A 72089-nucleotide genomic window follows, 5' to 3' on the forward strand; every position below is an offset into this window, starting at 1 on the left:
CTTTGAATGTGCCCATCCGAGCAAGTCTTTGCCGCAGCGCCGTTGTTGCTACTGTGGGTCCCGCTACTTCCGCTCGGCTGCTACTAGTGTCGGCGGCCGCGCAGTAAAAGCGGGCAACGTTGGGTACGGCAGCAGTGACGTATGAGAGTCGTATTTTCAGGCGGGAGATTTGAAGCGCGCTAACGTGATGCGGACCACTAAAAACGTAATTTTATTTCAAAATAAGCACTTCCTTGGCACTAAAGCAGCGGTACGAGGTTTCTGGACCGCTATTTCAACAATCAACGTCGACTTAATATTTGCCTTTAGTGTCCCTTTAAGTGCATGGCTGTACGGAGCTCAAACAACCAGGACACTGGACGAGAGAGAACGGCAAGCAGTGCATGGCCCGGTTGCTCGACTGTGCGGGTGCGCGAGCGAGATTGAGCTAGACGAATGAATTTGTGAGCGTGTGTATTAGCCTGTAAATAAGATTCCTTGTAGATATAATCCCTTCGTGTTTTTAACGTGAGCATTTGAATAATTATCCTTCCAGTCAGTGTGCATATATTTTCTAGTGGTATCAACCACCAGGAATTCTCTGACAGCTTTGCCTCGTCCGGTTCCCAATTATGGATATCCGACGTTTCTTCAAGCGTCCACGGATGTCTGACAGAGTGTCACTGAGCTGTCCGGCGGACGATTCTAGTGTGGCGTGTGACGAATGTGCAGAAGTTGACCAGCCTAGTTATGCTGACTTTCACCAACGGACAGTGCCTGAGGTCGTCGCCACCATGGAAGAGGTTCCACCATCAGTGAGCTACCACGGCAAAGTAAGCCACGATGATACTTCTCCTTGCTTGGGATTAAGTAACAGTGACATCAAGCAAGCAACTAACATTTCTCAAGAATATGATTTGGGAGAGTTTCTAGACAAAGCTAAACTCGCGGGCATCCCAGACAATTTGAAGTTACGCCTTCTGACTAATCCATGGTCGCCAAATGCTACATATGACTTTAAGAAAGATGTAACACCTGGCAAGAGGACTTTTCGCTACCAATGGCTCGCAGATTACGCCCCTTGGCTTGCGTACTCAGCGACACTGAAAGGCGCCCTTTGTCGTTTCTGCGTCACCTTTCCTCCAAATGTTCATCGGGGTACTCAAGGTAGCTTTATCGTGCGCACTTTCAGTAACTACAAAAAAAAATGCACGAGGCATGCAGGGATCATGGGAAATCCCAATGGCACCAGGAAGCAATGGCCGCCTCACAGAACTTTATGGGTGTGATGTCAGGCAAGAAATTGCCCGTTGTACAGCAGCTAAACAAAGCCCTGCACGAGCAAGTTGAAAGGAACCGCCAGAAACTATTCCGATCATTTCCACCATTATATTTGTGCAACGCACGACTTGCCAGTACGCGGGAAGCAGTCTGACAGTGGAGTTTCAATGATCTCCTTGACTTTCGGGTAGAAGCAGGAGATACTCGGCTTCAAGAACACTTTGCATCTTCTCCTGGTAATGCAAAGTACACTTCAGTCCGAGTCCAGAACGAGATTATCACAATCTGTGGCGACATCCTGAGGGAGGAAATAGTGGCTGAAGTTAACACAGCGTTTGCTTTTTCCGTTCTTGCGGACGAAACTGCAGATATTGCAGGAACAGAGCAGATGTCTATAGGCATTCGCTTCGTTGACAAGAGCGGAACGGATACCTGCGTTCGAGAGTATTTTATAGGATTTGTAGAGTTGAATCAACTGAACTCAGCTTGCATCGCCGCCGCAATCTTGAAGTTTTTAAAGGATGCTGGGCTGATTCTTTCGAACCTCGTTGGACAGGGGTATGATGGATGCTCCACAATGGCTGGAAGAGAAGCTGGAGTTAACAGAATAATACAGAAAGAGCTTCCAAAGGCACTATTTTTCCACTGCGCAAGCCACAAACTGAATCTCGTGATCAACGATTTGAACGAAGTCTCTGAAATTCGCAACACAATAGGGATCATCAAGCAAACCATAAACTTCTTCCGTGAGAGCGTACTTCGAAGGAAATTGGTGCCCAACATTCCGATGCTGTGTGAAACAAGGTGGTCTGCAAAATACAAGTCGATTAGGGTCTTCTCTCAACATTACGTGGCCATAGTTGAAGCCCTCGAGGAGCTCGCATCAATGGAATCAACCTCGAATGCTGCAACTAGGCAACGAGCTCACATCCTCTACTGTGCAACGACAAGCTCATCTTTCATTGTCTGCTTGCACATCGTAGCGAAGTACAGCGCACGACTGGAACCTGTTACGAACGTTCTGCAGAGTGTAACAATGGACTTTCATTCTGTACTCGACCACATCACTGAGCTGCAGAATATATTTCGCGACCACCGGACTAACGCTGAAGAGCAGTTCTCTGACATCATGAGAACAGCAACTGAGGCAGCCAATCGCTTAAACATAGTGATATCTGTGCCAAGGCAAGCCTCTCGTCAGACCCACCGAGACAACTACGGGATACAGTCGCCGGAGGAATATTACCGCGTGGCAATATATGTGCCCTACTTAGACTCTCTCACTGCTTCTTTGGCTCGCCGCTTTTCTGACACTAATGAGAAGAGCTTCAAGCTGCTCCAGCTTCATCCAACAAAATGAAGTCTTTGAGCCTTGTTGAGTTTGCTGTCCTCTCTGATGAACTCCAAGAATTTTATAGCATCGAGAACTTCAAGGAAGAGAGCATATCTTGGTACGAGATGTGGCACAACAAAACTAGGGACACCTCAAAATTAACTTATTCTGAACTCTTGCTTCAGGCCAAGACATTCTTCCCCGCTGTCGCAAAAGCCATTGAGGTAGCTCTGGCATTGCCAGTTACCACCTGCACCGTCGAACGCTCCTTCAGTACAATGAGGAGAGTCAAAACATGGCTACGCTCAACAATGACAAATGACAGGTTGGACGGCCTTTGTATGATGAGTGTGCACCGAGAGCGTGTTATGAAACACAATGATGATTTTATCACGCGTGTCATCACGCAATTTGCCCAGAAAAATCCCAGATGGTTGCCGCTACTATTCAAAGAAAACTGACGGATTACAGTTATATGTTGGTGACCATGTTGTACTGTGCGCTGGTGGTGATCAGTTCGCGCGAGTTGAAATCCCGCATGCAGCGAGACTGAACATGTACTCTTCTTACCCGAGTGGTGCTAAAGAAGAACTTGTTCTTGGGCGAGTTGGTGCCTGAGTTTGCTAAACGTGTTAACTTTGGCGCAAAGCTAAAACATGAAAAAAAAAGCGTCTTCGGAGCAGCGTGAGCGGTGCTTACTGGACGGTGTTGACAGTGTCCAGAGGTGTGCGCCCAAAACAGGAACTGGACGCCAACGGTGCACGCGTTGAATCGTGTAATGTCTTTTTTCAGAGACAATGACTTATGCATAATGCAATCGGACAGAGAAGATGGTTTTGTGATATTGTCTCACGTGCCTTTAATGAAAAGCCTTGCAGGCTGTTAATAAGAATTTCAAGTGTGTGAAAGTGAGCTTGACAAAAGTCGAGAAGAACGTAGGCAAACTGCGTGAAGAAGTTGGGGGTAAGCGTTTGTCTAAGCAGATTTCTATGTCCAAAGCAGATAGCTTGCTAGCATTTTTAGCGCTAAAACTCACATGGTTGATATACCGTTCCGAACGATTATCAGTGAGCGGGGAACATACGTGTATGGTGTTGAATGTTTTCGTTGCAAAGGCAATACAGGATATCTCTTTTCAGCAGATGTGAATGATCTTTTTTATGCTGTTCCACCCTGAGCTCTTTTCTGCAGTTAAGCAGTGCATTGAAGAAAGTGGCGAGGCTGATTTTGTAGCTAGGGCAGAAATGTCGGTCTCTATTTTGATGTCTGTGTTTGAAATTTATCTCAACAGCACCTTATTTTCTTTTAACGGTGGCATTTATCTACAAAAGAAAGGCATTTGTATCGAGTCCAGTGTAGCACCAATTTCAGTACATCTTTTTATCTCGTATTGACCAGGCACTACAATGTGTTTATACTTTATTTCATCCATTTTCTATTTTTAGATGTGTTGACGATTTTTTTATTCTTTAATATAAGATATGCCATGTGCCTTACCATGAAATGGTATATTTCATTTTAGGTGCCTTTAAGACGAATCCTAAGGATCTAACTTTCACTCATGAGCTTCAGACCGACCATTGTTTGCACTTTTTAGATATTTGCCCGGCTGTGAAAAACGAGCATGTTTCTTGCGCTTACTTGCCTCGCAGCACAAAAGCGCTATTGTCTTATGATTGTTAAATGTGCATCGCTTTGTATTGCCTTCAATCTGCGTTGCGCAGGTCGTGTTCACCCATGATGTACTAGCCTTTGCATTCAGATTGGCAAACTCGAAAAGGCTGGCTTCCTTCGGATGGTTTTGGTTGACGTCACCGAGTCTTTGCTACAGAAAGTGAAAATCAGTACTCTGGAGGAGCACTTGAGAGAACGGGAGCGTGCAAAACCACAAGTGCTGCCGTGCGTGCACAAAGCGAGCCATAACCTGATGAAGGTGGCCACTAGGCGTGGAATTCCTGTTGTGTTTTCCGCTCCAAATGAACTGGCACAGCTGTGCCAGCGAACCTCTAGTGCTAAGCAGCAAGGGTGCCAAAAGAGGCACATGAAACCCTTCAGGCGGCGTGCCGAAGGCGTTGTCTACCAAATTCCTGTGAGCTGTGGCAATGGCAAGTCCTATACATAGGACAAACGGGACGTAATGACCACCTGAGGGAGCACGCCAATAGTATTGGCAAAAGTGATGGTGCGCATCTTCCGGTGCATGTTAAGGCATGCTCATGTACGTCACGTTTCGAGCAAGCTAAGATTGTTGACAAGAGCAGGGACCAAACGGCGAGATAACTTTTAGAAGCGTTTCATATTTCAGGGAATGGGTCCGCCTGTGTCAGTGGCACATCATTCGTATCGTATCAATCTGAGAGATCCTTTTTTAATGGACAGCTTACGTATTGACATGCTGACGTCACAGTTTCACGCCCCTGCGCATGCGTATAAGTTTTCTTGATTTCCAATCTTTGCCGTCAATAAACAGTTCGTAGTTTGGTGCCCCCCTGACTCTTTCCTCTGTGTTTTTTCATGTTTCTAGCTTTGCGCCAAAATTAACACGTTGAGAGCGGTGCTATGTTTTCGCATTTTGCTTATTACGTTTAGTTATTTCTTTATTAACAAAATCCAAGTATTTTTCAATCTAATGATTCCTTGTTTTGATATTGTTTTCGCATGTGCGTAACTCAGACCATAAATAGTGCCTTTTTAGTGCTAACTTACCATACCCCCCCCCCCAACCCAGCAGTTGCCCCCCCCCCTTAAAATGTTCTGCGGACGCCCATGCTTGGCGCTATCAACAAAAGAGTTAGTTATTTCTCATTCTCTTCTTCTTCCTGAGAGGACGTTCGCTACAATCTCTTCTGCAGACAGAGTGGCGCATGTGTCAACGCGAGAGTCACAGGTGACATAGCCCTCAAAACGCGAAGCCTGTCTGCACTCAGTGTTTCAGACAATTTCTGATCAATATGACGTAAGAGGCATTGGGTGGTGTCACAAAATATGTTCGTAGAACTGAAAGGCAGTCTGCACTAATTCCATTAAACTGAAACGTGTTAGCATTGGGTCCAATGACACTTCGGCGCGGGATTTAAAAAAGGTTCGTACAACTGAATAGTTCGTTTAACTGACGTTCGTTGAAGTAGTGTTTTACTGTATGTAATGAATGTTACATTGCTACGACTGCGGATAGCCAAAACTTCAAGCACAGTTGGCGTTGCCCCAACACGAAGCTGCGCTCCGAATTCGCGTTAGGCAGTATCGTAATCGTCGGTGAATTTTTTTTGTGAATCGGTGAATCGAGGACTATATCCCCCCCCCTTTTTTTTTAGGTGCGAAGTATCTCTTGCTCGGGGGTATGTAAGGCGGCGTGGTAATCCGCACGCAGCGTTGTCCGCACTCACACTACGCATGCGCGACTCTCCTCCCTTCCTCTCTCCAACAGCTGCGCGTTAAGGGGTATTCAGACGGAGGAGAAATGCTCGGGGGGTAAAGGCGGAGCCTAGTGACGTCAACTCGCGAGGAGAAGTCTCCACAAATGTCCCCCACTCACACGGACGAGGCAAACGGAGGGGGAGAACAGTGTTACTAGACTACTCTGGTGGCTTGCACCACCCGTTTGACGAGCTGCTGACGACGAGCTGCAGACGACCATCCAGCTGCAGACTGGACACCCACTGCCGCTCTCTGCAGGAGCAAGTGCAACAATGTGGCCAAACAATTAAGAGCCCGAAATTCCGCCATATCCCCCACCGCCGGGGGATTGTTTGTCCTTTCGGGGAAAACGTCCCCGTCTCCTCCGAGGAGGCGCGGGGGGGTCACGCCCACTCGCTAATCCGTGACGTCGCGGTCACGTGATCCGCAATCCCCCCGTCTCCCCCGAGCATTTCTCCCCCGTCTGAATACCCCTTTACGCGCCCTTCTCTACCAGCACCTGATTGCGCTTCTCCTGCGTTCTCGCTTCTGCTCTCACGGCGCATACGCTACTCTCCTCCTCTAGTCCCCTCTCCTTCAAATAATAGAGCGCTGCGCGCGTTCAGTCCAGCGCTTGCCTCGGTTGGCTCCTCTGAAATGCGGGCTCGACAGGCCGAAATCCTCTCCTGCGCAGCGCCGCGATGAGGGCCAGCGCATGCGCGTCACCTCCCCCTGTCTCTCCTCTCCTACGCTGCCTCTCTCTCGCGCGCCTGTCGACGTTCCCCGCACGCCCTGTGAGAATTAACGGCCAGGCTAGAGGGAAGACACGACGCGCATAGTGTTCCTCTTCGCGTTCCACGACGCGAGGTCGGTAGCATGCCCAGCGAACGCCAACGGAACGCGATCGTGCAAGTAAAAAAAGTTCACTTGCTACGTGACGCCAAAAGGCAGAAAAAGAGTGTTCCACACTCGCCGCCATGGCTGTGATCGGCGCTGACTAACACTCCTAGGTTTAAATGCACATGTGTACCCTACCCGGCGGGGTACACATGTGCACATGTGTACCCCGCCGTAGCTCAGTGGTAGAGCATCGGACGCGTTATTGGAAGGTCGCAAGTTCGGTCCCTGCCGGCGGCAAGTTATCTTTATGTCAACTTTACTTTCTTCACATTGACATCCCAATTATTACAAATAACATCCTCTATACTTACCTTGGCATTATTGTCTGTTAGTTCTAATTATTATTGCGGGAAATAGAGTGACATGAGTTTCTGCCTCCCGGCTAGAAAAAACAGCAGCTGCGCCAGTATACTCCGCAGGTTTCACCTGATCTTTGCCGTAACACGGCGCCACTCACACCTCTTCAATTGTGCGTACATCCTGAACTGTGAGCGCTATCTAGTGTACCAGACATTACAACATAAATTGCGCGACTGTCCTTTCTTGTCACAGCAGAAGACCGGGGCCTCTAGCTGAAAGCTGTATTTCTCCCTAAATATGCGACCATAAAGTATTACTAAGTGCTGCAAGGTCACTTCTTCAATATTAATGCACTGGATGCTAGACGTTCGGTAAACCGACGCGTAAAGTTACATAAATTACATAAATGGTCTATAAGGGCCTTTTCACAATTCGCGAGTGCGCATTCCTGCACTACACTTTCTCTCAACTAATGGCAGCAACTTTCGTGCTTCAAGAGAAGACGAGGTCGTAGTTGCACGTGCTGGCGTTTGTCTATTACACGTGTTCGTGTCAAGAGAGCCGAGTGAGTGAGTGAGTGAATAAACGTTTATTTGGTCCAGCAAAACGCGATTAATCGCGCACCCGGCTAATCCCACGACGGGACCGACAGGTCTAGCCTGCCAGCTCGATCGTCTACATTTTCCGCGTCCCAGCGCAAGCAAACCGCGCTTGAACACTCTGTTTGAAGAAGTGACTAGCTGCCATTAATTGGGCTAACTACATCGTAGGAAAGCTAGCTGAACAATTATGAAAATGGTATATATACCCTATAAGACGGACAGTTGGGCTAGTTGGTATACAGCAACATAAAAGATGGTTACTAGCGTCGTTGTCCTCTTTACGCTAGCAAACGTATCCTAATGTATATACGGATTACCTAATCGTACTTCATCACTCTTTTTGCCCCGTTCCGTTTTCCCCGGTGCAGAGTAGCAGGCAGGGGCGTACTAGCTCAGGCCACCCTCTCTGCTTTATAATACATTTTCTCTCTCTGTTTCATTGGTAAACAATATTTTATTTGCTAAAAAGTAAAACAGGACGGCACTAAGAACCAGTGAGTAAATAAGCAGCGCATATTACAATGCCGCACTTACACAAGAAACGAGTAAAATCTGAGGGTTGAATAAAATACAAAGAAAGTTGCGATTGACACTACAGGTGACGAAAACTACTCGTTTACCAAATGTAAGCAGACATGCGTTTATGCGGCAACACGATGAAACAGCGCGGCAAAAAACAAACACGAACAAAATAAGCTACAAGACGATGCGCTGGCACGTATGAAATTCACAGAAAAGGATAAACTTCTCTTTTGAAAGTTGGCGAATCCACATGCTGCTTACTTTCTCAACAGTCCCCTTTTGTTTTGTTTCATGGGGTTGCTGCTCCGAACCACATGCTTTTTTCTACTGAGCGAAGAAATGTCAGTTGCCCGAGATGCTCGGGCGACAACCGACACCTCCTTTGGGTCGTCACACATACAGCATGCGAAAAAAGGCGCTCGGATCCTACTGACGTTGCAGGAATTGGCTAATACTCCATTGAAACGTCAAACACATGATCTAGGCCAGTTCGCATGCAGTGCCAAGTCTCCAGTGAGTTCGGATTGGTGCGGCGATCGACTACAAGGTTACTATAGTATGTCTTGAACTGAGAAGGCATTTAGTTCATCGGATCGTACTCCAGTGCAACGCAATTGCGTAGAAGTGCGCGATCGACGGCATCCCAAATAGAACCAGAAAAAGTAGTTGTATTCGGCTTTGCAACTTCCTGCGTCTAAGGATGGCGTTCAGGGTCTGCGTCTCAGGATAGCGCGCCTCGCAGTCATGCGCTCCGGCCATGGGGCGAGTTTGGGGGCGGGAGTGGGGGATGCCGTAATCGATTAATCGAATAGTTTTAATCGATTATTTCGATTAATCGAAAGGCACATATAGATTATGATTAATCGATTAATTGTGGAGCTTTAATCGATTAATCGTTCATCGATTTTACCATCCCTATAAGCCACTTCAAACGTAAGGGTTCATTCCGCGGCACCCAGTGAAAAGACACACCGGTTTCCTTGCTGCAGCACTGGCGTTGTGCACCATTCGGGCATCCGGCAATATCACACGCATGCGGCATTTTGTCGAACTTTCTGTCAGAGCGACTTTCACGAGCGCGCAAAACACGCACGGCAGTACGCGATCCCGAAACTACCACTGAGACGGGCGAGGCGCAGTTTGGCGAAAACGGAACCTTTGAACCACGCGCGCCGTTCCCCATGGCAACGCCACGGAGGTTTTGTTTTCCATGATTCAAGCGGAAACGAACAAACAGCATTTTATTACGTCTTTTGATGCTCGGAATGTTCTTTTTTTACTGCTGCTAGTTTGATTACTAGTGATTTATTGTAGGCCGACTTTCATACGTCGTCGGGATCACTTCGAAAATGTCCCACTCGTGGCGCTCATCATGTGATACATGATATCCAAGACACGTAGAGTCCGGGGGAGAAGAAATCGACGTAGGCAGGGCCGAGCAAATTCAGATGTAGGTTATATTAACATGCAGGGTGGCAGGAATAGGTTGAAGTGGGGAGAGATAGAAGAGCAACTAAGGGAGGAGAAGCTGATGGTATATGGGTTTGTAGAAACACATCTTAGGGACATGGAACAACCACCTAGCAATCCGGACTACGCATGGGAATATTGCAATAGAACAGAAGGCAGCAGAAAGGGGGGTGGTATCGGGGCATTTATTCATAAAAGTACAGACTGGCAAAGGGTCAAGCAGGAGTGCAGGGAACATTTATGGCTAAAAGGGAAAGTGGCAGGGCAGATGACAATCCTGGGTTTTGTATACTTGTGGACAGGAGCAAAAGCCAGAGAGGAAAACCAAGAAATGGTGCAGTGCATAGAAAAGGACATTGATGAACTAGGAGAAGAGTGCGAGATAATTATATTAGGAGATATGAATGCGCACATAGAAGATATGGATGGATATACTGACCCAACTGGCAGAATGCTGCTGGATATGTGTGAAAGGCATGATTTAATCATTTGCAACAGTACCAAGAAGTGCGAAGGGCAGATAACATGGGAGGTGGGAAGGCTGCAGTCGACGATAGATTACGCACTGATGTCACATAGGATGTATGATAGGCTAAGGGTGATGAACATAGATGAATATGGTTCCAGAAGCTTGGGTAGTGATCACAAACGTATCAAGCTGAGTTTTGGAAGAGAAATGAAAATAGGAAGGAGGCAATATGAGCAACCACAGGGTAATATTTATTCAGAAAGGCAAATAGAAATAGCAACTAAAGAGATTGAGAAAGTAATCACCGAGGATACTAAAACAGTGTGGACGTACACAAATCTAACTAGACTGTTTGAGTTGGAGCTTGCTAAGGTACGAGCCAAATCAACTGGGAAAAGGAGACACAAACCCAAGAGCTGGTGGGATGAGGAAGTTAAGAGAGCCATAGTAAGACGTCAGGAAGCCTCCAGAGAACACAGGCATGCTAAACAGAGGGGTGAACCGGAAGATGATGTCGAAAGAAAATGGGGCAACTTTTTGAGCTGCAGAAGGGAAGCTTCCAATCTGATCAATGAAAAGATTAGAAGAAAGGGGGCCCAATGGATGGCGGAAGTAAACAAAAAGGATAGAAAGGCAGCTGCAAAGTTTTGGAACCATCTCAATTCTCTGAGTAATAAGACAAGCATGGAACAGAGGTTTATAACTACAGTTCAAGGGGTTAGGCTAGAAGGGGATGAGGCAATGGAATTTATAAGAACAATGATGACAGAAAAATTTAAACAAGGAAGCGATGCATGCACCCTAACGGATGAGGATAGACCAATTAGCGCAGTGGCTCCACTGGGACAACGAGAGTGGGAAAGGGCAGAGAAGAGGGTTCCTAATAGCACATCAACAGGCCCTGACGGCATCCCAATTATGCTAATAAAGAAATTAGGTCCAAACTCTAAGCAAACATTAAGAGAAGCAACGAGCAAAGCAATAATGGATGGTGAAGCCCCCCATGGGTGGAAACTAAGCCGGATGAGCATGATCTATAAAGGAAAGGGGGACAAGGCTGATATAAACAACTACCGTCCTATAACAGTGACATCAGTAGTTTACAGGCTGGTGATGCAGATCGTAAAGGAAAGACTACAGACATGGGTGGAGAATGAGGGGGTGCTGGGGGAACTACAAAATGGGTTCCGTAAACGAAGGAGGTTGGAGGATAATCTGTTCTCATTGACGCAGTGTATTGAAATAGCGGAAAAAGAACACAGGCCCCTGTGGCTGGCATTTCTAGATATCAAGGGAGCTTACGATAGTGTGATTCAGGAAGACTTGTGGAGAATACTGGACACACTAGATGTGGAAGATGGAATAACTAATCTTTTAAAGGACATCTATAAAAGTAACAGGGTAGTTATAAAATGGGAACAACAGGTATCCGAACCTATAGAGATACAACGCGGGCTTCGACAGGGATGTCCCTTGTCACCTCTGTTATTTATGCTGTATCTACAAGGATTAGAAGCTAAATTAGAGGGGAGTGGACTAGGCTTCAGCCTCTCTTTTGCCAAGCAAGGAAAACACGTTGAACAGTCATTACCGGCATTGATGTATGCAGATGATATAGTATTAATGGCCGACAACAAGGAAGATCTGCAGGGATTGATAGACATCTGCGGTAATGAAGGAGATAGGTTAAATTTGAAGTTCAGTAGGGAAAAATCGGCAATCATGATTCTTAATGATAATGAAGGCAGTGAGCATAAGATACAGGAAGTCACGCTGGAGATAGTGGATAAATACAAATATCTGGGCGTATGGATAAACAACGGGGATGAGTACCTAAGGGAGCACGAAAGATACGTAATGACTAAGGGCAACAGGAATGCAGCTGTAATGAAAAATAGGGCACTGTGGAACTACAATAGGTATGACGTTGTGAGAGGGATTTGGAAAGGGGTAATGGTCCCAGGTTTGACGTTCGGCAATGCGGTCTTGTGCATGAGATCAGAGGTTCAAGCAAGATTGGAAATTAAACAACGTGGCATAGGTAGGCTTGCTTTGGGAGCACACGGGAATACCCCAAATCAGGGGGTACAGGGTGACATGGGATGGACATCGTTCGAGGGCAGGGAGGCTAGCAGCAAGATAGAATTTGAGGAGCGATTGAGAAAAATGGGAGAGGAGCGTTGGGCTAGGAAAGTTTTCAGCTACTTGTACATGAAGAATGTTGATACTAAATGGAGGAAGCGAACTCGAAAATTGTCAAGCAAGTATTTAGACAACAGCAGAATACCAAGCCAAGAGGAAACATCGGTTAAGAAGAAGGTGAAAGAAACAGAGAGGGACATGTGGAAAATGGGGATGCTTACGAAATCATCACTGGAGACCTACCGAACTTTCAAGCAGGAAATTGCAAAAGAAAAGATCTACGATAATTCTCGGGGTAGTTCTCTGCTGTTTGAGGCCAGGACGGGAGTATTGCGGACCAAGACGTACCGAGCCAAATACGAAGGCACAGACACGTTATGTAGTGCGTGTGGAGAGGAGGAGGAAACGGCTGAACATTTGATAATGTTCTGTAAAGGGCTTCACCCTACAGTCCAAGATAATGGCGCGGAATATTTCAAAGCATTGGGGTTTAGGGACAGTGAAGGCAAAATAGACTTTAAACGAGTAGAAATAACCAGGAGGAGGCTAACCGAATGGTGGCTACAATCAAGGCACGGGTGAATTGCAATCCTTCAATACATAGTGATAGTACTTAACTTTATGGCTAGGTGGCGTGAGCCGCCGCCCGATCTAAAGGGCACAGCCGTATACATCCATCCATCCATCCATTTAGCTTAATTTCTCGGTAAGTAGGGCACTGCTGTTGATAATATTGCCGTTTTAGAAGTTGTCATACATTGGGCTTTCACTCTGACATAAATTGTTATTTGCCTTTAGTGTCCAAGATTCGCCTTTAAGAGTTGAACGCGATAGCGATATCCTGCCCCTAGTGCGCACTTCGAACACTACGAGTGTTTAACAGAATGCGTGCACTAAGGTATGTGCCTTGTGTAATGGGCAGCATGCTTTAAACCAGGAGCAATTATGCGCGAGAAATTTTTCGAAGTTGCGATGCACCCACTACGTGGTCTTAAGGGAATACGGGCAGTAATGTGTGTGCCTTTTGTAATGGGTGGCTGTCTTTAAACCACCAAGTCGTTATGATATTGACATGGTGTGACGCCCGATGGCAATGTACGCTTGTATCACGCAATATTACTGCGATATTACATTTCGTACTGTGACACCTGTATAGAGGACGCGTATTTTTGGGAAGCATGAAAGTTACTTTCAGTGCAGCTCTAAGCAGTGGCGTGGCTGTGTGGTAGAACACCTGCTTGCCACGCAGACGGTCTGGGTTCGATTCTCACTCGGACCCAACATCTTTATTATTTATTTTATTTGCAGCTTTTTCGATTTTTCGGTCACGAACAAGATGATGATTTTTCGCTCACAACCAACGGCTCCGACGCCGACGGCGGAATTTCTGCGATACGAGCTCTTTAACGCTATCGCGTTAAAACCCTGTACATAAAATGTTCTAATAGATGACAGACCTCTTAACTAAATATTGCATCACAAAGGCACAGCTTTCCCATTTTCACAAAGGGGGTTAGGGGGTGCTCATTGTAGTAGCTGTGTATTGAGGGAGGCACGCAAAATAAATCAATGTGTGGTCAAAATTTCATGTTATATAGTAGTATACTACATGTCTAGAATAAATTTATCTAGTAAGTCGGGATGTCAGTGCTTTTAGCCGTGGACCTTTTTTTTTTCTTGGTTGGGGGAGGGGGGGTACACAACTTTGCAACCCCCACCCACCGGTAACTGACACCTCTGTTGTGCGATACTGAAAGACTTCCTTAGTTTTCAGGCTACGCTATTGTTGAACAACCGCATACTACGATGGCGTTATGAAAGACTGACTAATATCCCTACAACCAAATATTAATGCAAGCTTATCTTCTTTACTTACAGTCATTATTCAGTTTACCTCCGATACAACGTTGCTTACAAGTATCCTCACAAATATTTTGGAGTTACCTTTTTTAACAATCTGTGTTGAAACATGCATGTTGTTGAGGTCCTGTCATCAAGTAGCGAAACATTCAGTTTCTTAAAATTACATTTATGTAATTCACCAAAAAGACGTTAAACTGCTTGCTTAAAAATCATTAGTCAAATCTAAGATAGAAAATGCATCTTCCACCTGGATCCCACCTGAAGGAGGTATAAACACTGTTAAATCCATTCAAAATTGTGCCTCTCGATTGATTCACATTTCATATTCATATGACATCGGTTTTTCATCCCTGAAAGCCACGTGTAACTTATCACCTTTGTCTTTTCGCAGGTGCATTGCAACTCTGCTCTTTCACTCTTCACTTAAATGCACAACTTACATTATCCCTGCAGGTCACAGATCTCATCACACTGGCCATGCACTACAAGTTACTCATCCACATGCCTCTACTAAAACATTTCCTGCTTCATTTTTTTCCTCGGGCAGTGAAAGACTAAAATGGCCTTCCACACAGTACCACTACAACCACTGTACCATCCGCTTCAAGCATAGCGTATGAAGTGTGAATTCATGTTGAATAAATGTGACAAAAATAAAATATCATGTATAACATGTTCCTTATATAATTACCAGCTTGTATTAAATATTTATTAAATATTTATTAAATATATGCACCACCGGATACTCAGGTGCAAAAGCAAGAAATTTCTAATGAATATTTATTGAATTCCAGGGTTTTACATGTCAAAACCATGACATGATAATGCAGCCCACCACAGTGTGAGACTGCAGATTAATTTTAGCCACCTAAGATTCTCACACATGCACCTAAATCTAAGAACATGAGCATTTTTGCATCTTGCCCCATTGAAATGCAGAATTAACCTGTCACAAATTACTCAGCAGCGCAATGCCACAGCTGCTATGAGCCACTGTGGTGGGTAACGTGAAATTTTGACCAACAGCGAAGTGTTAGTCTCGTTTCTTGTTTTCTTTGTCAGTGCACTGGTTTCATCGTGCAACCATACAAACGTGAAATCAGTGCAAGTCAGCGCATGACTGTTCTGCGTAATGAAGCAGTAATGCACTACATAAAACCTATAAGTTGGCTCATAGCAACTTTCTATGAATTCTTTTGACTTGTGTTTCTTAGATTCAGCTTACCCCATTTTCTGGCCACTAGGTATATATGCCAATCCTCTGGAATAATTTGTGCCTCTGTATCGAAGGATGTATTTTCATGCATGTTGCACCTCTCACCCAGTACATCTGTCCTCAGTTACCCCTCTGCAAGCTACGATGACATGTTGCAGAGCGAAGGTGAAATGAGGAACAACAATTAAACGAATAGCACCACCTCAATGCACCATTGAAAAAATATATATACATTATATGCATAGAGCTGACACCACGAAGCTTCATAATAAAATTACTTCAGGGAACTTCGACATTGCAAAATAGGAATGAAGAGTAGTGCTCCAATTTGCCTGATAATGCTTGTGGCATATGGCTTTGTATATTAAGATTTACTTGTCTTTATCGGTTAAAATTTGATGCAATCCAACTTTTACAAATGCAGAAGATGAAAAGACTATGTACAGCACACAGGAACTTAAGCACGATAGTCAGGCAGGCATGGATGTTGATGCTTTTTTTGTGCCACCAGTGAGTGCTTGGAAGTCACCTGCAGGTAAATTCTGTCACAATGCAAGACCAAGACTCTTGCTTACACCACATACAATAATGAGCTAGCTCCATATCTCCCGTGCTGACTGGTGGCACAAAAAAAAGAGAGTGCCACCATGCAGATTGATTAAAGTACTTGAATCTCTGAGCACTGTGGATGCACAAGAACTACAAGTTTTTGGATTTGTAGCACATTTCATTGAACACAACAAGCTTACTACAAAGCCTTTGGATGTTATGGAAGTTTAGTCAAATCTGTCAACCAGCCAACATTCCCATGCTGGCTTAACCATCATGCATTTAGCACCTGGAGACACAAGCACCAGCACTCCGTGTAGTGATTTTTTAAAGAGACTTTATGCAATAACACCAATATCAAGCGGCACAGCAAACCTTTCTAGAATTTAAACTACTGATGCTTCACAAGATAACATGGGCATTACCATGCCTGCAAAGTCACAGTGGCTGCTTTTGCCAAAGGCTACAAACATGTCTCCTGCAGTGGCATTATCACAACTGGAAAGATTGCCACAGCTTTCTGCGGCAATGAAAGCGTCTGCATGCATCTTACAGCATCAAGTAGTCCAGCAGCATTTCACGTTGACTTTTCTTTGAACAGATACTTAATTGGCGTAGCTTTCAATGGTTTTGCATTTAGCAAGAAACGAAAGAGAAAATTAGGACTGTCTTATTTTGCTGCTGTAAATGAGATGCTTAACCCAACTAAACTAGTATGCATGAGAATGTCACTTTTTTCAGGAGTGGGCTGGCTCGTGCACATTTTGTCTCAATACATGGTTGTTGAGTGACATCACGCAGGGAATCCCGCATTGAGACGGATGTGTTGGTACAGTCAGTGCACTGCCACACATCTTTTTCCATGCAGTCACTGGTGGCAGCTCAGGTGGTAAAATCAGTGCAAAAAGATGGCGACACGAGAACGACACAGGACAGGCACTGAAGGCCTGTCCTGTGAAGGCCTGCACACTATTGCAGATCAGGTGATCTGAGTATTTTTCACATGAGATGCCGCCACTTCTTATGGAACCATTTGTTATGCAGAAAAATATGCCTGTGCGAAAACAATGACCCTTTCATGCTGTGACCGGGAGCGGACACATGAAGCAGTGTGAATATATTCCCATAGCTTTCTAATGGTGATGTCATTAATTACTCTGTTTTCACCGCTGGCTTTCTGACCCTTGAGGAAATGAAAACATTTAATTAACAAGCAGGATAATTATTTTACTCGCAGATGGGTCAAGGGTCTCGCAACAAAACATTTGTAAGATGACAAGGTGCTTCTGCATGGAAGCAGCAAAGCTTTTCATTTATTTTTGTTAGAAAGAAAGTGAGAGAACTCAATCCACTAGTGATTAAGTACAACAATTTACTAAGTAAAAATAACTATTTACCAACAGTCAAAGGAGACTACCATTTATTTCTTCACATTTAGGAGGTTGAAATGGCTCCAGCCAAGTTTATAGAGAGCCCAACGTTCCATGACCAACCTAGTCACCCCCTGAGGGAGGGGCCGAATCGGTCCCGAAATGTCGGGCTCTCTATAAACATGGCTGGAGCAATTTCAACCTCCTAAATCTTCCACCCAGCCAGACAGATTTCTGTCGAAATGTTTACATTTAAGTCATTTCTTCACATGTACTTCGACGATTTCGAGTGATAACATGTGTTGTTTATTTTACCATGTATATGATAGCAACCACTGTTGGCTTGTTTAGTACAGAAACCAAACAAGTTAATTTGCGGAAAAGAAACAGCGAGGCATGAAGAGATTGGTGCTGCTCGCAAGAGATTTCCCAACCAAAATTTAGTGTGAAATGCTGGCTGTCACCTCACACAATGTTATTGGGATGTTTCGCTTTGCTTGTACACTGTCATCCTTTATGAAAGGGAACACGCGAGCGAGTGGCCTGCACTCAGCGGCGGCTGCCTACAGCACCATCAACCGACAACTAAGAAAGCACATCTGCTTTTGGCAACATCGCCCGTTGCGAGACCGGAGTGGGAGCGTAATCTAGGAGCATGTGTCCACTGGCCACGACTCGTTATTTTGCTTGCCAATAGATGACACCAAAGCGGACCTGTTTTCTTTAGCTGTCGGTTGATGGGGCTGTAGGCAGCTGTCGCAGAGTGCAGGCCACGCACTTGCGTGTTCCCTTTCATAAAGGACAACAGTGTACATCCTACAGCTGTGTGCATGTGCCACACACATTACCATTTAAGATGGGAACGCTACAAATGCTCATCCCCATCATTTCAGTGTTGAGACTATTTGAGCTAAACGAAAACCGCATTGCTGCATGCTTAGTGCTTTCGCACAACCACCTCGATGTTCAGTGATATTTGGGAGACCAAATAGTTGGCTAGTGTATTCCAGCTTTCGTAGCCGTGATGTGGGTGCAAGACATGTACAGTCGCGCTCAATATGACTTGCAACACGGGAGCGCATGGCCTCATGAATTTAAAGATTGCGCATGGCTTCAACTTACTTCATTTCTGTAACCAAATAAATATTACTTTCTTTTTTGGGATCACCTTCCAGTGAGAGAACAGCGTTTAGTTGTAGAATTAAGGGCTAGTGGAAGGAATGCACAATCCTTAAAACTCATGATGCCACGCACTCCCGTGTTGCAAGTCATATTGAGTGCGACTGTACAACCAACGCCTAGTTGCCAGTGCATAACTCCTGTGTCGCCTGATAAAAACAAAAATCAAATATTTGCTCCTGGACCGTACGATTTATTTGCAGATCCGTTCATGTAAAGGGTCCAAGTTCAAGCTACAAGAAGAGCTCGTGTATAAGCAATCATCTTTAAATAAGAGTCCGTCATGCACAAACGCGAGCTAGTATGGCAGCCTACTCTCAAAATTTACCGCAGCGCCGCCGGCCCGTATACTTTGAGTCGGGCCTCGTCTCCTTGCCCTGCCTTCGACGACGTTCCTTCTTTTCTTGAATCCAGGCAGCTGCGCTTTTTGGGCCCTTGCCACGCAGTTTGTTAAGTCGCTGTTTTCGCTCAGTGCACTCGATTTGGTCACGCTGTTCACTCGACGCCCCGAGAGCAGCGGGCAGTTTTTGAGGTCCACCGGTGAACAGTACGAGGAACATTTTCTTAGCTTTAGTGCTGTTTGGGTAGTCCACCACGAGTCCTCCGGTAAATCCCGTGCGCATGGCCTGCTGAGTGAGGAGCTCCACTTGATCGGCGTTCTCCGGATAGAACTGGAACACTGCGCGTCGGCCGCGTCCCAGGCAAGCATACAGGCTGGAGAAAAATGCGTGCAGGCGTTTCACGGGGTTATGACTTTTCTTGTCAGCATTGCACAACCACTGCAACGCCGAGATGCTAATCGCACCATCGAACGACCCTGCGCGGAAGCAGAGACCCTGGCCTAGGTCTCCCAAAAGCATGTCGCCTGCAGCTTCCCGTTCTTGTGCCACATTCAGCATGGCACGACTGATATCGACGCCGACCCAGACGTGACCCTGTTCTTCTAGAACGTCGCCACTCAGGCCGCTGCCACATCCAAGGTCGAGTATGAGGCATGTCTCGTCATCTGGCAGGGCCAAAAGCTCCACGGCACGCTCCGACATTGCCGTCTGAATCTCCATGATGCGCGAGTTGCTTGTGTACTTCTGCGCTTCTTGTTCGTTATAAAACAACTCCGGAGGTGCCGAGTACTCAGGCCTTCGGGACATCTTAAAGCTTAACTTAAGGAGCGTCCACAGAAAAGATACGAACACTCGTCAGCACTGTCCTCCGGTGGCTACAACTGCCACGATCATGACACAAAAGCAGCGAACTTCACGCACACAAGCACACAGACGTGCACGTGCGCACCTTCGCCGACAGGATTGGCTGGATTATTGGCTTGGCTTGCATCGCTTATGAGGCCCATGACCACCGTGACTGACATAATATGCCCATAATATTTGCGAGTTGAAATACTGAGCTTAAAAAAGAAAACGATTTTATTTGAAAGATTTCATTCATTGACCACATGGACTAAGAATACGAGCACCAACATTCCTAAACATGCTGTCATATTTTCAGACTTGCGTCATGTTGCATGTTTTTGGTTTCTGTGATGTCGCGTTTTCGTCCGCCAGGCGGCTTTTTTGTTATTGTCACGTGCCACCATGCCACCATTGACCATGCTAGCCACCCTAACTACACTGTACCCTAACCATGCTTCGCGCCGTACGTGGAACGTGTGCTCAGCAATTGAGATTATTTTAAGCTGTGATGAGACAGACAGTTCAAGTGAAAGCTTGAGGGCGATAAATTGCTCGTGAACATACCACAGATGTTTTCGAGACGGCAAGTGGTGACGCTGACCGCTCTCGCGAGGAACATTTTGCGATCGCCTCGAAGCCGGCAATCAACATGTGCAAGTGACTTCCCCCGCCCAGCACATCGATCTGTTCCAAGAACGCTATTAGAATACAGTCGTTTACAATCTGCTGTGCCTACTCAGCCAAGTAACCCCAAGCTACTGCGTGTGGCCATCATAGGACAGCCGAATGTGGGTAAATCGACGTTGGTCAACCAACTAATGCGTTGGAAGGTCTGCGCCGTATCGAGCAAAGTACACACAACTAGACACAATGCCAAAGCCATTTTTGTTAATGGCGAGACTCAGATCGTCATTTTGGACACTCCTGGTATCGTCGACCTCAATCACGGCAGAAAGCATCACTTGGAAGCATCCATGATTGTCGACCCTGAGCACGCGCTTCTCAACGCCGATCTTGTCGCAGTGATGGTGGACGCGTCAGACCACTGGCGGCGTCACATGCTCGACGAGGAGACCTTGAGGTTACTCGAGTACAATGCACAGTTAACTTCAGTTTTGATTGTAAACAAAGTGGACCTGTTGAGGTCAAAAAGACAGATTTTGGAGTTCACGCATTCGTTGACTGGTGGGGTGGTTGGAGGCGCAGCCACGAACCGCGAGAAAATTGTGAAGAAAAAATTGAGCCCCGAGGTATTGTTTGCTAGAATGGAAGAACCATTGAAGACAGAAACGGCAGACCTCCAGAAGGAAGCTTTAGATGGAATGGGAGTTCAAAAACAGGAAGGCCAAGATGAGCACAAGAACTGCTGGCGCAATTTTTCCCGTGTCTTTATGATATCTGCACTGAACGATGATGGTGTGAACGATATCAGAAACTTCCTTCTTCAATCAGCGAAACCCTCCGAGTGGATGTATCCATTGGAGCTGGTTACTGACCAAAATCCCCATGAGCTGGCGACCCTAATTGTGCGAGAAAAGGTCCTCAACCATTTGCCTCGGGATGTGCCCTACAACCTGTCTGTGAGAGTAGCAGGGTGGGATCTAGACTCAGCTGGAGTTCTCCATATTGTTCTGGAGATTATAGGGAAAAATACACGTCATGTCAAGTACATCCTAGGCAATGGTGGGACAATGATAAAGGCAGTTGCTGCTGAATCACGACAAGATCTTGCAGCGACCTTCAGGTCCGATGTGTCTCTGAAGTTGGTCGTGAAAACTGAGAGTGCAAGAGCGAAAACTGGTGTATAAGTGCCGCTTGTGGTCAGAATAATGCAGCACAATAAGCTCGTGGGATAAGCGTGGAAACCTATGTAGTTGCTTGTTGCTGGCATAAGAATAAAGTCCAATTATGATACAAGTTATTTGTGAGCAATTTGTTTCGTGTGTACACATTTTGTCATCAGAATCCTGTTTGCCATTTGTATGCAGTAAACATAGTCCTCACGTATTCGAATGTGACAGTTTAGGGCTAAGTAATGCACATTCGTTTTCACCACATTCAATTCGTGTCATATCAGTGTAATTTTGACACAAGACTTGCATCAGAGTCAATATTACCTTTAGCGGCCAAGTTCGTAGCAACATTACTCAGTTATCCTAAGCAAGTGCACATGCCAGTCGTAATACTAAATGTGTTATGTCATGTTTCTATCAGGAAGCACTCTACATACGCATTATTTTAAAAAAGCTTTTTTCACAGGCCCTTTTTTTACTTTCAGCTACAGCTATATCGTGTAGCTTTGGCGTAACACTACGAATAATGGGCTGCAATGATGAGAGTAGATATGTTACATCTTGGACTAGCATTAACAGCCGGCAGACCAAACTGCCTGCAGTACCATTCTCTTGCAAGTGGTTGTGCTGTATCTCCCAGAACAGTACAAATAGATGATGTGTGGCTCCCCATTGGATGAAGCACAAGGCACATTCAGGTTGTCATTCTAGGGTGCTCTGGCTGTGCTACAAAGTCATTCAAAAACAGCTTGAAGCTGTACTACGAGAAAAACCAGGTATGAAAGCAATTATTTTGCTTCCTATTACCAGTGGAGCCTGCTTATGCTAACAGTCATGCTCAACTGCTGTTTCGCACGACCATTGCAGCGCTTTTGGGCATTCTGAAACAACAAAACTCACATGTGCAAACAGTTTGCCCCATCTTGGCGACTGCTGTGTATGCAGGTGCCCATGTGTACCCAAGCAGTGTAAACGGTGTTCGCTGACAGCCAAAACGGCCACGGGCTTTCAGAAAGACGTGGTCGTCATGCACAATCACGTTGTTGGTACGTAATAAGGTATGGGTTCAGAGCACATTTTGGCTTAAGACATGGGGTCTTAAGCCGCGTTCACATTGTGTACGAAGTCGCAATTGGCAAAAATTGGGGCTTTTGCACTGCTCTTATGCAAAATAATTGCTGGATTTATGTATTTCTCAAGAAAAGGAAAGTGCATTAATGAAACAGACATTTGTTAATTGTTTTCTTGATACTTTCGATAATTCAGCATTCGGTTAATTTGGACAGTTTTTACAGTCCCATGAAATCTGAATTAACGAGCTTTTACTATAACAGCAGTTAGAAGCAGAGTGCAGAACCAAATTGACATGCCAAAACCAAATCTGAACAAAAAAATTATAATGATGGTTATCGGTTTGAAACAAACTGGTTCAATGTATGTACAACAAGAGTTCTTGCAGTTTATATAGAGAGATTCATTGAATTGGAGACCCCTGTACAGGTGATGCTCATGTATTGTTCTTGTTGTGTAGATGACCAGGTTCCAGAGCAAATTAAACACGTTAAGGTCACTTATGCAAAATAGTTACGCCTCACTGAGTAGCATGTCTGTCTTTGATGCAGCCTATCAGTCTTGCTGTCTCGATTTAGACAAACCAATTTATTATTTCACCAATCTCAACATCCCTACATTTCTTCAGAATGTTGCACGATAACCTTAACAAGCACTGTGCTCGACACTGCATTTATTATGTACTCTTCTTTTCATCGTTAATTTGTTTGTGATTGTGCACCAGATGTAATCCTGCCATATGTTACACATGATGAACATTTATTGAATCGTGTAATGAGTTTTGTTGTCGAACAGACTCCACGAAACTTTACTTTATTTCATTTCAATCAATACGTGATGGTTATTTCTTTTGTACCATTTCTGTTCGACACAGCTTAAAAATTTTACTCTTTAAACATTCATATAAATTTCTCAATCTGATTAGCAATAGAAACACAGGAAAGCAGGAAAGAGATGGCTCTGGGATGGCAGTGTTGAACGGCTGCACATGCTTTCCATGAGCCACAGTGCCCATGCAATGGCCGTGTTTACGAGTATGCCTGCAGTAGCTATGTTCACTAAATTTCACTGACATTTGTGTAAAAACGTTGATCGCTCTTTCCAATCTGCCTATGGGCTGATTTCTTCCACCTCCTGACAAAACTTGTAGATGTGTCATGTGCTCGGCACAACACAATTCAAAAGGAAAAGGCAATTCAATTGAAAATTACAAAATACAAGTCCTGGTAAACGTACGAAGGCAATCACTTGAACACTGCTGTCTGGAGTGTGTCAGCTTAGCACATTGAAGTCATTGCACAATGCACTATGTCAACTGTGCTGAACTGTTTCATGAACCTATTCAGTGTTGCGCACCGCTGCCGATTTTTATTTCTGCAAACCAAACTGAACCGGAGCACAATGGAGCTTGTTGGTCCCAAGCCTGAAATTAACTCGTACTTTTTTTTCTTCGTTTTTGACCACCCACTTAGAAGTTTCGTTGTTTGATTCTTGGAAATTTCACAGGAAAACGACAGTTGGGGGTTCAAGTGCCACTGCCGTTAGTCCACCTCAAACATGTAAACAAGTCCAGTCATTTGCACAGATCACCCAGACGGGGAACTCTGCTTGAGCTTTCTCTCACTCTGAAAACTGAGGCAACAAGACAAACATTGGTAAGTTCAGGGACACTGAGCAAGGAAGACAACATATTGTGCCCTTTGTGTCCCTGTCTCTGTTTACAAGGCATATCCAGTAAGGATGAAACCTGAGGGTGGCACAGATTTTCAGATATACACCATTGCAATAAAAATGTAGTGTTGTTTCAGTTACCTTTTTTTTTTACAAAACAATGGCCGTGCCTGTGTACTGAGGCACAAAGGTAACTAGAACGTCCATGCATGTCATTTCACCACCTAGTGCAGTACACAATGCAAGAACAAAGTGAAACAGGAGCGTAGCCAAGGGGGGTTTGGGGGGTTCAAACCCCCCCCCCCCCGAAATTTTTCAATTTTGCTTGCGCATAAAACGCACGCACTAACAAACATAAAGTATGGTTGAACCCCCCCCCCCCCCCGAAAAAAATTTCTGGCTACGCCCCTGGAGTGAAATATGACAGACACAACTGCCCTTGTGTTGTGTTCTGTACTAGATGCTTAAATGGAGTAAAATGTCCAAACTTATGTTATTTCAAGTTATATGTATTTCATCACAGACTTTGGGAATGAATATCATGAAAGCAGTGTCACAATGAATATTGGTTGAAGTGGATACTCTTTGCAAATTCATGGGTTATATTTAAGTTGCAATGCGTCGTAAGCCAAGTAATTACGAAGTAAATCAGTGAATTTTTTCATAATTTGCCGATTTGTATTTGGATTTATTCTGCAAGGTATGTATGCCACTTGGAGTAATCGATTTTCATGGCAACAATTATGCTTTTCCTTATTCTATATTGTCTAAAAAAAATATGAGGCAGTATCAGAATGTTTCAAGAATAGGTCTGTATTTTTCGAATACAGTGCTTTATTAGCAGGCATTCATACACGGTCACGTTTGAAATAGTCCCCCTATGCAGCAATACCATATACACTTGTATAAAAGCTGCAGGTTTTTTTCCCCGACTTGGGGTGAAAATCGTGGGTGTGGCCGTTAAACGGGAAAACGGCAATTTTTTTTTGTACAGGTTTTCAGTGGTACTGGTCTTTAGTAAACAGCAGTACTCATTTGTATTGGGAGAAGCTAAAAAAAACAGACATTGTTTTCTCTCTCTCTCTCTTTTTTTTTCGCTTGGAGGTAGACGTCGGCACATCATTGTGCGACAGCGAAGAGCAAGTTCTCTCGTTAGATGAAGCGCCGGATCCATAAATTGTTGCTTTAACCTTTGTCTCGTGCGATGCTGAGCGCTTTCACGTGCAGCAGCTCCTTCGAAATATCTTGTACTGCAGAAGTGAGTCTTCTACATCTGGGAATACGCTGTGCTTGCCTTGAAAAGCGCACATCTCCGTGCATTTGTTTTTCTGAGTGCACCTTCCTGGGAGCACCATCATCGCACATATTTTTCATCAACCTCAAACTTCCAACCAGCCAGTCAGAAGTTTCAGGAAAAAAAGTTTGGAATTCTAGCAAAGCACCACGAATAACACTGCTAATCTCAAAAATCACGACTGCGGTTAATACACGAATAATTTTTAAATATATTTTTGGTGCACTTTTTTAACAAAGTTCTAGGTGTGGCTTTTACACAGGTACGACCATTGCATGAGTATATATTGTACGTGCAGCCTTCCCTTCACTACTGCCATTTAGTGAATACCTGCTGAACATCTTCTTTCTGGAACTAGGTAGTTCACTACAGGTACTTACAAGATTCAAGTTTGATTAAGGCAATAGAGAGAAAAGGGAAACTCTTGAGCTGTGTTTCTAACCTTGGGAACAGAGTAAAATAAGCAGGAGGCAGATGTATATAGCGCAAGGTATTAAAACATGTTGTTTCCTTTGAAAAGATTGTGCATGTGGAATGATGTGTGACAGGGAGCACTTTTGTTGTCCAGCATCCAGCTCCTTGTGCACCACAGATCTGGTCATTGTCTATAAATGACCATCTTCGGAAGCATTTGAATTTGACTGTAATCTCACTGTTCATAGCCTAGCCACTTGGGACAAATTCCTGATGTACGATGCCATTATTGTCTGAAAAGATGATGAGCATGGGCTTTGTCAAGCTGGAGATGGGGCCTGCCTCTTTATCTGTGGTGGAGGTACTCGGCACTACTCTGCAGGAATGATTATTACATAGACAAAAGGATGACCGACAACTTCTGGAGAAAGAAAAGCTGGGACCTCCCCGCTAGTTCTACTGGTACTTGAACACGAGGTCAATCGTGTTTGAATCTGCCAATAAACTCTATTGTCCATGCCTTCCAAGGAAGAGCTTGCAAGAGAACGTGGCTGTAAGACAGAAAACGACCCACAGTGAAAAAAAAAAACCATGTCAGAGTCATCGTCATACATACATGGCAGCGAAAATGGTTACATACTGTAACAAATATTTCGTACAGTGACGAGAGAACATAGAAAATAAAACTTGTAGCTGGGCGAGTTAGTTCATACATCAAGGAAAACTGGTATACGCATAATGATAGACAGGGACGCAGTAAGACAAACACGAATGAGTGCACACTTTCAATTGACATTTATTTTTCATCACTCTTCTATATATATATATATATAATACAGAAACAGACATGCACAAGCAAAGGAGCCAGGGGCATAGACAAGGGGGGGATGTTGGAGGGGTTGAACACCCCCCCCCCCCCCCCGAAAATTTTCGATTTTGACTGCGTATATATACACGCACACATACAAATGCACGCACAAACATACATGAAGTATGGTTGAACCCCCCACGAAAAACATTTCTGGCGACGCCCCTGAAAGGAGGTCACGGATTCACAGGTTATAGCAAGGCACGCAAAAATTTCAACTCACTATTCAATAAAGAAATGGACGTGTCGCATATGCAAGCATTGCCTCTCAAAGATACATAAAAAATTTGCAGTGGCTTAGCTCAGCTATGCCAGGATATACGTAGCGTTAGCAAAGGTTCAGCTGATTATTCTGAGCTTTCCAGATTGTCTAGGATTAGCTTGATTGTCACGCTTACTGCTGCTCCAATGACACACACACGGTATACGTATTATGTGGCACATGCATATTTATTTTTGCTCAACGTCAGGTTGCTTCTTCATTCTTCGTACGCTGAACCGCTAATTGCCAGGCAACTACTTCGGGATCCGATGACATAAGCTTCTCGGCTCTTCTGCGCCGTGGAGCAGCATTTGCGCTCTCCTTCTCCATGGCGTTACCCACCTGCAAACGCCAGTCAGAGGCGCTATCAAGCGGCACCAGCTCTTTGTCAGACGGCGACTGCACAGCGAAGGCGAATAGCTGTGCGCGCCATGGCTACGTCGTCACCCCTCTCAAATGCGCAGAGCAGCAGCGGCGAGTCGCGCGCGCTAGCGTCAGTCTGTCTGCCCGGCTACGACGCCACTCCTCCCGCTCTCCGCCACCAGCTGCGGCGAGCCGCGCGTGGCAGTGGCGGAGAGTGCGTGAGATGCCAGCTCTGCACTGATCCTCGCGCATGCGCAGCATGGCTCATGAGGAACCACGCGAAATCGGCTGCGGCTAGACAAGTGTAGCTAACGCTACAAAAGCCTCCATCCATTCCCGGGCTGTGGTATCACTGCTCTTGCCCAATATCCTAATGTTTCGGAAAATCGGTGTGCACATGCAAGCATGACAATACACTAGTAAATGTGCATTCCCGTTATTCCTAACTGACAGTTCATGTTCCCTTGCACGATCATTGATGCAGCGTCCAGTTTGGCATATGTTCAAATTTTGCGCATACCAGTTCTCCTTGAAGATAGAAAATGACCATCATACTTCTGCAATGGCATGAGGAAACAACTCAGAGAATTACAAACAAAATGTGTGAATATATTTTTTATAAAGCTGCTCCCAAAGGTATTATTCTGACGATTAACCAGTATAATGTTTGGAAATTTGTTGGAACAACCTCGATGGCAGTGGTGTTGCCAATGAACGCTGTAGATATGTGAAGACCATAGGGTGGCACATAGAATGGCAATGAAAGTGCTGCTATACCTATTACAGCTTTAAAAATAATTGTTGCCTCCATATATACCCATCCCCTTTTAGCTCCCACTAAAACTTATTACTTCGTGCTGTCACAGCTACCAACTATATGCAAGTAATCACTTCACTACAGCCATATGTTAGGATGTAAAGCTGGACATCATCGTTAAGCATGTTCTAAGGTGAAAGGCACGAAGACAATGCCACACATAAGAGAGACACATTCACAGCAGACTGTCTACGTAGAAGGCACATGCTATGCACATGGTCCTATTCCTGTGGCAAAGAAAAAAAAACATGCAGGAAGTTGCTAACTTGTCTGAATAGGAACAGCCTCAAGAATAAGAAAAGTTACCCATGATACCACCGCACGCCGCACAATTAGATGCTAAGAGAGCTGATGTATCAGCAGTAGGGGTGTGCAAATACTCGAAATTTCGAATATTTTTCAAATAGTGTTTGCTATTCGATTCGATTCGCACTGAAATTTTACTATTCGAACTTCTCAAAAACAAGTACAGTGAACGTCCGATTGAAAGTGACCCCTACAAATTTTCAATATGCTTCACCTCATTACACCCCCGTAATGCGGCAAAGCTGCCTTTCAAGCTCCGTTACGGTCTAACAGCCAAGACGCAGTCAAGATCAGATTCGAAGTGACCCCTACAGATTTTTCAACATGCTTCACCTCATTACACTCTCGTATTGCGGCAAAGCTGCCTTTCAAGCTCCGTTACGGTCGAACTTAGTCAAGACGCAGTCAACGTCCGATTCGAAGTGGTCCCTAGATTTTTAATATGCTTCACCTCATCACACTCCCGTATTGCGGCAAAGCTTCCTTTCAAGCTCCGCTATGGTCGCAAATGGATTAACTCAAGAAAACGCCGGTTCCAGAATGGAGATGAAAGATGTGGCAGAGGTGGGGGCTCAATTAGTGCTGTTTTGGACCTGAAATTTGGGCAGGAAGTTCGAAAAATCGGACGCCGAAGCTTCGTAGCATCCGAAATTTCACATATGTTCTTGTATATCGACGTCTACGAGGCAGCTTTGGAACTCCGGGCTTGAAGGGAGCACACCCTTGTCCGCCACATCAGTTGGACTTCCACAGAAGTTGTAAGAGGAGGAGAGGCTGAGGAAATGACATCTTTGCCTATCACGTATAAAGTGTTGTCTGCAACACTTTGGTTGCACCAAATCATGTACATAAATACAATTTGGCCTCTACATTGCCTCATTCTTGATAAGACAACTATGAAACACCACCTTGTGCCTGAGCTTCATCAACCTAGCAAAAAGAAACACTTTCATGTTGCTATCTCATAAGAACATACTTAGAGATTCTCTGCAACTTTTTTCTGTAATTTCACTTCGAAGTATTCGAAAAAGGTTTGAGAAATATTCGAAAATTATTTGAAGATTATTTGATTCGATTCGCACTGAACCTTTATTATTCGAATTCGCTTCGCACCCAAAATTTTGCTATTCGCACAGCTCTAATCAGCAGTCTAGTCTGCCCAGTTTAAAGTTTATAGGCTCTGTAGAATGCCAAACTCTGGTCTCCACAAAGCACTGTGGCTTGAAAGCAACCATGTGTCAGGTGGAAAGGTGTGTGATGTACCTTTGCTGTGTGGAAAAAAATACCTAGGCCAAACAGAGCAGAGCTTATACCGAAATGATAGACTGAGACAACCTCACAACAAGGTTGAGAATAGCAGATTGCAGAGGTGTTGGCCAAATTTCGGTGCATGCTTTTTTGTTGCTGCAGAAGTCAGGATATGAGTGGGCAAGATTACTAAATGAGGCAAAAAGGATCATTGAAGCAGGTGAGTGCTGAATGGATGCGGCATCTGAAAGAATGTGGCATTATAACCTCAAAAGCTGCTCTACTTGAATGAGACTGCGTGCTGATGAACTGTGACATTGCCCCATGTAGAAATAGTAGCAGTTCGTTGGAATAAGATTTTGCAGGAAGTGACGTCTTGTGTGTATGTCTCTGTTATCATCCTCACGTCTTCCACCTCAGCATTGCATATGCCCACACTAGCACTTACCCCTCGAGATCCTTGCCCATATGTACAGCTCTCCCATAAGAAGCAATAACTTCAAAAGTAAACATTTGGCAGATGTCTTTCCTCATAGCTATAGTTGAGTACTAACGATCAGCACACCCTGCATGTACTACTTCTTTTCGCAAGCTACTAGGTGGCTGAGATCATGGAAGAAAATAATTTTTGGAGTTTCCCATTGACGGCTATCTTCCTATTTGTTCATACGGCAGCTTGCTAATTGAAGTTCCCCATTGATGGCAATGAGGAAACTCAAAATTAAAACAATAAATGTAATGACAAAACTTGCCATATAAGAACAACTATTTATGTGCTTTCGATTGAGGTATAAAGTTGATCTTTAAAGGGACACTAAAGAGAAACAATGAATCGGTTTAGATCGATAAATAGTTCTCTGAATGAGAACTCTAATGTCGTTAATTTTGCCATCATACGTTTATTAATACAGGAGAAAATCAAGTTCAAATTTTCATTTTTAAATTTCGCGCCAAAATCTCCCCGCGTGACGTCACGGATTTCTAAGTGTATTCATCGTATTTTGGCGCCATTGGCTCTACAAAATTACCCCAGACTTGGTATATTAAGTCTATGGCCTTCTCAGAGGACAATGTACTTAATTTTTAGCGATCAGGAACTACGTAGCTCCTAGTAGGTGCTGTCAAAACATGTGACATCACGGCGAATGGTGCGGAAACTTCAAGGTGGCGTCACCACCCACATTTTGTTTTCGCGCGTTTTCTTGCTTACTAAGCGTCTTCTCACAGCAAGAGTGGTGTTATTGGTATCGTGAAAGAGTACTTTACTAATATGAGAAAAATCATTTTGCTCTTTAGTGTCCCTTTAATAGGAGCACCACGTGCTGTAAATTGCATCTCAATGTGGACCAAAATGAAGGTTTTCTCAAAGTCATGATATTTTCTCGTAAGATTTACAAACTTCAGTGGTCTCAAAATATTTTTAATGCGAAATATACCTTGCATAGAGCAAGTGTTGATTACTCAGATATTTATACATAGCACAACATTACCAGAGAAAAAATGCAAACAGAAGATTTTGGCAAGGTTTCTCGAGGCGTATATGGCAGAAAAATTGCAGTAATATTATTGAGCTTCGAACACCTTACACAAATGCCTTTGCCTAGTATCTAAACCAAATTTGGTATTGAAACGAGCAATGATACTCTCAGAATAAATTTTATGATCAGCATCACTCAGATGACATTATGCGAAATTCGGAAGGCTCCCACGTGGGCAAAAATGTTTTTCTCACTGAAATATTCTAGCAATTCACTGTTTTCATTGCAATAAATCTGCACGATTTTTTTCGAGTACAGTTGAGATGACCGCCAAAATTGCTGGGACGTTTGGTATGGAATGACCCATATGGAGGTTTCTTTCTTCAAGCTCAGTACGTAAAAAATGTTTTAATAAAATACAGGATGTAACATATCTCATGGCAACCTAAAACCTGAGATGTTAAAGGAGTCCTGTAACATTTTTCCAAGTAATCAACGAATGGCTCCATTGAAAGAGTTTATTGCCTCACGAATTGATTGGCACAAAAATTTTTAGAATTCGTCAAGTACAAGCACAGTTACAGGGATTTGTCGCACGCTGTAAGCGCTTTTAAGCGGGGGGGGGGGGGGGGTAAACGACAAGTAGGCAAGGAGCTACGTCTGTCTGTTCATCAGCACGTGTCATGACCTTGAGCACTTTCTTATCTTCTTTTTCTTCGTCAAACATGCGGCTTACTTTCAGTGTAATTGCGAGCGAGTTTGCGGTCACGGCATGCCGTGGCAGCCGCGGTAACTATATGCAGCTTACGATGCTCAAATCAGCCAATGGCCATGGACTTTGTGTCTATGGCACAGTCATTTGGGTTTATGGCATCATTTGTCGAGAGAAGGGCAAGTGATTGCTAGCTGACTTTGAGAATTATTTGCATATTCTAGGCCGCATGCTGCGCCATAGTGTTTGGCTCACGTGTTCACAGGAGCCTTGACTACTGATTGGCAGCGTTTTCTGACCATGCTGAAAAAGTGTTGCAGGGTTCCTTTAAAAAGAAGACAGCTGAAGGCCACACAGTGCTAAGAACAATTTTGCCAATAAGAAAGATGTTGCTCCTTACTGAAGGACCCTTTGCAAGGTTACAGCATTGGAAACAAGTGTGGCGCATAGTGACAATGCTCAGTGACAATGTATGCCAAGTGTGTACCATATCTGCGCACTAACTTTTATGCCTAGAAAGCAAAAGCACAAAGGTAAGAACCAGACATGTACACACTGCAAAAAAAAAAAAGCAACTGACTACAATTACAGTTACTTTCTTCAAACAAGTTATTGATTACAAGTGCCAATTACTGCTCCTAGAAAGTAATTGAAGAATCACAAAATACAGTCAATAGAATGAGCCGGCCTTATTCTTTTACTATGTGTCTTTTGCAGCCATTCACTTCTTGTTTATCTTATAAGTTGGTGCACAGGCGGGTAACTCAAGTCTGAGAACTTGGATTCAGTTAACCTTCTTTGTGAACCAGTTTACCATCTTCCTCTGAGTTGAGGATTGGGGAGAGTTGACTATTCATACATCAAAAACCCTGCTAAGGAAAGCAGTTGCTGTCCTGATGAAGACAAGTCAACTTGTCAAAACATTAGCTCCCGCAACATCCGTTCGCTTCAGACCTCCATCTTTCCCTGAACTTCTGTCTCGTTTGAATGCACTATAGTTATTCGGTAAGATTGAACTGTTAGGTAATATGAACAAATTAGTACATATAAAAGTACCTGAGAAGCAAATGACTTTTAGCACAAGTGAATAGACAATTACTGCAAATTGGTTCTGCAGAATCTCACAAGGTGGTGGAAGGGTTAAGAAAGGGAAATTGACAACCACTCGTTTGTAGCACGAAGCCACATCAGAAAGAAAGCTTCATAGTTGCCGAAAATTTGTCCCGGTCCGGGAGCCGAACCCGGGACCGACGGCTTTCAGGGGCAGTCGCTCTACCAATTGAGCCAACCAGGAAGGGCGAGGGTGAATTAATCGACAACTCAAAGCGCATGGACACAGAAAGGTGTTGGTCCCAGGTTCGGTCCCCAGACCAGGACAAATTTTTCGGCAACTATGAAGTTTTCTTTCTGAGAAGTCCACATGGATTTTCTTGTGGCTTCGTGTTACAAACGAGTGGTTGTCAATCTGCCTTTCTGAATTGACCTTTTCTGTAGCAACTGGAGAAGTTGACTGCGTTTTTTTTCTTTCAGAAGTGGCAGTTACTCCTGAACATAATTAATTGCAATGGGTAGGATTTCGAAATTTGTAGCACAACTGAAATTTGGTCATTAAACTAATTGTTGCACCTTAATTAAACCTTAATTAAGGAGAAGTTTGGCCTTAGTAGCTCTTTTTTCAAATATTTATTATTGCGATAGCAATTATATGGACAGTCTCGGCTGGATTTTGCCGTCGCCGTCGTCATGCACCGTATATGTATAAGTATGTATATATATATAAAAGCCCCAAAGAAAAATAATTCAGAAAAATGCTTCCGAAGCGCGGAATCGAACCAGGGACCTCTTCCTCCGCAGCGAGTGGCGCTAGCCACTACGCCACGAAATGCAGATCCTCCACGTAGGTAACGGCGAGCGTTATATACACACCCTTTACCGCTGGACGGACTCAGAGACGGTTGCGCTTATAAGCGTTTCATCATTACCAGCGAGATGGCGCTAGGAGCGCGACAGGCACATTTAAAAGTCGTCGGCGAGCTCGCTCGCTTCTTCTTATACTTGCGCAGGGAGAACCTTGCCCTTCCGCGCGGTTTTCTTGTGCTGAGGGGAAGAGGGATGTTTCACGCTTTCACCGTGATGTCCGTGCTCATGTTACGGAGCGTACGACAGCCACTCGAGCTCAAGGGACGCCGCTAAACGAACAAACAGAAGATGAGCGCGAACTATCAAGTGTCACAGCTCGACACTTGAAGCACACTAGTTTCCTTCGCTGCTTCGGCCGCCTTTGCAACAGAAGCGCTGTTCAAACTGAGAGTATCCACTGGCGAGCCTCACTTCATAAAGCATTAGTTTCTTGCTATCGCATTCATTGCTTCGGCCTTGCGGCGAAACTGTGACTTTTTCTTTGAAGTTTTTAGGTGCTAAGAACTTATGTGGTGTAGCTATAAGTAACATTATGTATCTGCCTATTTGAACTGAATATATATAAAGTCCATTTTTGTTTCGTACTCTTTTGATTTTATGCAAACCTCGTATCCAAGCAGTGAAAATCAGTTCCTCAGGTACAGCACACCAGTTACATGGGCTTCTGCATGATTCAAAGAATTCAATAAGATCACCGTTATAGTCCTGAATCCAACCACCTAGAAGTAGAGTTGCGAACACTGCAATATTTCTTCAGTGTCTCACCTCATACATAAAATGAGCACATCATTGCATTTATCTACTAGCTTTTAGCACTGTGCATTTAAGAAAAAAAATTAAGATTAAAAGTGCATATTAAATGTCATGAAATGAGATGGAAAATCCAGAGAATGTTGCCTATGTGTTTGTGGACAAAAGGCAAAAGGGACGGTTACTTTGTCCACCTACATGGTGGTGCTACTTTGGTCGACTAACGCCTACTTTTCAGACAGGTTAGATACAGTAGCTGCCTTCATGCAATTTTTTTGTTTTAAATTATACGGATGCATCTCGAAAGGCTTGAAAAAGTAGGCATTTTTCATCAAAAAAAAAAAATAAAGCCACTGTTATCGTTTGCTGGAAGCAAAGCTTGATTGAATGTGCAGCTCTTCAGCATGATCTCAAAGAATGTGCAAAGAAAATTTTCAGGGATTTCCATCATATCCACTAATCTAGTCACAGGCATCGTCCGATTATTAGGTATTTACAGACCTTAAAAAAGGAAACTAGATAATACCCACCTCTGCAGCTTTGCAAACTTTGCTTCAGTATATATATATATATATAATTGCTAACTCAATTATTACTAATTGATTGCCAAAGTGAAACCTCACTGCAGTGAACCGCAGTTTGAAGATTGGAAACCTACTTATCTTTCAAATGTTTTGCACACGAAGAAAGGAAAGGAGAGTTAATTTTAAGGGCTCGTTTTTCTTTGTTGTACACAATATTAATGAGCACTAACAGACAATAATGCCAAGGAAAGTATAGGGGATGTTATTAGTAGTACAATGTAAGGTAAATGTGAAGAAAGAAAAGTGGACGAAAAGATAACTCGCCGCGAGTAGGGACCAAACCTGCGACCTTCAAATAACGCGTCCGATGCTCTACCAACTGAGCTACCGTGGAGGCCATTCCCCCGTCCACTTTATAGGGTATATATGTACATTTAAACGTGGGAGCATCAGTCAGTGCCGCCAGTAGCCATGACGGCGAGTGTTAGTGCTCATTAATATCGCACACGAAGAGGCATATAGAAGGTCCTCCTGCAGGACCTTTGTTGTTTCGGATCAGTCACATTCACGTGCAAATTCAGTCACTGAAAGTTACCATTAGACATGCAAGCTCTGTCTCATAGTGCTCAAGGCCCCGCCACACTTTAGTGGTTATGGTGCTTCACTGCTGACCCAAAGAACGTGGGATCGAATCCCGGCCGCGGCAGCTGCATTTTCGATGGAGGCGAAAACGTTTGAGGCCTATGTACTTAGATTCAGGTGCACATTAGAACCCCAGGTGGTCGAAATTTCCGGAGCCCTCCACTATGGCGTCCCTCATAATCATATCGTGGTTTTGGGACGTTAAACCCCAGATGTTATTATTATTATCATAGTGTTCAAGGCGTGTGCTCACCAAACACAAAGTTAACAGTCAGGACAGTAAAACTACTTAAATTGCCACGACGACATCTCCTTTGCCATGTCAACAAGGATGGCATATAGCATATATGGATGCTAAAAACAAGCACCGTTTCATGGTAGCTTGGTCAGATACACGTGAAAATAATCAGATAAATAATACCTAGCCCTTTTCTTTAACAGTGGATCCACCACTGTTAAACCACATCCACAATAAATGCTTGCAGTGCTCAGCAAGCCTCCTCTTTCACCTTACTTTATTTACCTGCCTAGCCTGCAAAATGGAAGCCCACCCAAGCATATGTTTATCAGCTTTCATGGGAGCACAGCACATTCACTAATCACTTTTTACAAGTACCAGTACATATAACAAGCAAAGGTAAACCTTGTGGCTACATGCAGAAACTTCAATCACAACTGAGCCTGATTAAGTTATTGATCGTGGTTGGATCACTTGTGCAAGAGAGCAAACCGTGGTCCTGCAAATGAGATCCTGATTGGTGCTGGATAGCGATTGAAAGCGCCCAGGTGAAAAGGTAGGGGGTGTGCGAATATTCAAAGTTTTGAATTTGAAGTAAATATTTTTTTAGTCGAAGCACACTCTATGCAAAAAATGAAGATTCTCGTTTTCCTGAATATTCAGCCACGGCCAAATATACCTTTAAAGCCAATATTTGGACAAATTTGAATATTCGAGGTAACTATTTACGAATGTTATGCAGGGGCGGCGCCAGTGGGGGGCACGGGGGAGGCTGGAGCCCCCCCAAAATTCTCGCCTGCCCCCCCTTTGCCCCCCCAAGATCGCCGAAAAGCTCACCCAAGGTAGGCGGTATGAAACAAAATGTCAAATTTCTGTCATAATTTGAAGGCAGGTGCATGACAGCAGCGCCAGCAGCGCTGCTTATCCAAAGGACCATCTTGTTTAGGCATGACAGTTTATTGTAGGAAATTTCTTCTCACAAGTGATTGCCCACTCGCCTGTGATAAACAGGCGCTTGAAATACAGTGCGAACAGGCGCAAAAAAATGCTCCGACTGATATAGATTTAGAAAGGGTCTACACTTTGCAGTCCGGTCTGCTTGTGTGAACCAGCAAGTTCGTGCCTCGGATGCGAGAGCCTCTTTTTGAGGCGCCTTCCCCTCATATACCGCTTCTGCAGAGAATAAGCTTCGCCCTGCTAGGCTCGCATAACCGCGAGCGCTGGGCAACCCAAGACAGCACGCATATACCACGGATACCCATGTCGTCCATAAGCGAACCAGAACACAGGCGAAGCAAACAGCGTGGGCTTGAAACCTTAGATGTTCATATACGGAGCCGATTCCAATGCCTTTCCATGCGAACTCCGCTCGGCAACTGGGCAGAGTTGAACCTTGGCCATGCGGAGATCCCAGACGCATCCCTGAAAAGCGGTATAACCGAAGCCAGAACACGGCAAGCGGGATGCGCGTGTCGTCTTTCGGTGGCGCCAATGCGGCACGCCCAATAAGCAAAGCGGACAAACTGCCGCGATGTTAGATTCGTTTGCTCGCTTTTTCTTACACCGTGGGAGTCTTTTTCTTACACCGTACTCGATCGCTAGCAAGCAGTGCTTGTGACGCAGGAGGAAACGCGAGCCCGTCTTGCCGCCACGCCAACGTGCGGTCTACCCTACAGGACATTGGGTTCAGTGCCTCAGTATGTCGCAGAAAAGGTCCATTGCCGACTTTTTTTCGACTTCGAGCAAGCGGGCCAAGCAAAAAGGCGTCCCCCCCCCCGAGCTTTCTGCTTCAACAACCAAAGAATCGCGGACGCTCCAAGAACAAGAAAATTCTGCTCAGTGCTCCGTTTCGATTCCACTTGAAGGGACTGTGTGTAGCACCGCTTCTGACGACGCTTGCCCGTCCTCGCCGATGCATATGGACAGCGATCGTGACGAGCTTTCCGCATCGTGGGCAGCAAGGGATGAACCTGATTCTGCGACCGAATTCACCGCCTCTGTAGATGCCGACCACGTAGGCCAGTTGGACATTTCAAAATTCAAGGCAGAGCAACCCACACAGCCAATACTGAACCCATTTCCATCTAAGAAGTACGGCAAATTGAGCAGGAGCTTCAACTCAAACTGGTATCGCCTATTTCCTTGGTTGGAGTACAGCGCGCGGGCTGACGCAGCTTTCTGTTACCCTTGCAGAATGTTTTCAACTGGCGCCAATGAGAAATCTGCATTTGTCAATGGTGGATACAGTAATTGGAAAAAAGCCCTAGAAAAAGACGCTGGTTTCAGAAAGCACGAAAACTCACTCGCGCATAAGACTTGCCAGGCATCGTGGGTTCCCTACACGCAGATGAAGTCGGGAGGGCAAAGCAAGTCAGTTGCATCACATCTCAGCGACGCGTACTCCAGGGAGGTGCAGGAAAAACGCCTCTATATAGCAAGAGCTGCAGATATATTGCGGTTTACTGCCGTTCAAGGAACCGCTCAGAGGGGCCACGATGAAGGTGCCACAAGTGAAAACAAGGGAAACTTCGTTGAGCTCTTGAACTTGTTTGCTAAATATGACGAAATTGTAGCAAAGAAATTGAAGGGTGGAGCAGCGAACGCGAAGTATGTTCATCATTCGATACAAGACCAGATTCTCGAAATTCTCAGCCACATCACATTTACAAGTATAAAGGAAGAGATAAAAAGCTCCCAGTGCTTTGCACTTATCGTCGATGAAACCAAGGACCTAAGCAAGACGGAACAGGTATCAGTTATAGTAAGGTACTACGTCAGTGGAACTGTCTTTGAGCGGTTCCTTGGATTCCGCAACGCTGAGCAATTGGATGCAAGGTCGCTCCTGAGCTACGTAAAGGAAACGTTGAATCGCTGCGGCATTGATGCTCAGCTTTGCATTGCTCAAACATATGATGGTGCGAGTGTCATGAGCGGTACCTCAAGGGGCGTCCAGGCGCTGTTTAGGCAGGAAGTGCCGCAGGCAGTGTACGTACATTGCATGAACCACCGCCTCAATCTTGTCATCGTGGATGTCTGCAAGGTGATAAAACCGGTGAGGGATTTTTTCTCTCTTTTGGAATGCCTCTATGTCTTCCTAAGTGGATCTGCCGTTCACTCCATGTACGTAGATGTGCAAAAAAGGTTGTCTTTGTCAGTGACAGAGCTGCAGCGTCTCAGCGATACACGATGGGCCTGCCAGATAGCGGCTTGCAGAGCTGCAATGAAAAGCTTTCCTGCACTCCTTGTATGTCTCGCCGAAGTCATCGCTACAAACAGCAGGTGGGCAACGGAAGCTAGGGGTCTGCTTGAGCAAATGAACTTCTCGTTTCTCTTCCATTTAAGACTATTTACCAAGGTACTTAGCCGCCTTAAGGTTCTTTCGGACCTATTGTAAAGTAGAGACTGCAATCTTAGTCAGGCATGCATCATGGCACGCACAGTCATTGACGAGTTCTCCTAAATGAGAAATTCGCAGAGCGCATTTGACACTGTGTGGGCGCAAACCTGCAGTATTTCTGAGGAGAACAGGGTGCCCCAAAGGGAAAAGCAGAGAACGAAGCGTCTTCCGCTCCATTTGGAGCAGTTTGTATTGAGTGAAGGACGGCCCGTTGAAGAAGAGTCTCCAGATTCAAAGGAAACATTCAGAGTCAACGTTTTTCTACCCGTTTTGGACCACCTCATTGCGGAACTGACTAGGCGGTTCACGGAGAATAATGATGTACTCTGCGGAGTCAGCGCCCTCCACCCCCAGAGTGAGAATTTTATGGACATCTCCTTACTCAAGCCTTTCGCTGAGCACTGTGCATGCGACATCGACAGCGTTGAAGTTGAGTGCAAGTTGGTAATAAAACTTCTTCAGCGCATCGAAGCCGAAAGGAAGTGCAAGATAGAAACATTGATGCAATTGGCGACTGTCTTGGGAGAGTATAAGCTAGCCTTCCACGAACTGCACAAGCTAGGTGTTATCGCTGTGACGATACCGGCATCGTCATCATCTTGCGAGCGCACATTTTCATGCCTTCAAAGACTGAAGACTTATCTTCGCAGCAGGATGACCAACAACCGTCTGAGCGACCTAGCTGTGCTTGCGGTCGAGCGATCTCTTTCCAATAAGATAGATCTTCAGCGTGTTGTTGACATGTTCGATGCTGTGCACAGTAATCGACATATACGTCTACACTAATATGCTGGCATAATGAAACCCTATTGTACCTTTGCGGTGCATTCATGGGAAAATTGTTCGGGCACGAGCACATAGGAGTGAAACCTATACCGGTATCAGAACACCCGCTTCACTATAGAATAATCCCCGCCGTGGTTTGTGGTGTGCTGTCACAGCGCAGGCATTGGCACCTGTGGTAGCGACGAAATTTTCGAGGACTTTCTTAGTATTTGTCCCCGCTTTGAAACAAACTGCAAAGGGTGCTGTCCGAGGCCGCTTCGATGGCCTAGCTTGTCTAATGAACAGTGTATAGTCGGAGAGCTGACATTCGCGTTTGCGAAAGCTGGTGTACTGTATAGCCAGATGTGAAATGACTGACATGCCTATGGTGATCTAGTTTTGTAAATATATCCTCTCTTTATTTTTGTTATTCTTTTGCTACATAGCTTTTTTTTATTCTTTTCCCATTTCCAACGCTTTGCACGACCAAGCGGCGCAAGAAGGGTGTTTTAACGTTTTTTTGTTATCTAGCGCGTATTTAGGAAACTTGGAATTGATATGAACCTTACTTAGTGGTGTTAGTTATCTCTGATGCTGTGAGATTACTCTTTAGAAACTATATTGTGATGTAAGGTTAACTGGTGTTATTTTATTGCTGCTGGTTACCTGCTTTATTTTCTTTATTTGGTACTGCTTTTTGTGTATGCGCTGTTCGATGCAATATATAAATTTTCATTATATTAGCAGAATCACTGCTGTGCAAACATGCTAAATATTAATTTTTATCTTACTGCGTTGCTCGAATATCTTATTTACACTGACGTGTTTAGAACGTGGGCCTTCAGCCCAGTCAAACTGTTGTTAACATTTCAGCCAGCGAGCAATTGTATCCTATTGTGTTCTCGAAGATTGTAGTGAATGTACATAAATAAATGTTAGCTTTTGCTTTTCACATCCTTTGATTGGTAGCTGACGCAAAGCACAGTGAAGGGGAACAGCGCAGGTACCGACGGCTAACAGGCACAAGACAAACGCAGCACTGACTTTCAACAAAATGGATATTTCGCTTGTGCACAGCTGTTTATACTGAACAATTCACAAAAGAAGTTACCGTGGCTGCGCACATCTTCTCAAGTCGCTATCGCCCTGGCATATTATCAAGGAAGCTCAGCTCTTTTCACACAAGGCTACAGTGACAGGAATCTAATGCAATTCTAACCCGTACATAATTTGTTGCACTTACCTAAGCAGAACACCATGTATGTTTATTGGAGCCTTGAGCGACTGAAGGAAGCGTATGTGCCATCTAACAAGATTTATATCTCAGCCATTCCAACCTAATAAGTGAGGCGTTTATAAAACAAGAGAGGAAAGAGGAAGGGAGTAAAACATAGTGAAAACACAGCGCATAAGTTCCCCCCCCCTGCCCCCCCCCCCCCCCCTCCGAAGGAATTCGCTTTTCGTGGCTGCCCCCCCCGGTAAAAAAATCCTGGCGCCAACATTTAGCCATTAGCTTAGTTGTAATTCGCAGTTACTCCACACTACGATTCAGTGCATGTTTATGCTTCATTCCCAGCAGTTGGCTGTGTTTTACTGTAACCGCCGAGAGATATACCTCATAGAGTTTCCTAAAATTAACTAGAGGGGACTCTGGCGCTGCGATCGTTCAGCCACCATGGGAATGATGGGTAGTACGTGGATTTGCCTAGTCTTCGTACTTGCGGGCTTCAAACGCACTCGTGGCTTTCTTTATTGCTATGTTTTGGTTTTCTTTTGGATAAAAGAATGGATTGTTGTGAACTTCGTGATCAGATTTTAATTGGTGAGCATAAAAAGGTTAAAGTGGTAAAGTGGAACTGCTGACTTTTGCTGAACTTCATTTTGCGATAAAGCGGAAGCAGGCAACGCCGAGCCAAATGGAGCCGAAAGAACGAAGTTTAGACAAATCCGTGTACTACCCATCATTCCCATGCTGGCTGGAGCAGTATGCGTTGCAGCTCCCATAGACAATAGTGCCAGAGTTCCCTCTAGTAAGCATTGTATGAAACTCTATGATACACCCGACACATGCATTACCTTCATGCTCCGTTTCAGCCTATCCGGCAAGCCCAGGCAACAGGGCTGGTTTCTCTTTCACCAAGCTGGTTGGGCTGGTTTCTTTTTCACCACAGGTCTCATACCGCATATGTTGTACTTTTGCATTCTATAACAGATACAATAGAATAACAGTCAAGATAGCTATCCAAACAATGTTTAGAAGCTCGAAAAAATAAACTGCAATGTGCACTGATCACATTGCATAAGGGAGACTGTCTTTCCCTTCTAGACTTATTGTTACAGCACTTAAGGGTGTTCACCTTGAGGACATGTCAGTTCATTTTTTGACGTGATAATTTCTAACAAGTACATTATCAAAAAACACTAGGCCTGCACAGAAAGCACAGCACAGTCTCAGCGAAAGGTGTCCGTAACTGCTATCACGCAAAATAAAAAAAAAACGAAATAAGAAAAATATCTGGGATGGAACGGTGTTCGAACCTGTGCCCTCTGCGTGGGAGCCCAGTATCCTACCTCAGAGCCATGCCAGTGCTTGAAACTGCTTTGCAAAACGACCCTATACAGGCTTCATATCGAGAAAGAACCACAACATATGTAATGTACCGTGGTAGAAGAGTAAAATAACAACCAGGTGTCACACAATGCGAATTGCACAACGAGTGGGTTGTTGAATGCTTCCAACCCATTACAAAGGGTTCTGCCGTAATTCTTCATCAGCCACAACATCAACAAAGTGCACATAATGCCTTACAGGTGTTTAGCAGGTACCAAGGTTCTCTGCAGAATGAAAAAAAAAAATTGCATAGTTGCCGTTTCCCTACTTCACAAAAATTATGATATATAGCGTAATGGGTTCCTCGCAAGTGCACTTCTAATAGTCACCAAAAAAGCCCATAAGGCTCCCATGATCCATTTCCCCACGGTCTCAATAAAGTTAATTCCCTCTCTCTCTCTCATGTTAACGCATGTTATACAGCGTGGTGGGAGAGTGAAATGGGTCGTTTAATGCTTCCAACCCATTACAAAGGGCTCAGCCATTATTCATCGTCATCAGTAGAGGCCAGATTTTTAGGCACTAAAAAAGCTGCTTTTAGGCGCCAAAAATAGGCAGGCAAAACGATGTTTTAGGCTTCCAAAATCGTAAATATAGGCACAATAAATTTTCACATAAATGCAGATAATTTCAAACGAATACGTGTGTGACCTCTATCTACGACAGGAAAACAAAAATATTATTGCTCAAGATGGCACAAAGGTGCCAACATTTGAACATAGCCTGCTTTGTACCGCATGGTTCGCACTCCCATGTTCTGCAGAGCGAGTCATGTGTCCACTGTCAAATCAACACACTCCTGAGCGTCTTTCCGGCATGACTGAGAAGTGCAGAGCAGGAGCAGACAGCCAGATTGCTAAAAGACCAGAAGGGAGGGATTCCTCTTGTTGGCCGGGTCGAATTGCGTAGAGCCAATTTCTCCCCTGGCAGTGAACCACTGGCGTAGACAGGCGGAGGGGTTCAAGCTCTCCCCCTCCCCTAAACTATTCAGTTTTACGTGTGTGTAATACACGCACACATACAAACGCATGCACGAACATATATAAAGTATCGTTGTCCCCCGTTCCCCCCCCCCCCCCCCCATCTGAAAAAGATTTCTGTCTACGCTACTGCAGTGAACACCTTAAAAAGTACATCACAAACAAAACGAAAGCTGCATGGACATCACATTTTTCTTTCTTTTTTTGCTCTTCACTCTCCTTTCCACTGATGGCTCTCCGCGGTTTAGCATTCGCCAACCGTTCGGGTCATGTCACCACGGCGGCGAATGCTCGCCGGCTTGTCCCGCTTCACTGCTGCTAGCGGTTGTTCGTTGGTTGAACTAGAGGACTAGGTTGAACCCCATAGTTCCCAACAGTCATTCTTACGCGGTAACATGAATAACGGTCTCAAACAGCACCCAGGAGCGAGACTTTAGGCTAAATAGCGTTCATATAAGCGCCAATTTTGAAAATAGGCATTTATAGGCATTTGTAAGCATTTAGGCACGAACGCCAAAAATGGGCATTTATAGGCACTATAAGAACACTATAAAAGCCCTTCTTAACCTCCAATTCATGCTCATGTATCAAAATGGCGCAATAGGAGCGCAAGGAACAAAATAGGCATTTGCCTAAAATCCGGCCTCTGGTCATCAGCAGTCGCATCAACAAAGTGCACATAATGCCTTACAGATGGCACCTCGCTTCTCCGCAGAATGAAGAATAATTTCATAGTGGGTGCTTCCCAACTTTACAAAAATTATTTATGGCGTAGTGGGCACCTTGCTAGTGTACTTGTATCAGTAGCCCCAAGAGTTTATAACTGGCTCTAGAAAGGCAGCTCTTCCAGCTTACGTTGAGACTGTGCTGCACTTTCCACGCAGGCCTGGCATTTTTTAACAATGCACATACAGCAGAGGGACGGAAATGGTTAGGTGGAGCAAATAAATTAGAGCTTTGCAGATATAAAATGGAATTGGCTCTTACAGGACAGGCTGTGTTGGAGATCATTGGAGAAACTTTCACTCTACAGTGGACATAAAGATGTGCTACAGACATATTCGGTATTCAATGACTACAGGGCCAGTATGGAACTGCGAGAGAGGCACTCTTTATTGGGAAGAAAATGGATTTTTGCTGGCATGTTACTCTGTATAAGGATGGGATTAAAAGATTTCAGATAAGGAAAAAAAAAAAGTATAAACTAATACGAAATACACAAGTGAACCCAATACAAATACTTACAAATAGGGTGTCAGGTAAGCTTAAAACTTTTCTATATGAAAGTAAATTGTTGATACTGCAATTATGCCAACTTGATAGGCAATTAAAGACTAAAACCAAACAGTTTTGTAGAGCCAGGCATTGGACCCAATATGCTGCGCAACATTAATGAATTGTGGCAAATTATGTCAATTTGTTGCCAAAACAATCGTCTCATCGCAGTACACGGGGCATTTAAGTAATATGCACTCCATCGTCTCTATGCTGACAAAGTTATTAAAATAGAGATGAGTTGTACGTCCCCTGCAATGACACTCTGATAACATTATGGGCAACACCCACCATAACTTTCTCTGTGCAAGAGGTGGATCAAATACAACTACTCCAAGCAGCCTTTAAAGTGTAAATGAGGAACAATGTTAAATAAAAACTTTATTGTTCCAGCAAAGAAAAAAAAATCAACTCTGACAAAAAAAAAATCTGCATGCTTAGGCTTCTGCTTGGGCCTCCTCTTCATCTTCAAATTCTCCCTCCTCATCAGCTGTCGCCTCCTGGTACTGCTGATACTCTGAAACCAGGTCATTCATGTTCGACTCTGCCTCCGTGAACTCCATCTCATCCATGCCTTCTCCAGTGTACCAGTGAAGGAAAGCCTTGCGCCTGAACATGGCTGAAAAAGAAAAAAAAAAAAAAAAACAGCAAAAATCAAGACTGAAGGTCAAAGTCAAAGCAAAGGCAAGGAGGTTAATCCTGACACCCTAAGGTCAGTACATATCACCGTTGCTTTATGGGCTGAGTTGAACTGGAGTGAAGGCGCGAGTTCTCATGTAGTACACATGTGGGTGCTTGTATGCATATAAAGCTATTTTATTGCCTGTAATTTTTTTTGCTTTGAAGTTAGAAATATTCAGCACCATGAAAATTGGCCCTACAGATGCAGAGACTGGTTGGCCAAGGGTTCATTAAAACTGAAAGAGAGACTTACCAGTGAATTGCTCAGAGATTCTCTTGAACAGCTCCTGGATGGCAGTGCTGTTGCCGATGAATGTTGCAGACATCTTGAGGCCGCGGGGTGGAATGTCGCACACTGCAGTCTTGACATTGTTGGGGATCCACTCAACAAAAAAGCTGGAATTCTTGTTCTGCACATTGAGCATCTGCTCATCAACTTCCCGCATGCTCATGCGGCCCCTAAATACTGCAGCAACTGTGAGGTAGCGGCCGTGGCGCGGATCACAGGCAGCCATCATGTTCTTTGCATCGAACATCTGCTGTGTCAATTCTGGCACAGTCAGCGCTCTGTACTGCTGGCTTCCTCGCGACGTCAGTGGTGCGAAGCCAGGCATGAAGAAGTGGAGACGTGGGAAGGGCACCATGTTCACAGCGAGTTTGCGCAAGTCAGCATTGAGCTGGCCCGGGAACCTGGGACCAAGAATGAACAATAACATTGCAGTACAGTAGAAGAAAATTAAGCTGCTTGGGTAGCCATAGAGTGCAGCAGTAGAAGGAGTAATATGTGGCAGAAAGCTATACAGTAATGACTAGGAATGGTAAGCATACCTCAGACAAGTTGTAACACCAGACATTGTTGCTGAAACTAGGTGGTTGAGATCTCCATAGGTTGGAGTGGTGAGTTTGAGGGTTCTGAAGCAAATGTCATAGAGAGCCTCATTATCAATGCAGTAGGTTTCATCAGTGTTCTCTACCAGCTGGTGCACAGAAAGGGTGGCATTGTAGGGTTCAACAACAGTGTCTGAAACCTGCAGAAAGCATGGGTAATACACCATAAGCACAACTTTCAGAAACTGAAAACAGGGATGCAAAGCATTGAAGAGCATTGAGAAATTTTCTAGGTGGGGTACACCAATATTCACAAACCTTTGGCGAGGGCACAACACTGAACGTGTTCATGATGCGATCAGGATACTCTTCCCGAATTTTGGAGATGAGAAGTGTACCCATGCCGGATCCAGTACCACCACCCAGAGAATGGGTAAGCTGAAATCCTTGCAGGCAGTCACAGCTTTCTGCTTCCTTGCGAACAACATCAAGAACAGAGTCCACCAATTCGGCACCTTCAGTGTAGTGACCCTTTGCCCAGTTGTTGCCGGCGCCACTCTGGCCTGAAAAATGTAGGCGAACAGGAAGGAGGCATGCATCAAACGTCAATAGCAGCTAATGTAATCGCTTTCGCAAACCACTAGTTAAAGCACGATGTTGACAGGCACACGCTAAGGCTAAACTGCCAAAAAATAGAACCAGGGTGGCCCTACACAAGCAATGAGCATACAGATCCATGCAAGGAATGCAGCACATGCATGCATAAGTAAGGTACTAATGGGGTTCACCATGAAGCAGCACCGAGACTACGAGAATGATGTGCGAGGCTCCCAATTATTTTGAAGTACAGGTCATTTAACATCCACCGATGCTACAATTTCAGGCATCAAATTTCCACTATCGTGTGTACGACAATGGCAGGTAGTAAATTGCTGTGAAAACATGTACTCACCGAACACAAAGTTGTCGGGCCGGAAGAGCTGTCCAAATGGCCCAGACCGTACAGAGTCCATGGTGCCAGGTTCCAAGTCCACCAGAATGGCACGAGGCACGTATTTACCTCCTCAAGCAAAAAGAAGATCGCCACTTAGTGGCAGCCCAGACACAAAAGGAGCAACATTTGGGGCAGTACAAAGAAAATGCTAACTTTCATAGTCCAACCATAGGTCGGCAAAAAAATCTGAGCTCACTCAGACTCTCTCAAGAAATATATTTTGCTCTTAGGGCTCACTTGGACTCTGACTCGCCAAAATTTTCCTCAACCGGGACCCTCTCAGACTTGTGGCTCAGCAAGATTAACTTTTTCGATCAGGGTGGGAACTTTTTAACGGGAATATCCGACAATCTGTGCCCTACGTGGCGACTTCTGATCTTGTATCTTCAAATAGGAGTTATCAGAGGTTGCAATCCAGTAAGGTTATTTTTTATGGAATACTCTACTCACACGAGCTGTCTTCCCGTGAAAGAGTTTGCGGGAGGGGGTAAAGGACCCCCCCCCCTCCCTCACCAACTCACGCCTGATCAATAAACAATGAGGTGGCATATGAATGCTAGTGTGTTAAAATATGTGCGAGTAAACGCGAGCCGGTATTAGACTGACAGTAATGCTGAAGGCGAGTAGACAGGACCAAGGGTCGAAAAATCAAATTTAAGTGGAGCTCACTCAGGCTTACTGAAGAAATACATTTTACACTTGGGGCAAATCACGTTTGAACTGCATGGAAAGGAAAAAAAAAAAAAGGTGATATGTTGTAAATAGAAAAGGCAAAACTAGAATGCTAGCCAAGCATCTAGAAAACCGAAAAGTGTGCTCAAAGAATGATCAATTGCAAAAGTAAGTGGGCATCTCTGCAAGGTTTGCTTTCCAATCAAACTAGTTCATGGGCCGCTTTTCATGCTCCAATTACATTGCCCTGACTACCGAAGGTGCACAAGCACCACAAGGGTTTTCAAAAGCTACCGTGGGAGTCGTGCCAACTCTTAGCCAAAAATTTTAACGCGACAAAAATGTATGCTAACCAATAAACTAGACCACAGACATGCAGAAAGAACTATTATTTCTACTGAGGTATAGTTCCTGCCTGTTCTATGTCGTATTGCCTCCTTCCGACACCCCCCACCCCGTTTGGTCACTACACCACGAGGCACGACACAGCTATTTTTGAAAAAAAGGCAACGTGCGGCGTACCTTCAGTGAAATTGGATGTGGGGAACTCGAGAGCGAGAAAACCAGTCCGACGAACTTTGTTTGCAAAGGAAACCTTGCAGGGAAGCTTACGTGCAGATTTGTTTAAAGCTGCCGATTGTCAATGTTATGGTTTCAGGTTCGGCCTTTCGCTGCTCTGGCATTGGTCAGCCGTGCTCAAAGCAACGCAAGGGCAGGCCCAAGATTGACACCTCTCGATTTACGAGTGAAACGAAAAAAAGCAAGTACCAGAGGCTTCATTGTAGTACACATTGATTCGTTCTAACTGAAGGTCCGAATCTCCATGGTAAGTTCCGGTGGGGTCGATGCCATGTTCATCCGAGATAACCTCCCAAAACTGCAAGCAAACGGCATATAGTGCATAAGCTCATTTAAAATTGTACACAAGCACACACTACGTGAAAAAGTACGCAATTCGAACCAGAAAATGCCTAATAGCGCGCCACCATATTTTGAACCACGGGAGCTGCACGGCGGCAACCGGCTTCCTTTGTTAACGGTCAACATAGGTGGCAGCCTGCGCCGATTTTAAAAGCGGTTCAGCTGAAATGAACGGAGTATGACTCGCATAACACGTAAACGAAATAACAGAAAAATAGCAAAAATCTGCGAGAATTCGTGAACTGTATGCGAACTAGCCCTTGGAACTGCGGCAGGTCGCAGTTTTCTAGTGAAGCCACACCCCGTCCAGACAGCCACGCTCCGACATTTAATTTCATAGTATAAAATCGCATATGGCGCCAAACTCGCATAACGTCTACAGGTATTCAGTTGTGCTAGTGCGCTACAGCTATACAAAGTTGTTAAGAATACGAGAAACCACCGCAAGCCATCAGCTGGGACTTAAATATGGCAAGCGCTGGCGTTCAAAACAGCAACCGGCAAGAAAGCTGCACATGCGTGACGGATTACAACGCGCAGAGGAATTTCCTTCCGAGTCTTTACGCACGTCGCTAAGGATGCAGCCCCAATGTATGTGAAAAATAAGATTCGACTTGCGCAGGTGAAAATTAACGGTCAGGACAGAGAACCAAGAATTCGCTGGAACGCATTAAGGGCAAGTTTACAAATTTGCACAGCAAGAACAACTTTCGTTAAGCTACGAATGCTAAACAAGCTTCTACATTACCTTCGCTCCGATCTGATTTCCGCACTGGCCAGCCTGAATGTGCACTATCTCACGCATCTTGAAAGAGTTGAATGAAGATTCGAACGAGACACTACACGGCGAGCGCAAAGATGGTGACTGCCGGCGCAACGGAGGGGAAAGGGTATTTATAGCGGCGCTCGATGCACCGCTGGCATCCGCTCATACGTGTTCCTACGCGTAGGTGTGGCACTTTTTTGACTCAACAAAACGTTATAAAGTTTTCGCATTATATGTGAAACAAATTTTTAAACGTGGATCATTTTTCTGTGCGTAAATAAAACTGTGTAGCTTGGGCAAATTAATGCTTTATGGCGAGAACTATTTTTTCAGCGCACCTCGATGTCAGCGCCGCCTCGCGTAGTGGTGCGGCATCCTCGCGCGCCGCGCTGACTCTCGAGCGCGTTTCTTTTTTTTCATTCCTCCGTGTTCTCGAGGGTGTTGGCTGAGGGCTGCGCCGATGACAGCGAGGCTGGGCCAGGTGGTCAGGCTGTACCTAGGCCGAGACTCCGGAATGTCTTATGCTTTTTTTTTTTTTTCTCTCTCTCCCTTATGAGTTGTAAACATCTCATACTCTTCCCTCCGGACCAAATAAATTTCTTTTCTCTCTCTCTCTCCCTTATTTCTTTTTATTACTATTTTATAATTATATTTAGTTGCTTTGGCTACCTACAGCATTTCAAGGTGCCTGCTTCGGGCATTTGACGCGTGAGCCTTACGTATGTGAGAATAAGATCCTCTTAGGGAGTTTTCGAATAGGAGCCCCAAACCTTTGGGGCCCCAAAGCCGTTTGCATGTGCTAGCTTTGGGTCAAGCAGGAGCTAAGAGTTTTCGAATAGAGTTTGAGGCACTTTGGACACTCCCCCTATTCTAAGTCACTCTAGTATTGGCCAAGAGCCGTCGCTTCAGTGGGTGCCGTCATGTTTGTTTGATGCAAAGTTTTTGGGGCAAGCTTTGGGGCTCCCGCTAAATTCGCGAAATATCGTCCCAAACTCAAAACCCAAACGCTGTTTGGGTCTAGCGCATGCGCAGTGGCCTCGATGCTATTTCTTTGGGGCCCCAAAACGATTGGGACCCCTATTCGAAAACTCCCTCTTCTTTCATCTCTCTCGCACAAATCGCGCAGCGGAGCTGACATTTTCATTAAAGAGTTTCATCCGCGTGCGCTCGGTAAGCTCGCCTTGCAGTCAGCTACAATTAGTTGAATCGTGTAGAAAGGGGGAAAAGAAGACTACGACTGTGACCAGGGCCTAAAATCAGGGTGAGCTCGGGGGGGGGGGGGGGGGGGGGGGGGGGGCCTCCTTCCATTTCTTAAATAGGGCCTGTATGTATGTGTGCATGAATGCATATATAGGCCGCCGCCCTCTGAGCCCCCCCCCCCCCCCCCCCTCCAATGAAGGGAGACTTTTAAGCCCTGACTATGACACAAACTCGGGTAGTTTGTTCTAAGTGCCAGAGCCTGCGCGTCAATTCTACGTTATCTTCTTTGCGGCTAACAGCAGCAGCGTGCAGTGTCTTTGAGCTGGGTCATTCCGCGCCAAACGTCCCAGCCATTTGGCAACAATCTGAAATGTATTCTAAAGAAATCGTGCAGATTTATTACGTTGAAAACAGTGAAATGCTAGACTATTTCGGAGAGGAAAAAAATTTTGGTCATGTGGGAGCCTTCCGAATTTCGCTTAATTCGTCGGAGTGATTTTTATCAGAAAATTAATTCGGAGATATCGTTTCTCGTTTCAATATCAAATTTGATTTACGTATTAAACAAAGGCGTTTGTGTGAGGTGTTCGAAGCTCAATAACATTACTGCTAGGGGTGTGCGAATATTCGAGTTTCGAATTCGAATCGAATAATACCTAATCGAATAATTCGATTCGACTTTCGAACAGCTAGTATTCGAAGTTTCGAATAATTCGACATGACGAATATCTAAAACGCGACAAAGGCCAACGGTGCAACTTGGTTAAGGCGGAGTAGCTAAAACTCACGCTAACGCTCAGTACACATTTCGTTAAAACTTACACCGATATCCTGGTTCAAAGCGACCACATGTTTATTTTAAAGTAGATACGCCATTTCCGTAAGAACTCACACACGAGAGAACTATCAAGTCCTTCACAACTTCGCTTCCGAAAAGAAGACACGGACTTCTTGCGAAGTTCGGTCACGTATGCCAAAAACGCCGTAAACGTCCTGAATTTGGCCCGCGAAACCCTCGGTGATTGGCTTGATATGCGAAAACTTGTTCACGCTGTGCAGTCGCCCGCCACTGCGGCAACGCACCACTCGTTCAGAAACTCCCATCGTTCCGGCGCGCAGTTAAAACGCTGCTGTGAACGGGTGGCCGAAGATTTTGGGCCCGGAGCACACATGACGACGAAGCGCAGCATTACCGTTCATCTTTTTTTTTGGATTTTCAATAAAATCATCTGTATTCGATATTCGACATTTTTGGCCACTATTCGGCACTATTCGATTCGAATTCGATTCGAGATGAAATTTCACTATTCGCACACCCCTAATTACTGCAATTTTTATATCAGACACGCCTCCAGAAATCCTGCCAAAATTTTCTGTTCGCATTTTTCTTTTCTTGTAATATTGCTCTATGTATAAATATGGTTCTTTCACGAAGACCGTAGAAATGTATCGCTCACGTGAACATGGCAAAGAACAGTGTGATGAAATACAGGCGCGCCCGAAACGCGATTACGCAGCCGAGATGAACGCGCTGTCTGAAGCGAAAGGTCGGCGTTATACAAAGTGCGCAAAGGTTCATCAGACCGACCGTGTGTGCCCAGCAAAAAGACGCACGTGCAGGAAATGCGGTGGAAGGAATCATTTTGCGATAGCCTGCAAGAAGATGTAAGAAAGATTTCATTCGAAAGAGCAAGCAGTAGCATCTGTCGAAGCGCAAGAAGGCGATTTCTGGTTAGAAACGCTATCGCATGCCCGTGGAAAAGACGACCGCTGGACGGCTACAGTTCGATAGAAGGAAAGCCAATTTTTTGCAAGCTAGATACAGGCGCAACCTGCTCGGTTATCACACGCAGCCAGCTGCAGGAAATAACAAACAAGCAGCCACATGATTGCAACGTTGTTTTAAACACATTCTTTGGCTTCCAGAAAAAAGCAACGAAACAAGTTCGTCTTGAAGTGTCAAAAAGAGAAAGCAAGGTTCTGACAGTTTTTCGTCGTGTATGACATCCAGAAGCACACGTTGTTGGGCTAGTCGGTTCATGTTCTTTCAGAAGCCACGGATGTGGCTATTTCGCGCAAAGAAAACACAAGGGCAAAGAAAACACAAGAAAACACCTTGGCTACGCCCCTTAACCCTCCCCTTGTGTTTTCTTTGCGCGAAATAGCCACATCCGTGGCTTCTGAAAGTGTATGACATCGCCGTGACCTTGAGTGGTACAGTTGCCGAAGAGCTTGGCTTACTCCAACGAGTCATGCTCTATCGGGCAAACAGAGCTTTACGGCGCTGCCAAGCCTTACGAAGACTTGTTTGAAGGTCTATGTCAACTGGAGGGTATTGTCTACCATCTAAAGTTCAAGCCCGGTTCCCAGGGAGTAGTGAAACCAGCACGGCGGATTCCAATAGGATTGCAAAGCAAGGTGAAAGCTGAGCTCGACCCAAGGGCGTAGCCAGGGGGGGGGGGGGAGGGGGGTTCAACCCCCCCCCCCCGACATTTTTCAGTTTTGCTTGCGTATACATACACGCGCACATACAAACGCACGCACGAACATACATAAAGTATGACCCCCCGAAAAAAATTTCTGGCTACGCCCCTGTCTCGACCGCATGGAGGCTGCTGGAGTCATCGTGAAAGTGACGGAGCCAACAGAGTGGGCCAGCAACATGGTCGTTGTTACGAAAGGAGAGAAGGTACGCATTTGTCTTGACCCTTCCGACCTGAACAAAGCTCTGCTTCGCGAGCACTATATCCAATGCCAACATTGGAAGACATAGCACCTTCGGTCGGTGGGGCGCAGTACTTTACAACTTTGGACGCAGCCTCCGGTTTCTGGCAAATCAAGCTAGATAAAGAAAGCTCCAAGATGTGCACTATGTGCACTCCATACGGCCGTTATAGGTTTTTTACGCATGCCGTTTGGCAGGGGCGTAGCCAGAAATATTTTTCGGGGGGGGGGGGGGGGGGGGGGTTATATTGACGTGCCTGTGGTACTGAATCCAGTGAGTCAACTAATGTTACTCACTTTGAGCTCTCATATGTTTAAGCCGTCACATCCCGAGTTATTTTTGAAAAATCGCTCCCAATATAATTTATTTTAATGCGTGAATGGATTGACACGTTGAATAAATGCCCGGAATACATTCGGAATAATATATGTATTTGTATAGCATTCATAGCATTCATAAGCATTTGTTTAGTTCTAGAGACAGTTGGCTTCACTGCACTGTGATCATTGCAAACACCTCTCTTAACGCTTAATCTATAGCAGATATATATATATATATATATATATATATATATATATATATATATATATATATATATATATATATATATATATATATATATATATATATATATATATATATATATATATATATATATATATATGTATATATATATATATACACACAGTGTAATCTCGTTGATACGATTCTGCATAATATGTTTCTCAGCCTAATACGTTTTTGTTTTTATTCCCGGCAAACATACATTGGAAATAATGCATTTTCATAGGTTTAATACTATCACATTTTTGCCCAAAATTTGATAATACTACTGCGAAAGTGCATCTTGACCGATATATCTAGAAATCCTGCGTGTATTCTTCGGTACCGGCGATCTTTTCTTCGATATATATATATATATATATAGCCGCTTTATGAGGGCCCCCCCTCCAATGAAGGGAGACTTTAAGCCCTGTGTGGGCCTATTTCGCTTGAAAATGCCCGCCTGTCGTACGAAACGTTACAATGAAAACGCCACGCTGCGCTTTCGGGAGTGCTTCTTTTTGATTTCCGACACTCTTTGTTGACTTTTCAATTAAATGAGCATATTACAGGTGTATTTTCATATTTCATTATATTTTTTTCCCTCGGGCACGCAATTGGGGTGCTTTGCTGGGTGTACGCGACGCCAATTAGTACGACTTCTTCTTGGAACGGACCTCAATCTCTTCATCTCCACCGCTGTGCATTTTAAATGCACTTCTCTGGAAAGAAAAGCATGGTACCGAGGTAGTTGGGCAAACGTGAAACGGACTGGAGGCGACTATGCTGGTTGTTTTGTTCACGAAGTGCTTTTGAAGACATGTCGATGAACCAACTAGCCCAACAACTGCCTTACTAAACGAAGTGTTCACGGAGCACGACCACTGCATGGCTAAATGTGGATCTGGCACACTTCCATTCAAGCAGGTCCGGGATTCGGCAGTAATTTTTTGAGGGGCTGTTTCAATCGGTAATTGGACAACTTCTACTAGAAGCGTTTTTCTTTCCTTTTTTTCTTTTTAAATTAAAGCAACCTCGACGCGCTTCCCGTTACCATTAAATTTAGCCTGTTGTTGTTTTTCTGAACCTCGCTCATTTCAAAAAAGAAAAAAAAGAAAAGAACTCCTCAGGTACTAGGTTTACACGCACTCCCCCCCCCCCCCCCCCCCCCCGCCCATTCTGCAATCTTTCCCTTAGAAGAACTTGTTGCTGGGCTAGTTGGTATATAACTTGAAGAAAAAAATTTAGACGTCTAAGCACCACTAGAAAAAAAGACTAAGCACAGGAAACAAGCATCACTCGCAACTGATTTTATTCGCAGGAGAACAGCAGAAGATAATATACGCCGCACCACACATGCGCAAACAGCACTCACCTAATCACTATACACATTAAACACAACGGCATTGGAAAGTCATCTCTAGTCCGGCAGAGAAGTGCAAAATTCGAACTCAGACGTGTGCAAAACCACAGACGTGTCACTTACAATTCGCCTTTCTTTTTTTATCCAAAAAGCTTCCATGATTTCCCGGGCCAGAGCATCTGAGCTTTTGGAAAGGACAGAAACGCTGGAAAACCTTGCCTCACAGGAACAGGCATTTCAATAGGCAAATGTGCCGACAAAGTGTTTCTCCTGCGAATAAAATCAGTTGCGAGTGAAGCTCTTTTCCTGTGCTTCATCTTTTTTTCTGGTGGTGCTTGGATGTCTAAATTTTTTCTCCACATCTTTCCCTTGCCTATGAAAAAATAGCGTGTTAGCGGTCATATATTCACGCTGGCAAAAATAGCTGTCTTTCAACAAAGAGTTATCTGTCCCGTAATTGTGCCTATATGCATCGAAAATGGATAAGTGCGCATGGGCGTCGGCAGGATTTTTCCTTGGGAGGTGCAAACCCGTATTACATCGCGGCTGGGGGAGAGAGAGAGAGCTGGCATAGCTTGGGTGGGGGGGCAAGTGCCGGTGTGGCTTGAGGGGGGCAAGTGCCCCTTTTGCACCCCCCTGCCTACGCCCATGTAAATGCGGCTATTACTGATACGCCACGAGCCACGCGCGTGCTACTTGAACGACTGAGGAAGGAATGCGTTAATTTGGTGGCTGCTTTTTTTTTTTTTTGAAGGAATTCCTGTGCCTCTTACATCTGCTTTGTGCAACGGGGATAATTTCTGGACGAATTCAACTTGCCTCGAGTAGAGAGCTCTTCCGTAGGCATAGAAACATTACACATCCCAGTTTCATAACCGAAGTAAAGCGGGTACATTTTGCGTGAATTAACGATAGTATTCTCATTCTTTTGTGTATGCTTACTTTGAATCCTCTGGAAACATTAACCCTCCCGTTGAACTTTCCATGAGGCGGCAGCCGATATTTCAAAAGAAGTAAAAAAATGCAACGTTGTCTTCATTGAATTTCAATCCATGATCGATCTGTCTCTAAAGACAAAAATTTTAAGCCCTCCTACTTCACCATGGACGTCAGGAAGATGCCTCCATGATGAAGATTGGTATTGTCGCCTAGTGAGAAATAAATAGTGCTTGTTCACTGCTGTGCGTATCTCGTTTTACTGGACTGTCCGTTGCCTCTTATTTTTAACGCGAGAGGCGGGATATTTCGCGCTCAAAAATGTCCATGGATCTCGTGAATTTCTAAATGCTAAGATCTCTGTCGGCCGGGCTACTACGGGGTGCCACTAAATACAGTACGTTACACTTGGTGATCAACATGAACAACCTAAATCAGTGCTTCTTTTCGGCAGGTCAGCTGTGAAGTATACAACGCAAAAAAGTAAATGTTCATTACTGCGCAGAGGACTGACGATGAACGACAGCCCTATCCAGCACGCCCTGCAGCTAACCAAATTCATCGGAGTCACAGCAGATATATATGCACAAACAATTCGATTATTTATTTATTTATTTATTTATTTATTTATTTATTTATTTATTTATTTATTTATTTATTTATTTATTTATTTATTTATTTATTACGGACACTACAGATATTGCTTTTGATGTGTCAAAGGGTGATTCACAGAATTTGTGCCGCTTGAAGCTGGCAATTCGCAATGGGCTCACAGGGGACACGCTTAAAAGCTCCGTCATGGTAACGTCACGTGCAAATAACGATAATGAAATAAAATACTCGAAATGTTTTACTAACAGTTATTTCAAGCCGGCGTACAATGAAACCCTAATCAGAAGTTTGTTATTGCTGCACCAAGATGCGAAAACCTGAGCAAAGTAAATTACGGCGACGTTTTGTGCTATAGGTACCCGCCCCAGTGTCCAGATAGGCAATCTTTATAATATACGTGTAAATCGCGAATTTATGTGCGTAATTAACGGAGCTATGTTAGTAGATTCCTGGCTATTGACCTTAGGCTGTCAATGTGTGTAGTTGTTGTGATGAGCGAAGTGCGCGTTGAAAAGTGCGAGACGCGAATGAAAGGAACGGGAAGACGACAAGGAAGAAACGAGCACAAGCCAGGGGGAAACGAACGATAAATGAAAAGAGCGCGGCCAATCTGGGAAACCTGTGGCAGAAAACCACGCCAGCTTGGAGGAATCAGGAAGGGCTCAGGGCGTTGGCGAGAGGTAAATTAGAGAATAAAACATCTATTAGTAAAAAAATTAAAAGTTCTTCTTGTGGTCGGACCTCCTAGACCGGAAGGCCATTGGCTTTTGCTGCCCTCCGGACTCGGTTGACCAGGGCTTAGAGATAGCTCGCAGCAGGGATTAAAAGACTGGCCACGCACCACGAGTGGGCGAGCTGACGTCTATGTTGTAACGTGAGCATGGGTGTCTCTGCAGGGGGGGTGCAAAATGGGCACTTATCAACGCCCCCCCCCCTCCCCCGCCACCCAAATTACACCAACACTTGAGCATAATAAAACAAAGCGCAACCACGACGCGGGCCAAGAGAAAAGAGGGGCAAACCACAACACTAGCCCCCCACGCAACAACCCACACCAGCGCTCCCTCCTCGCCACCGCGATGCAGCACGGGTTTACCCCCCCCCCCCCCCGAAAAAAAAAAATCTTGCCGACGTCCACGACCGTGAATGCTGTCGTTACGTCGGACCATAGGCTACCCTTTAGACGTCAGAGTGTAGTATACGTGCCTGGCAGGCCCACGTTGTGCAAACAACTGCTGAATTTAAAGACGTCGATCCACCTCGTAACGCTTGGCGCAAAGCCAAACACTCCAGCACAGGCAGCTCCTCGCTGACTGCTTCGCATGACATCGACTCCCGCAGTGCGTGGGATCTGCCGGAATTGATGTGTTACTGCTAAACTTTTTAAATGAGAAGCATTTCTTAGCAAACTTCTGCGACTTTGAGCGTATCTATCTATCTATCTATCTATCTATCTATCTATCTATCTATCTATCTATCTATCTATCTATCTATCTATCTATCTATCTATCTATCTATCTATCTATCTATCTATCTATCTAGCCGCCTACGACTTTGTGCTCTCCTGGTCGCTTGGTTAATCGAATGTACACCAAAATTGGTATTGCGTAACATGACTGTATGACAAACAAAAATGACAAGTCACAACATGATAATCATGACACGCATGTCATGTACAGCATGACTTACGTGCCACGCTCATGGTGCAATGGCGGCCGTTTCGCTAGCTTGATATACACCGAAATTGGTATCTTGCGACGTGACTGTGTGACGAACATAAATAACACGAATTAACACCAAAATTATGACACGCATGTCATGTACAGCATGACTTACGTACCACGCTCATGGAGCGCTGGCGGCCGTTTCGCTAACTTGATCTACCCAGAAATTGGTATTGCGTGATGTGACTGTGTGACAAACATAAATAACATACGAGTTAACATGATAATCATGACACGCATGTCATGTACAGCACTACTTACGTGCTACGCTCATGGTGCGCTGGCGGCCGTTTCGCTAACTTGATCTACCCAGAAATTGGTATTGCGTGATGTGACTGTGTGACATACATAAATAACATACGAGTTAACATGATAATCATGACACGCATGTCATGTACAGCACTACTTACGTGCCACGCTCATGGTGCGCTGGCGGCCGTTTCGCTAACTTGATCTACCCAGAAATTGGTATTGCGTGATGTGACTGTGTGACATACATAAATAACATACGAGTTAACATGATAATCATGACACGCATGTCATGTACAGCACTACTTACGTGCCACGCTCATGGTGCGCTGGCGGCCGTTTCGCTAACTTGATCTACCCAGAAATTGGTATCTTGCGACGTGACTGTGTGACGAACATAAATAACACGAATTAACACCAAAATCATGACACGCATGTCATGTACAGCATGACTTACGTACCACGCTCATGGAGCGCTGGCGGCCGTTTCGCTAACTTGATCTACCCAGAAATTGGTATTGCGTGATGTGACTGTGTGACAAACATAAATAACATACGAGTTAACATGATAATCATGACACGCATGTCATGTACAGCACTACTTACGTGCCACGCTCATGGTGCGCTGGCGGCCGTTTCGCTAACTTGATCTACCCAGAAATTGGTATTGCGTGATGTGACTGTGTGACATACATAAATAACATACGAGTTAACATGATAATCATGACACGCATGTCATGTACAGCATGACTTACGTACCACGCTCATGGAGCGCTGGCGGCCGTTTCGCTAACTTGATCTACCCAGAAATTGGTATTGCGTGATGTGACTGTGTGACAAACATAAATAACATACGAGTTAACATGATAATCATGACACGCATGTCATGTACAGCACGACTTACGTGCCACGCTCATGGAGCGCTGGCGGCCGTTTCGCTAACTTGATCTACCCAGAAATTGGTATTGCGTGACGTGACTGTGTGACAAACATAAATAACATACGAGTTAACATGATAATCATGACACGCATGTCATGTACAGCATGACTTACGTACCACGCTCATGGAGCGCTGGCGGCCGTTTCGCTAACTTGATCTACCCAGAAATTGGTATTGCGTGATGTGACTGTGTGACAAACATAAATAACATACGAGTTAACATGATAATCATGACACGCATGTCATGTACAGCACTACTTACGTGCCACGCTCATGGTGCGCTGGCGGCCGTTTCGCTAACTTGATCTACCCAGAAATTGGTATTGCGTGATGTGACTGTGTGACAAACATAAATAACATACGAGTTAACATGATAATCATGACACGCATGTCATGTACAGCATGACTTAGGTACCACGCTCATGGAGCGCTGGCGGCCGTTTCGCTAACTTGATCTACCCAGAAATTGGTATTGCGTGATGTGACTGTGTGACAAACATAAATAACATACGAGTTAACATGATAATCATGACACGCATGTCATGTACAGCACTACTTACGTGCCACGCTCATGGTGCGCTGGCGGCCGTTTCGCTAGCTTGATACGTACCAAAATTGGTATCTTGCGACGTGACTGTGTGACGAACATAAATAACAGGAGTTAACATGAAAATTATGACACGCATGTCATGGACAGCATGACTTACGTGCGACGCTCATGGAGCGCTGGCGGCCGTTTCGCTAGCTTGATCTACCCAGAAATTGGTATTGCGCGACGTGACTGTGTGACGAATATAAATAACACGAGTTAACATGAAAATCATGACACGCATGTCATGTACAGCATGACTTACGTGCCACGCTCATGGTGCGCTGGCGGCCGTTTCGCTAGCTTGATATACACCGAAATTGGTATTTTGCGACGTGACTGTGTGACGAACATAAATAACACGAATTAACATCAAAATCATGACACGCATGTCATGTACAGCATGACTTACGTACCACGCTCATGGAGCGCTGGCGGCCGTTTCGCTAGCTTGATCTACCCAGAAATTGGTATTGCGCGACGTGACTGTGTGACGAATATAAATAACACAAGTTAACATGAAAATCATGACACGCATGTCATGTACAGCACTACTTACGTGCCACGCTCATGGTGCGCTGGTGGCCGTTTCGCTAGCTTGATCTACCCCGAAGTTGGTATTGCGCGACGTTACTGTGTGACGAACATAAATAATAGGAGTTAACATGAAAACCATTACACGCATTTTCCTCAATGACAAACAAGACGATGTATGCAGCTCTTTGCTGGCTGCTTCGCATTACATCGATCCCCACAATGCGTGGGATCTGTCGGCTTTTTATTTGTATTTTTATTTCATTTTTATTTATTTTTAGTATGATCAAAATTACGCCATTCTATTTCTCAAAATGTGGATACATTTTTCCTTACCCTGTCTTTTTCTTTTTTTCTTAATTTTCCCATTCACATCAACTGCCGGCGTCTTGACCAATCCCCCGTAGTGGGTAGGCGCCATTAACCGAGAAGCAAGCTAGCGAACAATTATCAGTGTGGCCAATCCCCTTCGTGGGTATGAGCCAGTATCCTTGAGGCGACAAACAAACAAACAAACGAACGAACGAACGAACGAACGAACGAACGAACGAACGAACGAACGAACGAACGAACGAACGGCCATCGGGTTCCGGACCCGAGCCACAGTCGCCACCCGAGGCGGGTGATAGTAGTCAGGGGCCGGCGGATCCTGATACGTGATGCTTGCGAGCCGCTTCTCCAAGGCGTTCCGTGTCCGTGGACAGGCCACGAACAGTCTAGCTGCGCGTCCTAACCCGTGGGCCGCTGTCCGGCCGAGACGTGCTCTCCTCGTCGCCAATCTGGCCTCGTGCAGCAATGCAGCCGTGACATATAGCTGAGCGACGCCAACGCGTTGACGCTCATCGTCGCCTGCCAGCATCGGCGTTCCGAAGCCTCATGAAGCATCATTCGCCAGCTGAAGAATTTGTGAGACCAGCTCATTTCGCATTCACCTCCTCCCCGCCTTTATAGATAGGACTTTGAGAATACGCCGTTATTTCCGTGGTTACTTCTCTTTAGCGTCCAGCTTTTTCTCGTGCATTTTGCCTGCTATAGTTAGAAGAGTGTTGCGTGTTTGTTCGTTTGTGTACATTAAATATTGTGTGCAAACGGTCTCGTCCTTTTTTGGGCGCCTTGAGGCGACGTCTCGGCAACCCAAGGTAAAGAAGCTGCATGGTATCGCACTTGCACTGCATTTGATTCCCTGAGGTGGGTGCGTTGCCGCGTGGAACGTTACAGCTGTGCAGTTTGAAGCTCGTCGTCGACAATGTCTAGCTGAGCAAATAATTTTTTCAATAAACGAGCTCTAGCAGAAGCTACGCGATGTAGTATGCCATATTTTCACGTGGTTGAATGAAGCACGCTAAACTCAATCCGGTAAAAATGGAACTCTTCATTGGGCGAACCTGTGCCCAGAAAAGGAAGTATACTTCTTTTTCGCTCGCAATACAATGGATATCGTTGCATTGCGCTCGCAACGCAACGATAGCGGCGAGTGCAATGCAACGCTCGCAATTTGCATCGATAGCGGCGAGTACAGCCGTCCGTTGTTGGGGATTTATCAGACTCCGGACTCCGCTAAAGGTTATATAAGGGTCTTTATTCAACTACGCGGCTTGAAACAGAGGGCCCCAGGCCCGATTGAGTACACAAGCGATTTTCCGAGCAGCTTGTCTCCTTGGCTGCCGGAGGTCGACTCTCTTCGTCTCGTCGACGCTCTCCCCCTCCAAGACGATGACGACCACGTGACCAGGCCGCGGCTTCCAGACGCCAGCCCCTGAGATCAAAGGGCCCGAACACAGCGGCACTCGGTCGACAGGAAGAGGCGCGAGGACAGGCAAACACTTCTCCGTTACCATTCGGAGAAAGAGCCGTGGTCTGCACCGTCAGTTTCACGACCGACGCGGCGGTCTCAGTCTCGCGGGGTGCGAGGAAATGGCGTGCAGGCATCCCGGGCCGAAACGCCGATAAATCTCGGACGGAGCCCGCGAAGCGGGTGTCACGTAACACCGCCACTGGGGCGCGAGTGCAACACCGCCACTGGGGCGCGAGTGCGCCCGTCCCGACCGAGTTCCTGGGAGCGGAACGCAACAGACTCCTCCGCCGCCGGAAGATCCGACCGAAGGGTGGCCAGCTGTCAGGTCGCCCGAAGAGTCGGGGTTGCTCCTCGGACTGGTAACTGAAGACACTTGGCCGCTTGTGGCCTTGTCCCTAGGACACACAACACAGCACACGCACTCTGGTCGGCGTGCCCGAGCGACACACGCCCACCGGACGCTATAACTCCCCCATGACTTTACACATACTACCTCTCTCTTGCTCTCTATTTTTCTCTCCAGTTGTGGTCAGCTCTCGAAAAGACAAATTAAAGACCGTTATCTCAATGCCCAGCTGAGTCAGCGATACGAACACATTAAAAAAAACAACAAAAAAACCCGTGTTTAACTTCTAAAATCCGCGACTCAGTCCATCGGCATTCTTATTCTGGTTCCCTTTTCTGTACCTGACCTCGAAGTTGTATTCCTGCAATATGAGGCTCCATCTGAGCAGCCTCCCATTTTTACTCGACATTTGCTTCAGCCATGAAAGAGGACAATGGTCAGTCTCGACCGTGAATTTTGTGCCTTGAATATAGCATCCTAGCTTTTGAATGGCCCACACAATGCACAAACATTCTTTCTCGGAGGTGCTGAAAGCTTCTTCTCGTGGAGTCAGCTTCCTACTGAGATAGAGCACAGGGTGCTCCTCACCTCCTTCGTTAAGTTGGGCTAGGACGACACCTAGACCTCGGTTGCTAGCGTCACATTGGAGAATGAATTCTCTGCCGTAGTCTGGCGCGACAAGCACCGGCCGTGAAGACAAAGCTGTTTTCAATTTTTGGAAAGCTTCCTCTCTCTCGGCGCTCCAAGTGACCGCTTCCGATTCGTGTTTTCGGAGACTGTCAGTTAACGTGCTGGCGAGCTCCGAGTAATTTGGGATATAGTGCTGGTAATACCCGGCCATTCCTAGAAAGGCTCGCACATCCCTTTTGTTTACCGGTCTTGGAAAGTTAACTATTGCCGCCACTTTGGCTTTCATTGGTTCCCGTTTTCCGTGTCCTATCTCATGTCCTAAATACGTGACCCGGGCTTGACCGAACTGACACTTCTCGGCTTTGATAGTCAGGCCCGCCCCTTTGATTCTTTCAAGAACCGTTCGAGTATGCTGCAAATGAGACTCCCAATCATTAGAAAATACGGCCACGTCATCCAGATAGGGCACCGCAAACTCTTCCAGTCCCTCAAGTACCCGATCCATCAACCTTGAAAAACAGAACGGCGCGTTTTTCAAGCCAAAGCTCATGGTAACGGGCTGATAAACCCCGAAAGGTGTTACAAAGGCCGCATAGCGACTTGCTCGTTCTGTTAGGGGCACCTGCCAATATCCCCTTACTAAATCTAGGGTTGAAATGAATGTAGCCCTGCTTACAAGCTCCACCCTTTCCTCGATGTTAGGCAAGGGGTAGACCTGGTCTTTTGTAATCGCATTTAACTTACGATAATCGACGCATGGTCGTGGATCCTTCCCCGGCACCTCCACTAACATTAAAGGGGAGCAATAGTCACTATACGCTTCCTTGATCACGCCAAGGCGAAGCATCCTTTTAACTTCCGCCTTCATTAGGTCTAGCTGTCGCGGAGACATGCGGTACGCCTTGGAGCTAAAAGGGACCTCCGTAGTCAGCTCGATGTCATGCTGTATTAAATGAGTCCTTCCGAGCCTTTCCCCAAAACAATCCAGATATTCCATAATAAGGCTCTTCAAATCCTCCACCTTAGCTGTACCCAACTCGTCCTTGTTAACCGCACACGCTATCACCTCTTCCACACTAGGGCCCGTTTTCCCGCGAAAACAAGGCACCTCTAGAGAAACATCCTCTGAAACATTCATAGCGATGCTGACAATTGCTGTTCGCTCTAAAAACGGTTTCATTAGATTTACGTGGTAGACCCTGTCCTCACGTTTTCGTCCTGGTAATCTCACGGTGTAGTTCACCTCTGAAAGGCGACTGATAACCTCGGCAGGTCCATCCCAGTGGACTTCCAGTTTATTTTGGCGATTCGGCCTCAGGATCATCACTTTGTCGCCAGTGTTGAATGATCGCTTCCGTGCGTTTCTATCATAGTAACGCTTTGAAGCGTCCTGCGCTGCTTCTAAGTTGCCTTTCACGATCTCACGACACTTATGTAACCTTTGCATTAGGTTCAACACATACTCGATCACACTTTTAGGCACCCGATCGTCCTCCCACAGCTCACGGACTAACCTCAGTGGACCTCGAAGATTTCGGCCATATACTAGCTCTGCCGGTGCGAACCCGGTTCCTTCATGTGGCACTGTGCGCAACGCAAATAGCGTGCCAGGTAAGCAACAATCCCAGTCACACTTCCTTTCGTGGCAGACCGCTCTCAAAACCTTTTTGAGGGTAGCATGCCATCTCTCCACACTGTTGCTTTGCGGATGGTAAACTGAGCTATGCAAAATCTTAACGCCACACTTCTCGAGAAACGTGGTCGTGAGTGCGCTCGTGAACACTGTTCCCTGATCTGATTGCATTTCGGCCGGGAAACCGAGGCGTGAAAATATAGAAAGTAAAGCCTCCACTACCTCGACCGAAGTTGCCTCCTTTAAGGGCACCGCCTCGGGGAACTTCGTTGCCGGACACAATAGTGTAAGAATGTATCTGTTTCCCGCACTTGTTTTCGGCAACGGCCCCACCAAATCCACAACAACTCTACGGAAGGGTTCAGAAATAACGGGCACTTTCATCATTGGTGCCTTCCATTTGTCGTTAGACTTACCGGCTCTCTGGCAAGTGTCACAAGTTTTCACGAAACTCTGCACCTCTCTGAAACACCCTGGCCAATAAAATTCCTGCAGCAGCCTTTTCTTGGTTTTATTTATGCCCAGGTGTCCTGCCCACGAGTGATCGTGACAAAGACTGAGTAGGTCCTTTCGATACGGTGACGGCACCACCAATTGATCATAAGATTGCCCTCGCCTATCTCGGTATTTACGATACAGAATACCGTTCCTCACTTCGAAAGAAATGTTTCTTGACGACACACCTTCACTGTTTTCAGGGTTCAGAACCGCTAAACTAGGGTCATTTTTCTGAGATATCCGTAACACCTCCCTGTCAACACCTAGCATGCGCTCGTAGCTGTCCGAGATCGGTGTCAACACAGGTCCCTGCAAACTCTGATCTTTTTTTCCCTTCGAAGGGTTTTTCTTTTTCTCGACGGGCGGCTCCTTAGCCTGACCTACTTCCGATTTTTCGGTAGGAGAAATAGGAAATACTTCCTCCTCCGGTTTAACTACTCTGGATCCAGTTGTTTCCTCTTTTGCTTCGGCACTTTCTTCATCGTCGTAACGCAGCTGCTGAGCTAATGCGCGTGCTTTCGACCTCGTCAAAGCCATGACCTGGGCTTCAGCAAATGTGCACCCCCTCTTGTTCAGTAGTGACTCTGAGCTGTTCGAGAAAAGGTACGGATAACCTTCGGGTAGCCCCTTAGAGACTGCTGCCACTGTCTCGATAGCTCCGAAAGGTCCCTGAATCTGTACCTTTGCCATAGGTAAGCACACGGAATCTTCGCTGATGGCCTGCCTTATCCATGCGCATTCGGATAAGTAGTCTCCACATTTTACGTAGTTCGGATGGACTACGTCCATGGTGGCCGCGGAGTCCCTGAGTACCTTACACTCTTTGCCATTTACCATTAAATCAGTCATGTACGGCTTCAACAGATCTACATTACTCGGATGGTTACTTATGCACGCAAATACTGGTCTCCCTTTTGAGCAGTTTCGGGCGAAGTGACCTGCTTCGCCGCATTTGAAACACGCCACCTTAGCTCGGGATTCGAGCTCTTCTGAGTGATTTTGGTGTTCCTTTCTACCCTTTTCGGGCTCTTTCGCCCTACCTTCAGCGCGCGCCGAATTTCGACTAGTCTCGTCTCGCTCTTTCGTTGAGTTTTGCTGCCCTCGAGTGTAAGCTTGTGGCCGTGGTGCTGGCCTTGGATAGTGATGTGCGCTATTGGTCGTTGTCCTGAAACCTCGACTTGCCACATACTCGTCGGCTAGCTGTGCTGCGTTCTTCACAGACACACCTTCCTGCCTATCCTTAACCCACAGACGCACGTTATCCGGCAGGGTGTCATAAAACTGCTCTAAGCAGATTAGATCTCCCAGTTTACTGAAGTTATCCGCCCCTGCTCCTTTCACCCACTCTGAAAAATTATCACTCAGGCTACACGCAAACTCAACAAAGCTTTCGCTAGGCTTCTTTCTTTCCTGTCGAAATCTCCTTCGAAATTCCTCTGTGGAAAGCCTGTATTTTGCGAGTAAAGTCGACTTCACTGAGCCGTACAAGCCTGCCTCGGCTGCGCTCAGTCTGGCCACGACTTGCGAGGCCTCTCCCGGTAACAACGCAAGCAACCGTTCTGGCCATGTGTCCTGGTGAAATGAATGTTTCTCACAGATCCGTTCAAAATTAATCAGGTAGAGACCGATGTCATCGCCTGTTTTGTACGGCTGAAGCAAACTCGTCATCTTCACGCTCTCTGTTTGCGGCGACGCCGCATCCGCACTGCGCGCTAATCTCGCCTGCTCTAGCTTTATTTTCTCAAGCTCAATCTCTGCCTGCCTTTGTTCTCTCTTTTCCTGTCTCTCTTTCTCTGCAGCTCTTTCTTTCTTCTCTTCCTCCATTTCTTCCTTCTCGCGACATATCTTTTCCCAGGCTTCGGTGAGCTCGTCCTCCTCAAAACCCACTTCATCTATCGCCCTACGAATTTCGGGCTTCCTGAACCTATTGCTGAGGTCCATACCGAGCTCTGCTGCCAACAGCAACAGCTCTTCCTTTTTTAGCACTGAGATATTCATGCCTTAACGAGCGCTGACCACTACTTATCAAATATTAACCGCTCACCAGTGGCGGTCAACACAGCCCATTGCCCGATAGAACCCGGTTCTAATCGTCCGGCAAACGTGGTCGCTCAAGCACTCACCCAACCTCGAGCTTGCGAAGGTCGTGTCTCCCGGAGCCACGTTCTCAGGTCCGCCGATCCCAGATCGTCAGGTCTGCCTTCTGCTCGTTGTGGAGCCTTCCTCGCTTGCCTCGTCCGCGTAGTCGAACCCGATGATCCCGGATCGTCGGTCGAAGTTCCTTCCCTTCAGCAGGTGTCCGCCAGCCTTCTTCTTATCCCGCCGCTGCCAACCAGTTTGTTGGGGATTTATCAGACTCCGGACTCCGCTAAAGGTTATATAAGGGTCTTTATTCAACTACGCGGCTTGAAACAGAGGGCCCCAGGCCCGATTGAGTACACAAGCGATTTTCCGAGCAGCTTGTCTCCTTGGCTGCCGGAGGTCGACTCTCTTCGTCTCGTCGACGCTCTCCCCCTCCAAGACGATGACGACCACGTGACCAGGCCGCGGCTTCCAGACGCCAGCCCCTGAGATCAAAGGGCCCGAACACAGCGGCACTCGGTCGACAGGAAGAGGCGCGAGGACAGGCAAACACTTCTCCGTTACCATTCGGAGAAAGAGCCGTGGTCTGCACCGTCAGTTTCACGACCGACGCGGCGGTCTCAGTCTCGCGGGGTGCGAGGAAATGGCGTGCAGGCATCCCGGGCCGAAACGCCGATAAATCTCGGACGGAGCCCGCGAAGCGGGTGTCACGTAACACCGCCACTGGGGCGCGAGTGCAACACCGCCACTGGGGCGCGAGTGCGCCCGTCCCGACCGAGTTCCTGGGAGCGGAACGCAACACCGTGTTCGATGGTCTTACCATCGGCGAAACACGTCGGCATTGAAACACGCACGATCGAACATTCCAGCGTTATCGCTGGTGCTCGAATTAGCTCCATAAACTCGCTAATCGTGTAACCTTATCGGGACAGCGTAAAACAATAGCAGGGTATGTACCGCTGCGGCTTGAGACGAGCGGTGGTAACACGTGTAACAGTTTTTGTGAGTGAGGCCAGATAAATAAACAAGCGCGCGTGGCAATATTTTGAAGGCTTGCTGAAATCGATAGCAACACTGAAGCTGGTATTCTTTTCATCGCTGAACAAATAAAAAGTTTCATCTACGGATCACATTGGCCTACTATGACAAAATACTGAAAAGTATATCACCCAGCGTATGTCCACTGTTCTGTGCGCCTTTTTTTCCTCTATCATTAAAAAAAAATTTTTTTAAATAATTACTGGAAAACAGCTAAAATTGCCCCTATATTTAAGACCGGCGACCGGTGTTCTCCTGTCAACTATCGTCCCATTTCTGTATACTATACTGTTTGTAAACTTCTAGAACATATCATAAATTTCAGGTCATTAACTACTTCGAAGAACATAAAATTATCATCAGTTACCGAAGAGTAGGCTCTTGTGATACGCAGCTTGCCGGCTTCATCTGTGATAATCCTTACCCCCTATAGTCGCACATTTACAAGTGCGTGCGACGTTTCCAGACTACTCAAACGCTTTCGACCGTGTCCCACCACCGGCTACTGACCAAAGTGGAACACTCAATATCTACCCTAACGTACTAGCATGGATAAAACATTTCTTATAATCTCGCGCACAACTCACCTCTGTTAATGACACTGACCCGTCTTTTGGCCACGTCACTTGTGGTGTCACCCAATCCAGTGTGATTGGACTATTCTTAATGTATATACATTTCACTGTGGTCCAGAATTAAACTGTTTGCCGATGATTGCGTCATATATCGTGATGTACCCTGCATCACTGACCAACTGACATTACATTCGGACCTTAACAAGATAAGCCCATGGTACTCATCCTGGCTAATGCCACTAAACTACTGCAAGACGAAGGCTATGTATTTCACTAGCCATGCTTGCCGTTTCCCGTCAACTTACAAATTAAACGATAGCTATACGTTGAACTGAGATCAGCGTACAAGTACCTTGGCGTTCATTTAACATCTGATTTATCATGGAATTACCATATTAACATTATTCTTGCTTCCGCTAATCGTTCTCTTGGCCTTCTTAAACGCGACACTAAACAAGCGTCTATTCGCCTTTTAAACTTGCTTACAGTACGTTAATACGACCTAGAATTGAATATGCATATGGAATCTGGGACCCTTATAAACACTGCAATATTAATGACATCGAAGCTCTTCAAAACCTTGCTGTTCACTTCATCTGTAGAATACTCACCTTTCGCAAGTGCCACTGATTTTTAAAAAAATCGCGCTCAATTGCATGAACTTTCGCATCGCAGTAAACTTGCTCGATTATCACTTTTTCATAAACCCTACCATCACACATCTCTCCATGACGACTTTTTCCTGCAACCAGCCGTTATCCTTGCTCACCGGAACCATCCTAACAAAGCAATATAGCTAATGTGTCATTCTAAACCCTGTGCCGAATCATTCATACCGTACACATAAAATGATTGGAGCCAGTTGCCATCACATATCGCTACAGAGACTAACATCAGCACATTTCTAATTCATGGTAACTTTCAACCAACCACCTGTGAGTAATATTCCAATGGCTTTGTACTGCGCATTCGTATTTTGCACTTTTGTTCAATTTACTGCACTTTTCACTTTCTCTTTGCACAATTTTTTTTATTACTGAACTTTGTACTTTTGTTTGACTGTTCTTTATCAGCTTCCACGCAAGAACTTGAGTTATTACTTGTGTGTGTTTTTTTTTTCACGCAGCGTGTGAATAGTTGCATCCATTTTTTGTATTTTAATATTTTTTTTTTCGAATTTAGTTCACGCCTGCATTTGTACAGGCGCCGTACATGTACCAGACACCACCCATGTAATATACCCTCGACCCGAGGGCCTTTATGGGAGTAACTTGAATAAATAAATATGAGCGCGCACGACATCCAACACGCCGCATGCCGCCGTTCATCACATTGTCAACGTTATCAAAATGGCAAGTCCCTGCGAGTCGCGGTGACTTTCGAACTTTCTTTTTTTTTTTCCTGAAAGGGATAAAAAGAAAGCTTGCGTATATAACCCGCATAGTGCGTGCACACTTGCCGCTGACATATATCTCGATGCTCGCAGGAATATCTGGCGTACTTAAAATATAACACGGAAGATGTTGTTTCAGTGTGCGAGAGGGCGCTCGCTCGCTATTACAGGCTGGCATGCGCGATTCGGGAACTACCACGCCTTGCCAAGAATATTTGCGATTGTTTCATCGGCATTTTCTTTTTGTGCAAGGAAGATACACGATTCTGTACGCCATGTGCTATCTCGCGGCTCCTATGCGGACTCGGGCAATCTGTGTTCAAGCAAGAAACAAGGAGCCGACGAAAACAAGACAAAAAAAAAGACCATTTGCAATTACAATTTCCAGTTATTCAAGTCTTGCGGTCGCATTGTTCACAAAGAGCAAAACTTCTGTCCGGACCGGAAACGGTGCCCGATAGAAGACGCTTTAACTTGCTCCCCTGCGCGACAAAACAAAATGCAGAGAGAACGGTGCCCTGCGCAAGTCTTCCCCCCAGCAACTTGAGAGCGCATCCAAGCCGCCACGCGGTTGGCGCGCGTTCAACGCCGAACAACGACTCCGGCTCGCTTCTCCCTTCCGCCATCGGCTTAATTAACGACGCGCCTAGAGTGAGTGCGCTGTA

The 72089-nt window shown here is 45.4% G+C and overlaps 3 protein-coding genes and 1 pseudogene across 4 annotated transcripts; 2 read left to right on the forward strand and 2 right to left on the reverse strand.

Moving 5' to 3' along the window:
- Positions 1–18836: 18836 nt before the first annotated feature.
- Positions 18837–19866, reverse strand: LOC119375873 (probable 18S rRNA (guanine-N(7))-methyltransferase). Its single transcript, XM_037645912.2, has one exon. The coding sequence runs from the start codon at positions 19717–19719 to the stop codon at positions 18889–18891; it is 831 nt and encodes a 276-aa protein (XP_037501840.1). The 5' UTR covers positions 19720–19866; the 3' UTR covers positions 18837–18888.
- Positions 19867–20172: 306 nt separating this feature from the next.
- On the forward strand, positions 20173–21675 carry LOC119375821 (GTPase Era, mitochondrial). The gene has a single exon (XM_037645908.2). The coding sequence runs from the start codon at positions 20328–20330 to the stop codon at positions 21564–21566; it is 1239 nt and encodes a 412-aa protein (XP_037501836.1). The 5' UTR covers positions 20173–20327; the 3' UTR covers positions 21567–21675.
- Positions 21676–38629: 16954 nt separating this feature from the next.
- On the forward strand, positions 38630–40312 carry LOC125756325 (zinc finger MYM-type protein 1-like; annotated as a pseudogene).
- A 5201-nt stretch (positions 40313–45513) lies between these two features.
- On the reverse strand, positions 45514–50146 carry LOC119375769 (tubulin beta chain). Of its 2 annotated transcripts, none has more exons than XM_037645905.2 (7): positions 50002–50146; positions 49101–49209; positions 47619–47726; positions 46985–47229; positions 46667–46866; positions 46092–46528; positions 45514–45776 (listed from the first exon to the last, which is right to left on the reverse strand). In XM_037645905.2, the coding sequence occupies exons 1-7, from the start codon at positions 50056–50058 to the stop codon at positions 45595–45597; spliced, it is 1338 nt and encodes a 445-aa protein (XP_037501833.1). In that variant the 5' UTR covers positions 50059–50146; the 3' UTR covers positions 45514–45594. The 2 variants fall into 2 exon arrangements, with proteins under 2 accessions (XP_037501833.1, XP_037501832.1); XM_037645904.2 differs by having other exon boundaries at positions 47619–47729.
- Positions 50147–72089: the final 21943 nt, after the last annotated feature.

The sequence above is a fragment of the Rhipicephalus sanguineus genome, chromosome 1 (assembly GCF_013339695.2).
Source record: "Rhipicephalus sanguineus isolate Rsan-2018 chromosome 1, BIME_Rsan_1.4, whole genome shotgun sequence".
NCBI classification, from domain to species: domain Eukaryota; kingdom Metazoa; phylum Arthropoda; class Arachnida; order Ixodida; family Ixodidae; genus Rhipicephalus; species Rhipicephalus sanguineus.

Coding starts and splice junctions, on each gene's coding strand:
- LOC119375769 (XM_037645904.2), bottom strand. CDS start 50,058: ATGCGTGAGATAGTGCACATTCAGGCTGGCCAGTGCGGAAATCAGATC. Junction 49,210..50,001: donor GAAATCAGATCGGAGCGAAG/GTAATGTAGAAG, acceptor GTTTGCTTGCAG/TTTTGGGAGGTTATCTCGGA. Junction 46,529..46,666: donor GGTGTTACAACTTGTCTGAG/GTATGCTTACCA, acceptor TCTTGGTCCCAG/GTTCCCGGGCCAGCTCAATG.
- LOC119375821 (XM_037645908.2), top strand. CDS start 20,328: ATGTTTTCGAGACGGCAAGTGGTGACGCTGACCGCTCTCGCGAGGAAC.
- LOC119375873 (XM_037645912.2), bottom strand. CDS start 19,719: ATGTCCCGAAGGCCTGAGTACTCGGCACCTCCGGAGTTGTTTTATAAC.